Raw genomic sequence first — 72,089 nt, forward strand, 5'->3', positions numbered from 1 at the left:
AACCACAGAATTTTATGAAAGTAGAGATGTGATCTGCATTATTTTCAAAGCTAAACCACTAATAAATCCATCTGCTGACCACAAAATGTGTTTAGCAAACATATAATTGATCTGTATAAGCCATGTATAGGCTGTGTTCATGAAAATCATTTGCTAACGTATACTTGTCAGTAAGGGTATTTTCCCTGATTAATAGGTCAAAAGCTGTTAAAAAAGGAGGGCCAGTAGTACTCCTTTTACCTTGTCAGTTCATTAAGTCCATAAAACATTTGTGGAGCAATCCGACAGTAGGCTAATAAGCCCCAAACTATTACTGTACATGTCCTGTTTTTATGTTATTATTCATAATAGGCTATGTGGTCGATCTGCGGTCTAAAATTACAAATCATGCTTATAATAAGTTGTTTCTTCATGAGCTCTTTGCAATACAGATCAGAAGCATTAAAGTGCTGCATAATCTTCTGTCAGTCACCGGAATTTGATTTAATAACGTGTAAGTCTGTATAAAGTCATGGTTAATGCTGAAATTTTCATAAAGCCATGCAAAATGTCCTACTGCCAATACTCTTATTTTTCCACTCTTCATCAAGCATCACAAATGATCTGAACATGTTTTTTTTTGTCTTATGTCTCACACTTCCCACTTCAGTCCAAGAGCATGTTAGGCACACTCCACAGTTATTAAGACATAGCTCAAATACAACTAATAGCTTATAGTTTCAACACACAACAGATGTTTGTAATAATATTACAGTTTTGTCAGAAAATTGTGCTTGTTAAATACTGAAAAATCAGGTTTCTCCTCTACAACCGAAAAGGTTCAATTGTTTAGTTAGTTAGTCTTTTTATTATATAAAATTGAAACTGAGCTTCTTAAAAAACATACAACTAATTAGAACTACTTGATGTAGTCCTGGCTGAAAATAGTGGTAATTTAATTGCACTGTACTATACATGCTGTATTTTGTACTCATTAAGTCCATGTAAATCTTAACATGATACTTTCAGACTATAAAAGCCTAAAAAATACACATAGTAAGCAAGTAGTGTGGCAACAATACTTCATTAGGCACTAGCATGAAATTTTGGTTTTCACATGAACTGGACGGCTATATCCATTAATTTGAATACTCTCACTTGAATTACCTTTTGAAGGACAGACCTTGGTTGAACGAATCATACCACTTTAACAGGCTGGAGCTGGTATATTTTAGTAATGCTGAACAATTTTGGACAATACAATAGACAAATACAGCACGTTATAGACATCATCTGTCCCCAACTACTTGGTTCTGCTATGGAAACGATGCAGACAAACAGATCCCACTTTCACTCCGTCACATGGCCCGGGGCTCGGGGCTCTGCCATTGGTTTTGGTAACACAGAACAGCGCTTGGGAGAGACATAGAAAAATACTGAGAGACAGAGACAGGCTGATGGAGACATGACTGGGCTACTGCTGTGTCTTGTCATACATACCAACAACAGTGGTGACTCATCTGCCTTTATTGCATCAGACACTATCACATTTTCATAATTGTATGCCTTTCTGTCACCTTTAATCTGTTTTATCTATGTCATGTGGCCATTTGATATCTTTCACCCCTCACACACACACACACACACACACACACACACACACACACACACACACACACAGTCAGATGCCTGTGGATGTTGTTGCTGCTTTCCATGATGCGTTCCTGTCTCAACGCTGACACGTGCTGTTGTCAGACCATTGTGCACACACTCCCTGTACCGCAAACACAGAGCTACATTCATAAATCTGTTTTCATAAAAGCAAACCAGGTGCACTACCGGTGAATCAGTCGTCAGCATAACCAGGTGTGATGCAGCAGGGCTGTTGCTGCCCTTGAAAAAGATTTGAATGTTCAGTAAGTCAACTGAAAATGAATGATAGAAATGAACTCAGGTCATTCAGAAAACTCTCTTCTGCTGAGAATTAACGGGAACAAGTAAGCATGAGCAGAAATTAGCCAACATGTCTGAACCAAATAAATTAGATTTCTACTAATGCTCTATGTTCTTTCATGAGGGATTAGAAACTATGTGACATGATGTGTCTGACAGAGCGCAATCCACTTTCCAAACAGTCTTGTGGTTGCGCACATCACCTGCCAAACCCCGAAAGTCTGAGTCAACAACATGAGTGTGGATGATTATCATCTGAGACATCTCCAGGGCAGCTGCTGTGACTGGCTCGGTCCCCTCTGCCTTTAAAACTACAGCAATCTCACTGCACACTAAAAGTACGCACACACATGTAGAGAAAGACATGGGAAGTTAGACTTTTATCATCGGAGAGACCATGAACCATGTGTTAGAGGATATATCTACATTGAAAGTGGACTGAGACAGTCGGGGCAGATATTTTGGCCAGGTTTCTCATGTAGTTAAATAGAGTTAAAAAAAAAGAATAAAAAGACAGACAGACAAAACATTAATAAATCGAGCAGAAACACTGAGAAACATTAGCATTCACTTGAAGTTGAATTCATCTGGAGTAAGTTAACTCTTCTTTAGATGCTAAATACGCAACTATTTTCACCTTCCAGTCTGTCTACCATGTGGCGCTGAACAGATAGTGTACAGTTGGGTTTTTAGAGCTTTTTCAGTGAAACCCAGCTGCCTGCTGTGACTGGAAACAACATGATGAGAGTGGTGAGGGTGATTAAAACAGTAATGTTCTGGGCTTTAAAAGAAAAAACACTCTCTAATTACGATGTAGTAAACTTCATTTAGTTTCAATTTTTTGTGTATGTGTGTAAAATATGTGTTATAAAGTGCCTCAAAGTCCCACAATGGAATGAAAAAACTGTACACTACTTTATGTTGAAAACCCTAAAATTCTAGGGCACAGTGATGGTGATTCACAAAAGCCTGAAATCTCTCTAAACAATTCAAAATGGGCTCGCTGTCATCCTTCACTGATTCATTCAGTGTGGATGGGGAGTAATAGAGCACTGAGAGGATAGAAGACACATTCAAGGATAAGTGAAGCAAGCAGGATGGATCCATGCGGCTTTCTTCCAAAAGCTGTGCAGTCGTCACCTCCCCAGAGGCTGCTAACAGTCCCAAGTCACACTGCATGACACAGAGATGGAGATGTGAAAGAGAAACAGAGTGAGGAGATACAGAAGAGAGGGGGAAATCATGCCTAAGAGTGAGAGAAAGACGGAGGGAAAAGAGGGTAGAAAAAAGAGAAGAAAGAAGAAAAGGAGGGTGTAAGAGATGTAGATGATCAGTCAGTCGATAGTCGACAACTTGATAAAAATACTCACAGCTAACCTTGAGTGTTCTACAAGGGCAACCTGTCTGTGTTGCGATTGACATCATGACCGAGTCAGCGCAATGGAAGTGTGTGTGTGTGTGTGTGTGTGTGTGTGTGTGTGTGTGTGTGTGTGTGTGTGTGTGTGTGTGTGTGTCACCTACACGTGTCAGTGGTTGTTATCTATGTAGATGTGCGTGTGTGTAGAGCAGAGAAGTGGAAATGCCACGTCACTCCATAAGCAAAGTGCTACTTCCCATTTTTGCAAAGAGACGGTGCTCAGCAAAACAGAGTTCAGAGGGAGGTGTGTGGCAGACAAAGACCTTCCTACTTAATCAGGCAGGCACAAGATTCGTCATGGCTGCCCATCTGTCATGCTGTGAGGCAGACAGGAAGGTAGCTGGTTGTTAGTAATATGTGTACCTCTTGATTGTCACCCATTGTAACCTTAATAACTTTGAGAATCTGCTGTTGCTCATTTGCATTCCTTTGAATTAGGAGACCTCTCACGATTCACACAGTTGAAAAAGGAGAAGCAACTGGTCAAATAATGTACTGTGAATAAGAAATACACACCTGGATGCTTTTAAAGCAGCAACCTTTCCCCTTAAGTCCCCTCCCCCACACTGACAAGTACTCCCTGTTCGACGTGTCACATAAACTGTCAGAATACTCCATCAGAAGTGCTCGTCAGATGGTGGAGTCGCTCTGGAAACCCCCTCATCCCACACCTTGCCTATGTCAGATTGTGGGAGGTGGTGTTTGTCCGATCATTTCTGCAACTTTCCCGAAACTGACAATCTAACTTTCACGCCGTGATTCGGAGTTGAGAAAGAAGCCCAGGGTTTGAACTTGTCTCCCTCTCCAGCTCTCCTTTTTCACTTGTCATACAAGTATTTGTGGCACCTTTTATGTGAGCAGCACAGCCTTGCTCTTTACCCATGTTTCCTGAGCATCTCCACTGTAATCTGTCAAATACAGCCAAAAATATGAAATGCATTCAATTTCTGGGAATGTGCAGCAAGTATACATCAACTTCCAACATGTTTGAAAGTTTTGCACTTTGTACACTGAGTATCCCTGTCACCTCCAGCAATCTCCTCTCCATTGACTTTTATGAAACTGCTCTTTTTCCTTGGGGCTTTAGCATAGCTAGCATAATTAAAGCATCTTCACAATGTTTGAAGGAGGTGTTAATAATGTGTGATCACATCTGAAAGCATGCAAGGCATCTTCATTCTTCTGATCTGATATCCAGTGAGGACCATTCTCTATTTAAAATTCAGAAGAGAATAAAAAGGATACAAGCATCCACTTACTGACGATAAAGCCTTGGTGTTGAAGAAGAAACACTCCATGTCCAAGTGATGCATGATCATTTCTGCTGAAATATTAAATTGGTGACTGATTATCTTCTCCACCAGTCACAATCTCCGGTTAAATGAGGTTCAGATGGGTTTCTACTAATAACGTGGAAGCAGCTGTCACTTCTAGTTTTCCATTTATGTTTGCGAGGCATGCCTGACAGTTTTTGAATTATCCAGTGATTCATTGTAGAAAGGGGCTTCGAAATACCGCGATTGTCCCTTGTGTCTGATGCAAAGCAACACAGAAGATGAGGTGAAAAAAAATGCAGACACGTTCATTCTCTCCTCAGTCAGAATGTGTCACTTCTTTAAAGACATGAAAGTTGGCCCGTCTTGTCAGGCTTCCCCATCTGCTAAACAGGAAATGTATTTATGGGAGTGTAAATGGGATACAGAGACCAGTTGTTAAAGCTGCTCCTCGCCTCCCCAAACACTTGAGCTAATGGATGCTTCGATTACAGAAATCACATTTCTACATTTATTTAAGAAAACATGTTCAGCACTGTCCTGTACAATATGCTTGTCCGAGCAACACACAACAAAAAAAGATCAAATGACTGATCAGAAGTGATATGTCTACTGTCTAATACCTGCCAAACCCTGAAAGTCTGAGTCAACAACATGAGTGTGGATGATTATGATCTGAGACATCTCCAGGGCAGCTGCTGTGACTGGCTCGGTCCCCTCTGCCTTAAAACTACAGCAATCTCACTGCACACTAAAAGTACGCACACACATATAGAGAAAGACATGGGAAGTTAGACTTTTATCATCGGAGAGACCATGAACCATGTGTTAGAGGATATACCTACATTGAAAGCTACACACAAAGGAGATGTGGACAGAGACAGTCGGGGCAGATGTTTTGGCCAGGTGTAAAATAGAGCAACATTAGCATGTCTGAGCATTAGCATTCACTTGAAGTTGAATTCATCAGGAGTAAGTCAGCTCCTCTTTAGATGGTAAATGCTCCACTATTTTCACCATCCAGTCTGTCTGCCATGTGGTGCTGAACAGATAGTGTACAGTCGGGTTTTTAGAGCTTTTTCAGTGAAACCCAGCTGCCTGCTGTGACTGGAAACAACATGATGAGAGTGGTGAGGGTGATTAAAACCAGTAATGTTCTGGGCTTTAAAACCAAATATACCAAAACAATAAGCTGAAAGATGCTAAAACACTGCATAGAGCTGAAGGCAACTGCACAGCAAGTTTGTCACTACAAGCGGTACCTTTCACATTAGACATTCCAAATATTGTTAATATAAAAATATTGGTTAAACCGGCTTTTACTTGGCTTTGTCTAAAATCCCTGTCTATTTACGATATAGTAATACACGTTAGTGTTAACATAATAATAACACTTGGGGCTGGGATAAAACTTGTATACAGCAGTGTTTGCTATGGGCTTTAGGGCCATGCAGCTCAGTTTGAGAACGATTTGAAGCATAAATGACTTTTTTGACTTCTGACCCACTATGGAGACATCTATTCAAACACCTTCTCCATGTGTCAAAGCTCCTTCTCCTCCTGCTGGATTAGCCACTTGAATGAAACTGGCGAACAAATGAGACCTTGCCTGAAACCTCTCGGCGATTTCATTTTGTCTGGGTGACTCACTGGTCGCAACGTGCAAAAAATTCTGTCCAGGCTTTTCATATTGTGTTCGCCTAGGACTGAAAATGCTGGCCTACGTGAGGTGAGAGGGGGACCTACGTGCCTGCTGGGTCTCCTCATCCTGACAGCATGACTAACATCACAGCAGAGAGAGAGAGAGACAGGGAGAGAGACACAGGGAGAGAGACAGGGAGAGAGACAGGGAGAGAGGGAGGGAGGGGGCTGATTGGGTGCCCTGCAGCCTGGTCAGGGCATGACGTCGACCAGCCTCCAAACCGGTCCTTCTCCCTGCAACTACAATCACTCTCACAGTCTGTCACCCTGATACATACAGACACACTGCTGCAAACACACACCTGCCTCCTCATTTCAGAATTACAACACACCTCAGGTCTTGACTACATGTCAGTCAAGTCACCTCAGAGACGTGATGCATAATTTGTTGTGCTGTGAGCCCCCCGCCTCGTCTTATCCATCAACAGTGAAGGACATTTGTGGGGAGTTGCTCTCCTCCTCTGATAAGGCCGCTGTGATGTCAGAGCCCCAGTCACTGTGGCGATGATGACTCATGCGCGTCACTGAAGGATCCCCCTCCCCCAGCATATCTTCACACTCAGCCTCAGTGGCCTGCTTCATTTTACCTCCTCACAATCCCTTGTGGACTCCCACTGCTGCACTATCAGCGCTATAATTGGCTGCATGGGGTGTATTTCTCTGCAAGGGAAGTGGAGGGGGGTTGAAAAACAACAACTAAAATATGGAGATGAGGTCCAGAGTATGAGTCATGAAGGGAGCGAAAGACCACCAGAGCTCCTCCTGTGACATTCCTCGCAAGCATCGGAGCCAGCCAACCGTGTCTCTCTTTTATTTAAGTCCAGGAAACCAAACGCGTGCCATAAAAATTTTTAATTAGGCAGCATAGCATACTGTCTCTGTTGGCACACATAACCGACTATTCAGTCAATGAAGAGCAGTGGCTGTGTGAGATACTGACACACACCTGATCCATGAAACTCCAAAGACCTTCATCTGTCACTGGATCTGGGTGCTCTAATTTAAGCACAGCCCATCCAGAGCACTTTGTGCAAAAAGCTGCCTCTGTATTTTCAGAAGTCTTTCCAAAGTGGCCAAAAAATATTTTTTCTTTTTGGGGTTATCCAACGGACTCAAGGAGCTAGAGGTGACCTTGACAGAAGAGAGACCCATGCTTCAATAAATCACACTTGTATTTGTACTTACAAATGCATGGTGCAGACAGTCAGTGTTGACATTCAGGTTCTACATCTGTGTGTCTTGAACATATGCTTCGTTTTTACAGACTGTTTAACCTCAATCCCTCATGCCTGGTCCTTTCTATTCTATCACCAACAGCAGCTCATGGCTTTCACCAGGTGTCTCAGGTGTTATCAGTCTCTGATTGGACAGCCAGTCTCCACCAGTCTCCAATTTTCTGACCTGTGAATGTGAAAAAGTCGAGTTATGATGCAGATGCTTTATATTATATTTTACACTGTGTAGTTCATTAAGAGTGAGTTTATAATTACCTAATTTACTTTCCACGGAAAAAAGCATCAGCATGACAGCAGCGATCAGTATTTTCTCGGAAAGGTTTGTGTGGGTTTCCTTTTTCTGATGAATGAGGAAATTCAGACAGGGCTCACAGGGATTCCTCTGATGTTCAGAGCTGTAGCTCCATTGCATAACTTTCCTTCCTTTTCCAATTCCAATGTGTAAATCCTCTGTGACAATGACAATGTCTTCTTCAAACTTTGTGGCACAGTTAACTCTCGAAAATATATTAAAATACTTATAGATTGATGTCTCATTGTCTGTTTAATGGATTGATGGTTTTCAGTTCAAGTGGACAAAGATGATTCATAGCAACTCTGATTGGAAAACATAAACAAACAGTCCTAGGAAATAGCCCAATATTTGTAGCCCTGCTGTTTTTTCATTCTCTGATCTCTCTGTTTCCTACAAGCCCTTTGACGTTGGAGTCACAGTTGATTCAGGATGTTCAGCAAAGAGATTCACAGTGCTTTTGTGCAGCCTAGTGGTGGCAGAAAATGTAGCCAAAGACAACTCCTCACAAGGTTCAGATAGCAGTCAGCCCTGTAGAATGTATTTGCATCTTATTTTCTACATTACACAAAGCAGTTTTAAGCATCACATGTGTTAAACTTGCCGTTACTACTACATAGCCACTGCAAACATTCAAGAACAATTCAAATTTAATGCTCTGATTGTTTTTGTCACGCCCAGCTCCCGCAGTTAGGTTATGTTTTTTGTCTGCAACCACTTCCTGTTTTGTTGGCATTCATCATCTTGTCTCCTTTAAGGTCTTTGTCTTCCCTCCTGCCCCTGTTTGACAATAAAGAAATCTTGAATCTTGAATCCACCGTGAAGAGGAGGTTTTTTCCGTGGTCCACCAGGAGGTGTGTGTTTTGGTGGAACAGCAGACGAGCTTCCAGGCTAATGTGTGTGATCAGATTGCCCAGCTGACCTCCCAGATTCAAGCTCTGCAGTTAGGGGCAGCTTCTTCACCCACACCACCTGCAGTGGACCCTGTCCCTCCTTCCACTGGTACTGCTGCTCACGTATCTGGTCTTCAGCCTGTGGTTCCGATGGTCACTCTTCAGCTGTCTCGCCCTGAACGCTTCTCCGGTGAGCCTTCTTGACACAGTGTGGACTGCATTTTGAGTTGCAATCTGCTTCACACCCATCTGACAGAGCTAAAATAGCTTATGTAATTTCTCATCTGTCTGGACGAGCAGAGACATGGGCCACAGGTGAATGGGGAAGAGACTCCTTTGTGTTACTCTTTTCCGCTCTTCACCAGTGCTTTTACAGAGTTTTCAGCACATCTCTCCAGGCAGAGAAGCGGCGCGAGTCTTTGTCAGGGCAGAAGGAGATTAGCGGACTATGCTGTGGATTTTCACACCCTGGCAGCAGAAAGTGGATGGAATCTGCATTGTTCGACATCCATGAATGAGGAAATTCAGACAGGGCTCACTGGGATTCCTCTGATGTCCAGAGCAGTAGTTCCATTGCATAACTGAAACACTCAGCTTTCACCTGGTTAGGTCACCCCAGCACCCACTCATCTTAGGTTTCCCATGGTTAGTTCAGTAATCCCCACATTGACTGGGTTACTGGGGCTGTTAAGGCGCGGGGAAAGAACTATGTTAAGAACTGCTAATGGTGTTGAAACAGCATTAATTAATTAATTAATTAATTTTGCTAAATGCGGTGGATTTTATCTTTAAGTTTGAGAACGTGCGTCGCTTTAAATGTTGCCGCCACAAGGAATTGTGGGACGGCATTTTCTCCTTTCCTTTCGTAAAGGATGGTCCAGTGTACCCAAGGGGGTAAGCCACAGTTGAAACAGTGAAGCCGACCAAAGCCTGCATGGACGGTTCCACGTAGGCCCAAAAATGACGTCAAAAACTTGACGTTCCATCGCACATGGTGTTTGGCAGGTGAATCTCATAGGTGAGCTGATTAGTCACTGATGATCCGAGTCAGACAAACGCTCTTTTGGAGCAGCTACCAGAATGTTTCTGCTGTTGCTCTGCAGCGCGATCATGCGCAGTAGACGCTGGAACAGGACGTAGCCCTGTAGTAGTATTTTATTGGTCCAAAACTGGCTTCACTGTTCTCCATTCAAATCCGCAGAGTGGCTTCGTCCAGTAATATAATGTCTGGGTGTACCCTATGCTAAAGGAGATATGAAAGGAAGCATTGAGGCACCTTTCCTTAGCATTTAGAGAATTCCAACAGCTCTTATCATGGCTGCCACTGAAATTACCAGAATTACCAGTCCTTGCCCTAATGTGCTCCACCTGTGCCTTGTTGTCTCCCCTAAATACCCTTTTCCCCTTTGTACCAGTTTGTCTTGAAAGTCTTTTTTGCTTAGGAAGGTTCCTAACTGAGTGAAGTGAACTGGAAGTATTTCAGTGGCAGCCATGATAAGAGCTGTTCGAATTCTCTAAAAGCTAAGGAAGGGAGCCTCAATGCTTCCTTTCATATCTCCTTTAGCATAGGGTACAACTGACCATCCTTTAGGAAAGGAAAGGAGAGAATGCTGTCCCACAATTTCTTGCGGCGGCAACATTTAAAGCGGCACACGTTCTCAAACTCAAACGATAAAATCCATCAACCACATTTAGCAAGATCCTTGCAATACAGACGCACATTATGATACTTTAATAAGACTCACAATTACCTTCTTTCTTTTGGCTTTTTGTAATCCAATACTGTTTCAACACCATTTTATGTTTCAGGTTGTTGAAATAAGCCATTAAGTGTTTTCTACAATAAAAATAAATAAATCACCAACCATGAGGGATAAAGGAGGTTGATCACCATGTAAGTTACCATTGGCTATTAAGCCTTTTCTATCTTATGCCATAACTTGCTAATATGCATATATCTTAAACTGTCAACAATAACTGAGACCCATGCGAGCTGTTACTAGTCTTGTAAGTGATCAAAGTGAGGATAATGTTAACGTTATGTGTGGCTACTGCAGTCTTCAGCAAATTAATTTTACTTCAGTCACAGATTCTGACACCCTCGCCTTCATAAAGTCAAAGATCAAGATGGATAATCTCTACAGTAGGCGTATCCCACACACTCATTTATTTGTGGCTGCCTGCCACATTATCAACGCTGATTTTCCATTGATTTTGTTATTTAAAATGGGTAAAATCGTATTTGATGACAGAGCGCATTCTCTCTCTCTCTCTCTCTCTACCTCTCTCTCTCTACCTCTCTCTCTACAACCCGGTCCATTATATAGTGACTGGTAGGCTACCTTATCTGCCTTTTTGCTATCTTGGTTATTAAGTAGCTAATATATTCCACCGTGTTGTCCACCTTTAGATGGCCTGCATTACAACAAAATGTAGCGCTTTTTGTAGTCCATCTTCAGAACATTGTAGCTTCATCACATCAGGTCATGTCAGTAAAATCGTTGCATAATTAGGTCACTTAGAAAAGAGCAGTGGGATTCTCTTTGACCCGCTGTCCTCTTTTCCTAAGTCCTTACGGATTCTCCTTCACATCTTTCCTTGACCTCATGACGTTTTCCATCGAGGTCAAGGAAAGGTACACATACAGCTGCATGGATATGTTATGCAGCCAGCCATGACTGCTTCTTGTATTGAGTCTTCAGGCTCTTAATGTTGAGAGAGGCCTTCACAAGTCCAGCCATCTCTTGCGCCCTCTGCAATTTGTACAGTATATGTTCAGACTGAGGTCACATGGCAACAAATCAAACAGGAAGAAGTGAAATTCAATGATATGTTCCTTTATGAGTTGAGAAATTTCTCCTACTTCTTAGGAAGTATAAACTAACTATTAAAACCTCCCCTTGGATAAGATGGAAAATGTGAATGCATCGTCACAAAACTCAAAACGGATCTCATGAAAAGGTAACTTTTTAGAAATATGATGTTCTCACAGGACAGGGATGCTACAAACATGATCTTGTAGAATGTGATGCATTGCAGTCGATTAAAATACCCCACAGTATATAAAGCACTTAAAATGAGCTCATCCATTAATTACAGCAGTAAAATTCAAAATACACATTACTGCAGCAGTGATATTAATCCAGAAACATCACATACTTACTTATTTATTACTTTACTTACTTTAACTTTGTTTGTCTCCATAGTGCAATTGTTTTTTCAGAAAGACATAGATACAGGACAGACATAGATACAATAATAGTAATAATAATAGCAATAATAGTTAAATAAACACTGAGAGGGACGATTTTCCTGCAAAATGAGTACTTTTACTTTTGATACTTTAAGTAGGCTATATTCACTAAAGTAAGATTTTGAATGCAGAACTTTTCACAGTGTGGTACTAGTACTTTTAGTTATGTAAATGATCTGAATACTTCTTCCATGTCTGGTCTCTACAAAATATTTTTGTGTTGGTTTGACAGTCAGTGAAGACATGACCAACAGCGGGGAGACTGTGGAAAATCAATACAGTATTGATCATTTCCAGGCCTCTTGTGCCTCCTAGTGGTTCATGCTGTGTTGGGTTAAAGTAATATGGTTTGAAATAGTGACGTCACCCTAGAGAGGTTTATATCTTCCAAGTGATTTTATAAATTGCAGCAGCTAATTCTAAATTCTAAATGCTGGGTTCATTCATTTTATTTGTTTTACCAATAGACACAGAGCGTCACGAATAATGGTGTGATTTGACATCACTTTTCATTATCAAATATGCTTTTATCTCTATCATTATCTGTGTGTGCAGATTGTATATGATGTCCTTCATCCACCATTAGTAATCATACATCGTACAAAACACACATAATGAGTGTTACAAGGAAAGGATCAGAAATTTGAGTTTAGCTTAATTTGTTGGCAGGCTGATCAACAGGAAACACTGACTATTTTTATCCTTTAGGTGGCAGCATCTCTCCCAGTTTGACGCTGATAAACCAGCCAGGATGTAGCCTGTGTCATTACCTGCCACAGTTACTGGCTTGATCATAATGTTCCCTCTGAAAAACAAAGTTCCAGCAGATTTGGAGAGGACAGAAAGGACATTCTGTTTGTTAAAAACAGGACAACAACATGAGTTTAAAGCAGGATATTTCCCTTTATATTTAAACTCACATTCAAAATAAAGTGTGAAATGTATAATCCCAGCCAATAGTAGTTAATTTTGTTTGTGGTGCTCAAACAAAGGCGTCCCAGTTGATGTGGTGTTGTAATCTAAACCAAATTATTTGTAGTTACAGTGAGTTCTTTATGAGCAACATCTTCATTATCACTGCATTTCTCACTGTGGCATATTGTGGTAGTTTTGTACAACGTGGGAGGTCGTGCCTTTTTTTCCATAAGCTGTGATCACTTGAGAAGAATATCAAATGCGGTGGATGCTCATGTGGTCTGTTAAAGAAAAAAACAACTGTAACCCTCCCCACAAGACTGCTTTGATCACACAGACATCATGTGATCTTGGACAGACTTGTGGCACCTGCAGACTGCTGGAGGATACACACAGTACACTATGTTGACTAATGTGAGCCTGAAAACAGAGAGCAGCTTTGGAGTTTTTTTTCTCTGAATATAATATCTGCACACAGTATCCTGCTGCAAGGGATAATACTGAGACCTGTGAACTTTGACATCACGTTCTTTAAACCTTTTCTGGATTATCTTACTGTGTATTGGGAAAAGGCAGCTAATATTAATCATTTGACACAAAAGATTTACATACACATTTATATAACAACATGACATGTGTTTTTATAAGATTTATGAAGCTCTCATGAAAGTTTGAGGGCTGCCAGCCCTCATATTTAAAAAAATATTTTCATAGGTCAATATTTCAATAATGCATTTTTAATTATTTCCAGGATGGAAAAGTCTTTGAAACAGGATTTACATCTTTGACAAAGAAATTAACTCAATGTAAACATAGGCAACTAGCTTTTCTCTGGTACCCCTCATCTCACCGTCTTCACTGAAGGACGGAATTTGCTCATATGTCAAACTCCTGTCTACTGATTGTCCTTTTCGTCTTTAATCATCAATTTGGCAAACGCCATTTGAGGGTTTGCATATCTTTTCAATTATGTTCTTTCAATTAAATGATGTGAATTGATGTGAAATGTGAATTGTTTAACTGGAGAGACTTTATTGCTTGTCATGTTGAACAGGTTCATCATTTTGAATCAAATGTTTTTTTCTTTCATTTCATTGAAGGGGTCCCGACCTCAATGTTGGTTACCACCATTCTGTGAAATATTATGTTTGACACATAGATACTTGTAGATTACAGGGAATACAGGTAAAACGCCTGACATTACAAGTAGTGAATATAGGGTATTTTACAGCATGAGTCATTGCTTTACTGTACATTCAGCACTGAAACATCCCATGGTATAAAGAGACCGGCTGAGTCATTCACATTTGAAAATCTTGGAGTTTTTATTGTAAGTATTGCATCTTCAACTTACACGGCTAGAATCATCATCAGACTGCATGTTTTACAAAGGATGGCCACAGGTTCAGAACAACAGGAGGACTCCCTACGTGGAACTGCTCGTTTGGTTGGGCTAACTTGACCTTATGGACCCGTTTGCTCAGAGTCAACCTCCTGACTGACGGCAGAATGGAGTGTGGTTTACAAAAGACACTGTGACCTCCACTATGTCGAGCTGGTGCACATCTGGCCAGGCTGCACGGTTGGAACTCAACACTAGTGGAAAAGTTAACCCCGACCTGCACCACAGTCAGGACTGCATGTCTAAACCTAACCTTAAACACAGAGGTAAAAATATAGCTTTGTGATCACCAGCTTATTAAGATATGCTATTGTTTTGAATCTGCAGCATAGCCAGAAACTCTTTATCAGACCTCCCACCTAGCTTGGGCTGATCCATGACCTGTTTGCACTGAACTGACAGTAAAGCTCAGTTAACTTCCAGTGAAATATCATGGCTGCAAGTGATGTGACAGGGCCTTGACTCTGAGTCTTACACTGGATACACTTTTTCTGACAAATAACCTCCAGAAATCTTGATATTTACCAATTAGCAGATAAGAAACAGCATAACTAAGATCAGTGCAGACTGGTCATGGACCAGGTGCCTCTCTAAAGCTCAGACTTAGTAGTGTGCGTGTGCATGCACACGCACGAGAGAGGACAGACCTGGTATAAGTAAAATCAGTTCTTATAGTTGGTTTTATCCCTTCTTGGAATACAAGATCAGAGTAGTTTGCCACATGAGACAATACAATGAGTGCCAGACAGTTTTCACACATTTTGGTGTTAAACAACAGAACCTTCATTTTCAGAATCGCCCCGATGCAGTAAAAATATACTGTAGTCTGAACAGGTTAAAACACCACAAGGATGTGAATCAGGTGTAAATCAGGTCTACACGAGGAGTGAAATTCATTTGTCGTCAAAACATGGGACCTTTTTCCTGTCAGCAGGCTCATAAATCCAACATATGAAGACAAAAACAGGATCAAAGAGAAGTTGAAAGTTTATAACTTAAACAGGGGGAAAATACATGTAAACTGTCCCTCAGAGAGAGAGAGATAGAGAGAGAGGACACTGAGGTGTTCTGAGGTGGTTTTGGCATTTTTGTTATTTTAATTATCAAGCACCAAAAGTGGTGACTTTCTGATTCAGTGCCAAGTCCCAACAACCTCAACACAGCTCCGCAAAGAGCGTACATGTCAAACTCTACAACTTAATGATGTCCTTCAGAAAACCAAAGGATTTGTTCTTTTTTATTTATTTTCTCTTTAAATCCTCAATCGGAGGCCTTGTATTGTAAATGTAAGACACATCTTGTCAACTAAAACACAAGTCTAATAGAGACTACATTCCTCCTAATAGAGGAAAGTGGAGTTTTAGACCCCTTTTATTGTGTAGCAGCTGGCTCAATATTTGCCAGTAAAGTCTTGGCTATCGATAAGCCTTGTGTAGAGATGCCCCCCCCCCCCTTAGCACAGACGCAAAAACAACCGGCCAGGAGAATTTATAAACAATATGGCGAATCTTTCACCTTGCATCAGAAGGCTGGGTATGGAGGGAAGCCATTTAGTCTAATCAGCCTATCCAGTTGTTTTCCATCTCAGCACAGGCTTAACATGCTGTTGGGGAGTCAGCTCCAGAGAAGGCTGGCGACTCTAAACAGGCGAGGCTCAGCATTAGGAGCAGCTTAGGGGCCAATTACATTTCAAGTGTCCATAGAATAAAACATCAGAAAAATTAAAACAAAATGGCTACATTTCTTAAAACCCTCCCACCCCACCCCCCTGACCCCCCCCCGCCAAAAATAATAATAACCCGTAAAATATACAATTCTTAAAATAAGGAATGAGGAATACGCATTAAAAAGAATAAAATAAGACAGAATCTAAATAAGTTAACTTGTTTTCCTCCATTGCTTGTGTTCTTTGAGGGATTGCAAAATAAATATTCTAAAAGGCCGGCATTTTTTTTTCTGTTTTCAAATAACAAAAGGATTCTTGAGAGCCCCATGAGAGAAAATGACAGAGGAAAAGAATTTCTTTCTTTTGTTTTTTTTTTTTTTTTTACAGGGAACTGTGGTTGAAGTGCAATTGTTAACGTCAGTGGAGTTGGGATGGCGAACATTGACATCATAACACCCGTTTTCTTCACCTAACACTTCAGACTTTTCCTCCACAGTTCAGCTGACCACTAGTGGAATGCCATATAGAGCCCCCCCCCCGCCACACACACACACACACACACACACACACACACACACACACACACACACACACACACACACACACACACACACACACACACACACACACACACACACTCATGAACATTATCAACAAGAGAAAACAAACTAATAAATATAAAGAGTGCCACACAAACTCAGCATTTTCCAACAGAAGTCACACTGGGTCGCTTTCCCGCAAACTGGATGGGAAGTTGTTCTATCGGTTTTTGTTATCGTGTTGAAGAGTAACTTTTCTTTTCCTTCTCAGGGCAGCAACAGAACGAGTACATTTCCAATGTTTCCACCAGCAAAACTGAACAAAGTAATTGTGTCCACACCACATCCACTGCCACTCTGAAGAGGAAAACATTCATTTAAAATGCACAATAAACACAGATCAAACAGCAACAGAGGCAATAGTTCTATCCAGAAGCGATATCCTTTTTAAAACAAATTTTTAAAATTAAATTTATTAAACTATTGGTATGTACAAAAAAGAAAAAGAAAAGAAATAAGCTTTTTGGACGGTCCCACACTATTTAGAAAGAAGAAAGAGTTCAAACTGACGATATAAAAACAAAAAAAACAACTACATGAGTTATTGCTTGTTACTGCTGGAAAGAGGATGGACATCTATTCCAAAGTTTGTTGTTGTTTGGAATTTTTTTCTTGTTGCTGTTTGCTTTTTCCACTTCATGGTTTGTGCCATTTTTATGGACAGCTCTAAAGTAGGCAAGTGAAGGATAGCTTGTTTTAGCTGCTTATCGAGGGGAAAGAAACCAAAACAAAACACACACAAGTTACAATTTTCACTCTTTGAAAATGCACTGAGCACCCACATTCGGCAGGAATGTTTTTTCCCCTCTATTTCTTCGTGGTTGCTTTCCTTCGTGCTTGGTTTGAAACAATTATGGCAGACACACTTTGTTTGCTTTAAAAGCTTAGTGGTGGTGAATCCGCTTCCCCGTTGGTTTGTTTCACAATAGCACCAGTTTGAGTGTCTTAGCTTCTGCGGTGTCAAGCATAGGTAAAAAAACAACAACACAAGGATTAAAATTCAGGGCTGAAGGGATGTTTATCAGGGCCAAGCTGTGTTGATATGGCAATGTTCACCTGCAGTGTTCATTATACTCCAGATTAGATGTGCTCCCGTTTATCCAGGCCCAACACCAGACATTAAGATGAGATAGGCAGGACCAGCTCAACACACACACACACACACACACACACACACACACACACACACACACACACACACACACCCCCACAGGAGAGAGAACCTAACAGAAACTGAATTATTTAAACATCATATGAATTTAAGCGCATTTTCGATCAAATTAGGGGTTGTGTATGTTTAACAAATTCAGACATTTGACAAATCAAGGAAATAAAATCAAGCTAATAAAATAATTTTCATAATTTCATTTCAGTTGTGTGGGTTTAAGAATTAAGGTGATTATATATATTATTTTATATCAACCAAGACTCTGATCTCCCGTCACTGTGTTGGGGTCCCTGGTATCGTTCGTGGGAAGCTCGAAGTTTAGAGGTGAGGGAGACCTCTAAGTGGAGCTCCTCCAACAGTGGGTACAGCAGCGCAGGAGGAGGGGGGTGGTGGAGGCAACTTAGGGCTAGGAGCAGGAGGGGGGCGCTGCTCAGAGGCAGGTGCGACGGGAACGCCGTTAGCCCAGGGCGTGGCCGCCGTCTGAGGTGACTGGGTATGTACGTATGCAGGCATGGATGGATGGACCAACGGATGGGTGGGCAGGCCGGTTTGGCAGGGTGGTGGTGGAGGTGTGGGGCTCTATGTGGAGAAGGCAAGTTTGACACTGCAGGAGGAGTAGCCTTCGTCGCTGGCCATGCTCTGCAGGCTGCTGTGGTCGTCCAGGTCGCTGGTGCTGGCTGTGCTCACGCTGTCCAGCTCTCCATGGGAGAACTCCGTGCTTTCCACGTCCACCTCAATCTCCTCTGCAGCCGAGGACGAAGACGTGGACAGAGAGAGGGCGGAGGGAAAGAGAAGAAAGGGAAGACAAACAATTTAATTGTGACTACAAATTATACAACAAATTATGTACAGTACATTTGTGGCATATGAAGTAGTGGAAAATACATTAGGATTTTGGGTTCCTGAAAGGAAAGGCTCACAATATTTAATATTTTTCTTAATGTCAATGAATCTCATGAAAAGACCAAAAGCAATGATGCTTTATGCGGCATTCAGACCAAACGTGAATTTAATCCACACAATGCTTTCCTCGTGGGGATTTTATCGCTGGACATTGTGTTCACACACAACCCGATAATGTGAATAAACACGACTCGCCATTACTACAGCTGTATGAACCGAAAGTAAACATTTTGCTGTGATAAAATAGCAAAAAACGGATCAAACTGATGCCGAAATAACTACAATATGATGCAGATTTGTTAAACATATGAATTCATGCTTTGTCAGGTCTGTCAGCAAGACAACAACTTCTAAAATGTTTGTTTTCTGAATGGAGTTCGGATCGATCAGGGCTATGCTATGCTAACTTGGTCATAGTACGATAGCAATATGGAATAAAGTGTTTTCTGAACTCACCAGGTAGTTCAACCTCCTCGCTTTCTTTTAAATTAACGTTGTAATCCCAAAAACTAAAGTAAAAAGCTAATTTAATAAAAGCAGTTTACTCCAAGCTTCACCCTCAAGCAAATGACGTAGTTGTCAGAGCATAATCCAGTCCAACCACGGGTGTTTATTTATCCAAAAGCTGGAGCGCAGCTCCCTTCTCCTCTAACCCAAGTTCAGCAGCTCTCAGCCGGCCAGCAGATTTTCAATCGCCTGCTCTGCCTGGCCCTCTCCACACAATGCTCTGAAGCGGTCGGTGACGTATGGACAATCTCAACGTTGATAGGCTATCGCGACTCAGCGTCGTGCGAATTTCTCGCTCGAGTTGAAAATATTCCTCCTTCGTGTAGCTTTGTGCCGCCTGACAGGACAGACAGGCTCTACATGTCTTTGCACTGACTTTGTATGTAAACTCACCCCCCTGAACACTCGCTTCGCTTTTGGTCTGAAAGCACCATTAGCCCATCTATTTGACTGATGTTTGATTCCCTACCCTGCAACTGTGGAACTCACAGCAAAGCCCATTGCTTGCTAATGAAGATGTAAAGATGTAAATAAAAAACGTGCTATGAATATTAGGGCTGAAATTATTTCTCGATTAAATCAATAAAATCGATTAATAAAATGCTTCGACACAAATTCTTTGCATCAATGCTTCGTTTAATCCATGTAACTATACAGCACAGTGTTTCGCACGCACATTTATTACTGTCGCACATTGCGCTTACGCTGTGAACACAACAGGATTATAATGTAGCCATTTGCAAAGTGGAGGAAGAGAGAGAAAATGGCAAGGGACAAAGAAGAAAGTGTCCAAAGTATGTTATTATTTCATGCTTAAGAAAACAACAACTCTGTCTGTGTCACAGTCCATTCCACCGTAAAACAAAACTTATGTCACCTTGGCAACAGCACAACAGCAGCTGAACAAAAAGGTGTTCTGCCAGCGGACCACAGACAAGGTAACAGTAACAGCAACTTTAGCAGTTAACTGAAATCTTGATTTGATTGTTGAGTTGAAGTCTAGCCAAAGTAAGCCGCAGTCCTCAGCTGAAAATGTGCACACGTGCGTTTGTTGTTCTCCTTTTTGGGCTGTGAGTTGTAACCTCACAGTCATGAGTTAATTGCGTGTCTTTTAACTGACCTGCAGCTCTCTGTAGCTCCCACAATCCCTGCTACCTGCATGTGCTAATCCATGCTTCACCCATATTCTTTGTCTTTATAACTGTTATCTTTATAATAACAAACAGCAGTTTCGTGTGCAGGATCGCTCATTTCCCGTTTCACATTTCACGTGTGTTTTCTTGACAAAACGTGGTTTGGAGACCAGCGTCGGGTGACGCAGCTGCTGTCAGCTCCTGTAGTGTGTGTGTGTGTGTGTGTGTGTGTCCCTGTCACCGATCAGTCACGTAGTGTGAACACCACACGACTTCAAGACTGCCGTTATGACGGCAGGTTGTGTGAACGGCACAGCCATCGGCCGACACTTAAAGTCGTGTAGGCTGCACGAGTCAGTACTATAACTAAGTATAGCACTGGGATGATGTGTGTGTTTGTAAAGCGGCTGTCTAGTAGTTGGTCTGATGTTTGCTGTATGACACAGTATGAAATCAGAAAGGGCTGATAAATATCTATCACCTATAAACGTGCACAGTTGATCCCGTTAGGGGGGCGCCGCCAAGCAAAAGTACTTCTTAAACAACGCGTTAATGAATCGTTGAAATAATCTATCGAAGCTTCACCGTTAGCTGCAGCCCTAATGAATATATATTCTCTAGCTCAGTTAAAAAATTTAAAATCATTTCCTAATAGAATTTTTTTGGCAAATGTTACCAAAACATAAATAAATATTTTATTTAAAGGGGGTTATTCTTTTGGTTACAATAGAGATCTATGACACAGAGGAATAAGATATATCAGGGTTTAGCTACACAGGCAATACTAGTAGGATAAATTTTTATGGAATCTGTTGACAAAAATAAAAAACATAAAATACAATATTAAATAGACAGGGAAGCATGTGTTATGCTGCAATATGTTTAAATATAAGAATGTGTAGTCTAATAGTCAAACACTTAAGTTCTACATGTCTAATTTAATCACTATATTGCAGCAGTCCATGTAAATATGTATCCATTTAACATGGTTCAGTTAGACTCAGAGAACCAGGTTGGAATGATAAAAACTCAGACAGGCTTTATACTGTTTGGATGTTGATTGCTTTAACTAACCAATGTTTACTTTAACGCCCTTCAGGGGTTGTTTGCATTTGAAAACTCTATAACGGAGATTTGTGTTGATTATTTTCAGCAATCACATACAGGGGTCTGTTGGCCATGTAGTCACTAACTTAAAATCCTGTTTAAAGACGGTGGACTCACTCACCTTGGTCTGAATCAGAGCGGTCGGAGCAGAGGGTGGAGCCCACACTGTCCATGCGTATCCTCTCGCCCTCCCCGGGGCTGCTCTGGGCTGCAGCACTGCTGCCTCCCCTGAGCAGCTCCAGCTGGCGCTGGAGGTGTCTCTGCTCGCGCTCCAGAGACTCCAGCTGGTGCTGGCTCTTCCTGTCTGCCTCTTCAAGTTTCTGGTCAGGGGAAAGAGAAGACAGAGACAGAGAAAAGGTTAACGGTGTGTGCCAGGGACCAGGGTGAGAATGTGTTGATAAAGACTGCATAGAGGAGATGAAACTCAGACAAATAGGTGAGAGTCATCTCTAGAGGAAATAAGAATGAGAGAAGGAAAGCTGGAAGAACAAATTCAGCAACAGTGCTGAGATTCTTAAGAGATAGATGTAAGGAAAAACCCTTCCTATCTAAAGGCTGTCAAAATACAAACGCAGCAGCACAAAACAAACACTCTGCGGCGCCTGTTTTAGCATTCAGCTGCTTAACGTGTTGTGTCCCTCCTACCAGCCCTGAAACCCCTGAATGATTTCCCTCACCTGCCTTGTTCACGCCGTGTCACCTTCTTTAGCTGCTGCCTCTGTTTACCATTACAACATGAGCGAGGGCCGTGGCAGGGAGAGATACAGCCGTGTTGCGCTCTAACCTTGCAGCCTTATGTCACGGTCGCCGACAGTGACGAGCGTAACTCCCGGCGACGGACCAAAACAATAGGCCATCAATAAGCGATGGAGAGACTCAAGATGACAGCAGCAGAAGTGCAGAGTGGTGGCGGTGATAGCGCGCGTGTGTGTATGGAGCACGACAACAATGTCGCCTTTATGCCTCCCCTCTTTCATTCAGTGAATGCACGCTACGCCAGGCTTCTTATGCAGACTGCTCAATCTCAGGCAGTCACATGGCTGCTTTAAAGTGGGTGGGAAAGCGAGAAGCAGGATGTCTTAACCTGTTATATGCTCTCCAAAACTGGATTATCAGGCACGGAAATTATCACCAGTGACCAGATGAATACTGGTTATAGTGTGTTGCACAAGCCATTTTTTTAATTCCCCGAGAAATGTATTATTTGTACAAATTTTTTAAATAGTTAATGGATGTACTTTGTGTTTTAAACTAAAATTCAACACATCATGTCACCTCAGCCTCATTACGGATGCACTGCAATATAGGTGTTCCCTTCAGTGGATGTGTACACATTTGAATCTGGCACCAAAGCTCAAAACAAATAAAATCCAAGCAGGGGTTTATTTTTATGCATTGTCATTTTATATCAACACATTATTACCACAATGTGTTTTTTAAGCAATACATTGTTGTGTATTTAGTCAACCAGTGCTTAAATTCTGCACTTCCATCTTTCACCGTGTGTTGGATACCCACACGTCAAACTAAGTAATCTGGCACCAGCTTTAAAATCCAGCTGGGCTTGCTATCCCTACCTTTATGTGTGCTTTGGCTTTGTTGAGCAGGCCCAGGGTGGTGTGGCGGTTGCAGTCAGGTCCCAGGGGTATGAGGGCCTTCAACCGCTCCAGACACAGCCGCAGGTGAGCCCGTCTGCACAGGAAAGACGGGAAAGAGAAACAGAACAATCAGATACATGACGATGTACAATAGTCTTGCTCACTCGTTTACTTTTTCTGACTAGATTCACCCAGCTTGTTTGGTGATATTAACCAGTACAGTCCAGTTACCAACCAGTTTCTCTACGTTGCAGCCCTCTGCAACCTTTTCTCAAAGCTCAGAAGGTTCTTAAAGGGAAGGTTCACCCTAAAATACAGTTTAAACCAGCTATTTGTGATACACTTTTTCTTTTTCTTTACCCCTTCTTTTATCTAGTGGTATTTCCTATTTCCTCATGCACGGGTAGCTATTTACATGCCTTTACACCGAAAGTAAAAAGAAGACATGTACAGCTGTTCTTAGCGAGTTCTGATTATTTCTAACACAGCATCTAAGGGTGGATTTTTCCTGTCAAATGATCCTACACCTATCCTAAAAGACACATACATGCAAGCACTATTGGGATTAAGGCTCATCAAGACACTGTGTATTCTGACTCTGCAAGGAATCCTCTAGCTCACATATTGCAAATCACCAGCTTATAGTTCAACAACACAGCAGGTTACATATGATTCACGGCTTGTGTAAGTCTTGAGACGATACATTATCCTCTGCTGGTATCTCAGGCACCCAGCTTCAGTTACCCTTCTCGCCTACATTACAAACAACAAGTTTTAGCTGAGAGGGGTGGGGGTGGGGGTGGGGGTGGGGCATGGAGGAAAGGTGTAATGGTATTTCCTGGACCCTGCTCGGCTCGTACGCTCCATCATCCTGACAGTCCCTTTTTCTGTGACTGTAGACAGGCCCCGGGTGCTATCTATCCTGCTAATGGCCCCCGAGTTAAGAGGTAAAGAGAGATAATTGTGGCTATAACACAATCAGCGCTCCATTAGCAGTAGCTGCCCTTTGAGCTAGCCTGAAGGGAACAGTGGAGAGACATTAAGAGTCAGCAGACTCAGAAACTATCACTGGGGGAGCCCAAAGTAGACGAGCCCAGGGGACCAGAGCAGGAACTCACTGATTTCCCTTGTCTAGACGGCCCTCTGCTATGCTCTGCTGCTTTAAGACTGTTGGAGGCATGTGAGGACCGGCCAGAGTATATCAAGTCTGTGTGCATGTCAGTGTGTGTAAGGAGGGGAGGTTCGGCTATGCATGGATGGTGCTGATAAGAACACAAGAGCAGAGCAATCCATTACACCAGTACAGTATGCGTGAGGGTGTGCTTAAACTACATGAACAAGAAAAGTGCTGCGTGTCTGGGGAGTGGAGAGAGGAGGTGCCCTGATTCAGTCTGTGGTGCTAACAGTTTGAGACACACACACACACACACACACACACACACACACACACACACACACACACACTTTTCAGTTTGCAATGATGAGCCAGGGTGGGTCTGGGTCAGGTCATCTGTCTGTGTGATCAGTCCTATTCACAGGTGCACCTTTGCTCTTTATCTGTGAAATGTCTCATCTAAACCCCAACACAGCCATCTTAGCCCTGCGAGTTCGCGCGCACGCACGCACGCACACACACACACACACACACACACACACACACACACACACACACACACAGATATCAGCTGGCAATTAATCACTTTCTACTCTTTCGCCGCAGCCTGGGGGGATACAAGCAGCTCCACCTGGGAGAAATCTACTGTAGGACATGCTGCAGAGGGGACAACATGGCAGAATATCCGCCTGAATGATTCCAAATCAGATTTGGTGGTTAATAAAAAAGATTATTCATTAATAAAAGATTATTAATGGTTAATAATCATAATTACATTGTCTGGACAATGTAATTATGATTATTACTTGATCACGTGGGAACATGACTATTGAGTGTATTTCACTGCAATTTGCAGTATTTGCTATATCACCATTTTTAAATTAAGTAGGCCACTTACATGTAATGTTTCAACATCGCTGATAAGCCAATAAATTATTTATTGTGCAGCTGTAGCTTTAAGAGCAGACACAAAGACACAAATATAATGTCATATTAAATGCAAGAAAAAACACAATGAATTGTTTAATCCCAAGACTTCTAATGCATGTGTACAACTATTAGGACATCTCGTTCGCTCTACTTTTTACTTAGTCACATAACAAGACATCTTTCTACACATGGTCATTGACTGCCTGATAAAGAAGGCTGTGAGGGCAGAGCAGAACACACTGTTCATGTATGGGCTCGTCTATCTGTCTGGCCTGCCAGGCGTCGAGTTAACAAACTCCAGACACCGGAGACCACGATCTTCTCCTCCACTCCCATCAAGATTAAAACAACCATCTCAGCAGACAACTTCAGATAACCACCGCTTAACACCACTCCTGTACGTCTCCCACCCTCCCTTCTTCCCGACCCAACTGACCACACAGGCACGTATGACCACATTTCTAGACCTGGCTACGACCGACATATCTCATTATAGTTCTTAGCGCTGAGACTTCTATTAGTGAGTGTGGTGTGAGACGTCACTTGCTGAATCACCACGTTTGGCAGCGTCAGTGTGAAACCACAAACACCCTTCCACTCCCACATGATGATGATGATGATGAAGAGAAGGAGGCCTGGGGGGGGGGTTCTGCCATGCTTTCACCTCTTTCAGCACTTTGAGTCCCGGTTCTGTAATTTTGACAGCTACCTTATGTACTGTGTGATCTCCTCTTAAAGCAGCGCAAGCTACTGATTGGCAGCATTCACCGGGTCTGTCACTGATACACAGGCGAGTAAGACGTCGGCATGACATTTGTCCTAATCTCTGGGTGCATGATGTGCTCTACCGTGGCGCACTCTGATAACTACAGAAGGCGAAGAAGCACCATAAAGCACAAGAGGGAGCGCCTGAGGAACAGTGTGTGTGAGAGAGAGAGAGAGGAGAGAGTGTGTACTATTTATGTAATTCATCACACTGGGCTGCCTGGTAATAGGAAGTCAAAACTGAGCTCCCAGCAGGAAAGTATTTCAGAAATCATTCTGGTAGAAAAAAAATCTACCGATTCCGTCAACTAAAGATAATGGCAGAGGCCAGTTTATTGCATTAGGTCTGCTAGTTCTAACTGTCTCAATAAGGGGTTAAAGGTGCATGACCTGCTGGTAACTGGTGATGCCCCCAAGGCAGGTCCTTAATCTCTGAAAAGGCTTTTTTATCATGTAGCCAAAGAGCTTAAGCCATCTGAAGCTTACGATATGAGTGGCGGCTTGTGATCATAAATACCTGCGTGCTGCAGCCAGCATCTCTCTTTGCCTCCGCCCTCTTGTAGCCACGTAACACAGCAACTAGCAACAGAGCCCACTGTTTCCTGAGTTCTTGGAAAAGACTGGTGCCAGTTACATAAACAGCTATGGATTTACTGTGAATCGCCGCAACGCCATGTCCTCAGCTGCTGAGGCTAAGGCTTGGTTAGGTAAACTTCGTTAAAGGATGTGACATCAAAGGACGGCATTGTGTCAGTAGGTTGCTGTTAATGTGGCAACATGTTGACTAGGGGTTAAACTGCTCACGAGCAATAGCATGTCAAAGAGCCATTAGTTCACTACATTAAGCTCAAAAAATGTTTAGAAAAAAAATAATAAATCAATGCAATGATTATAAAATGTCAAATTGAGAAAACAAACAAACAAAAAAAAACATTGTTTGAATACTCAAAACACTCAACCAAAGCAAAACAGCAAATCAGAATCAAAGGCCATGAGAGGATCTATATCGCAACAGACAGGGTGGGAAATTGTTGAAAGGGCAAAAAGATCAATAACGTGACAAAGAAGTAAACATAAATTCAAAAACCCCTAATGCAGACTAATAGTAAAGGAAGGTTACAGCTCTGCACTTTGTATTTCTAGCGTCTGATGAATGGCACGGCAGGATGCAGGCTGCCTGAATGAGGAACTCTTCATCTGTGGCGGATTACATAACACGTGGCCAGTTGTTAAACAGGGCCTGTGCTTCAAACTGTCACGCACAGCAGGGACATCAAATCCCTCACTGACAATAACACAACACAGGCAGAAAAAGCCCTGTTCTTCCTTGTATTCAGATGAGGGAGATTACGGGAAATGTAAGTGAATATAATCGCGTGTTTCATTTTGGTTTCGTTTTGTTTTTGGCTGCCCTGCAGATATACCTTGGCAAACAGCTGCTTTTAAAATCCCACGCCCTCTCTGGTAGTGAGGCAGCACACTACTGAGCCTCAATACAGATCGATTTATAATGCAACTGGCTATTCAAAGGGAAACCAAATCTCCACAGGAGATCAAGGGGGTTGCCACAGCTTGAAACAGCGTTTGTGAAAGAGCAGTACAGATAGGAGCTGTTAGTTTTCACCTGTTAATGAAGATGGTCAGTTAATCTTCGTTCTTCTCCGACATAGTGAGGACTTAGTTAATAGTGGCTTGGTTCAGAAATGACCCTGAAATCAATAGGAGTGAAACAAATACCCTTGTGATTTAGGTAACAAGGGCTGCTGCACTATTGAACATATTTAACTGTAGAGCAATTTTTTGGTTTTAGCATTAAAAATTGCATAATTGTGCAATACTTGTTTTGCATGTCATACCTTCAATTATGCTAAAAACTGGCAGTACACCTATCTACCGTTCATCATGATTACTGTCCCTTGGGGCCTCTGTAGGTGATTTATGGAACTATAGATAGTATAGGCAATGCTTTGTCTGTCAGAACATGCAGGCTAATCTTCATTTAATTTTGTCCACAATGTTTCAATCCCTGTCAAATCTTCATAATTTCAATCTGCATTTTGACCTGATAAAGATCTGACTAGAATTGACAGCCGTTTAACCAAATATGTGGTTTCGGGGGAAAACACTGTGAAAACACTGATTTATCACCCTGCTGCTACACACCCATCAAAAATGGGATAATTCAGGTGTGCCAAATCCTAAACGCACAACTTGCAGGCTCACCACAGAGACACAGCCGGCCTTCCCTTCCCTCCTGAGACGACGGGGCTCTTCCACACTACCAGCATGTATGTGTATGCATGTGTGTCTCTTTAAAGCTTGTGTGTTCTTGAAGGGCCCCAGATGGGTAGGCAAGCATGCAGCGCTGCCTTTTGGCTTTGGCATGTGAGCGAGCAGCCAGCCGGCCTACGGGTCACTGCACCACACCTTTCCTCCTCATGCATCCTCCTCTCTCCTCCCGACGAATCATGTGCAGGACCGGACATATCCTACAACTTTCTTTTTTCCTTGCTCCTATTCAGTACAATTCAAATGCAGAAATGCCTCGTTAAGAGGTTAAAAACCACATGCAAAACATGTGTGATTGGTAATACATGAGTGTTTCTGTTCTGCTCTCCATCCCACCGTAGCTGTTTAACTTGTTCTTGAAATGCGTCAAACTGCCTCCAATCTGATTGAAGCAGAGCCCTTTTTAAAGAAGCTCTCCCTGTTGGTATGGGAGAGCTGCCCACCATAGATAGCTTTTACAGAACCTACGCACATCATATGTACATCTCTCGTCAGTGCAGTAAACAACAGCTCTGCTCTTACTCACACACACACACACACACACACACACACGCACACACGCACACACGCAAAGAGCATGTGCCTTTGGATGGGCACTGCAGGGCACACACACACACACATTCTGACATCTGTGTAGTCAAAAACTACTGTCAGACACAAACTGACAAATATCCCTGTAGATTTTTGCAAGTGTGACATGAAATAAGTGTGATGGCAGCATTAAGCTGTAATTCTAACTTCATCAAAGTGACAAGAGAAATCAGTGGAGTAGTGTCATGAAAATATTCTAATGACCTGGAGTTATAATGTATGTCAGGAGATTATATGCTGTGTACAGACATGAACACAGAAAGCTTTTGAATTCTCCTTTGAACACATGCTCAGTCTTGTTAAAATGCCAACACACAGACTGTCCTGACTTTTACATTGTTGAATTGTCGAATTGTCTTGCTCCTGGGGTACACAACTTCCTAAAGGCCATGGATGTTTTAACCCTGCTGTACTGATCAATCACAAACCTCCAGACTGCGACAACTAGTGTGAAGAATTAATTCAGTCTGTGAGCAAGCACTAGTAGTCTCTGATATAAATATTAGGACTTAGCTGACTTCTCAAAAATGTGAGGGAGTAAGAAAAACTGAAGCTGTACGCTTTTAATCCATTATCAGAAATTTGCCAAATATACAGTGTTGGGAGTTAAATAGTTAAAAAAAGTAACGTAATTACAATAATTTATTACAAACAATAACAATAATTATTGCGATATAATTTTTTTCAATGACAATATAACAAATGTTCATGAGACATTTTACTTCCTTAACTTCACCCTGTTATGTTGAAGACATTACTCAGTCTTTATGTACACAATTAGCGAGCCATCAAGACAATTGCTCTGTTTTTTGTCTGAACAAAAACTGAAGGCCTTGCTTGATTATCAGACATATATCTGTGCATATCTGATGCTTGGCGTTTCCTGTGGGCAGTATTCTCTGGATGTGAATAAAACAAATGACAATCAAAGAACACCTGAGCCTGAAGAGTGACACAGAAAGAATGGGATTTTTTTTTCTTCTTTTCAGGAAACAAATGCAGCTGAAAACAGCACTGATAAAAGCATACTTGAGTTTCTGCTTATTTTTCACTCAACGTCCTCTGGAACCATCACTGTCAGTCTAGGCGCAAGCTGATGGGGGGAGAAAAAGAATGGCTGCCCTAGATTTCAAACTTGCGAACATGTAAATAATGGATAACTTCTCAAGCCATCCAAGATGTCTGACATAATTACTGGACGCACTCTTAAAGGGGAGGGTCAGATTTCCAGCCCAGATACCAGTCAATTCACTTTGGCAAATCCCACACTCTCTCAAACCCATTTAGCGCACACGCACACACATCCTCCCAATTTGACCTACTTCTACTACGTGCAGAGAGGGACGAAATCTGACCCTTCACCCAGTTATTACACTAATTACTCATCACCAATGTACGTCTCTGTGGTAAATCTCCTAAACTGATATGTGAAAGGAAATTAAGACATCATTACAGAGGGCTTCTTAGGGAGAAAAAAAACATAAGAACTTGACTTTGCGAGTGGGTTGTATTGTTCCTTTCCTGCCTTATTACTCCTCTTGTGTCTAGGCTCATTTGAAGCAGCCGCAAATCATGATTCCCAGTGATGTCAAAGATTATTGGAGTGATTAGAGTATTCTGTAATGCAAAGCCTCATTTAAAGTAGACTAAGCCATGTCCATTCAGCACTACATCAAATCAACGGCAAATTATCTCACTATGTGGAGGAGGGCGATTAAATGTAACACAGACAATGTGGGCACAGATGTTTTTCTTTCTGTGGTTTTCAGCGTTACCTTCCAAACATTCCAAATCCATTATTTCACGGTTAAAAATAGCAAACGTGAGTTGCTGGTTGTTTTTATTGGTCCGGACCTTCTCTAGTGAAACAACATGTGAACATGTGACACACTGATCCATACTCTGCAGATGGTGACATACAATATACATGGAGAGGGGCAGGGCTCAACCCACACGGCAGCCCCTACATTTGTTCCCCATGATGGTTTGCTTTGCCTGTAGGAATCGTTGATGAACCCAGAACACATTCAAACTGTTGAGGACAGATGATCAATGAAACACAATTATTTTATGGCACATTTGGCATCTTTCATCAACCCCCAGGCCATTTTCAGCCAATACTGTTTAACTGGCAGTGAAATACAATGGAATGAGTGATCGCATGATCAAAAAAAGTACCTGCATTTGGCTTAATTTATAGGCATGCAGAGGGTAATTATTTGATCAGGAGAATAAACTCGAAATGTGCATTAACAACTGTGCCCTACACACGTGACCCTTTATAATGTAATGTAACCAAGCTACAGGAAACGCAGCAGCTCCCAGTGTATGTTCACCACCTTTGTTTACTGGCTCACTGAGTTAACACAAACAGCAGGGTGTTTTTTTTCAGCTAAAGATGCCTCTTCTAGGATTCTCTGTTTTTTATGCCCTCTATGGCTTTCTCTCGTTCTCTCTTTTATGGAGGTGTGATGGTGGGGCATTCTCTCCCTCCCTCTCTCACATGACTGCTGTCAGGGTTGCAGTCAAGGTCACACGTTTACCCATACAGACAGTGGCACCTGACTGAATAGGCTTTTTAACTACCACTCACTAGGTTGACTGCTGGAACAGTCATCAAAGAGCCAACAGCCAGGCTACAAAACTGGCGCCCGCCTTTATGTCCTTTAGCCAACTATGGCTTCATTATTATCTCAGCTATAAATGTCAGGTTCAGGAAATGACAAATGCAAAAGGAGACAAGCTTATATGTTGAATACGTCTGGATTAGGATGGCAAGATCATTATTCTAGGTTTCCCTTCCTGTTGTAAACTGTTGATTTACGATATGACAGAGAGTTCTAGCAGTAGCCCATGCACGGCATGTGACATGTAACTTTATGTTATAGAGTCATTAATACCCACTGGACAATGCATTGGACCGCGCCACTAACTGCTGAAACCTTTAGGACTTTAAGACTTAGAATGACATCCCTGTTACTGAGATAAAGATACGCAAACATGAGAGCTGTACATTTAAGCTGGTGTACTGAAAGTTATACCTCATCAACTGCTGGTGTGTCAGTTAGTCCGCCACGTTTCTACATGCAAGATTAAAACAACCTTTGGCCTACAGCAACTATAGCCTCTCTTTTACTGACAGACTGGTGCTTCCCTCATCTCCTTTATGAAACACGGACAGATGGGATAGATGCAGAGAGTCGGAGCGAGATAGAGAGGGTGAGACAGATATAGAGAGTGGGGGAGGAGGGGGGTGTTCTGTCTGAGTAATCTGCCCAGAAACTGGCCATGGGCACAAACGAAAGTCAGTCTGTCAGGACTTCCACTTGGTTTAGCAATGGCAAATGACAAAAATCTAGTTGCTCTTTTCAAGTTCGGACTCAGGCTTTTATATCCATGAAACGTGTTTAGGCAAATACTATGAACTACTAGAAAGCACATGAAAAACGTGCAAGCTTTGTGTCGAGCACACTCATCCAAAGGGCCACGAGTGTGTATATTTTATGCATGGGTGACACTAGTGGAGATTTAAGCCCTAACCCTGAAAGATTAACAGCTATGCTTCACACGTGGAGTTACAAAGGACACATTGAGTGAACTAAGACATTAATGGTATTTTCTTTGTTTTGACAGTGACCGCATGTAAGTGCTCACGAGACTGCTGTGTTAGAAAAGTTCTGTTAATCTCTTTATCTTTCACCAGTGACAGCAAACATGAGCAAGAAACAAGGACACAGAACTTTTGACAGAAACATACTTTAACACGGGCAGCTTGACTGTTCAGGATGCTCTTCAGGAAAAGAAAATGCTCTTACTCGGGTGCCACTGTCTTAGTGGGGTGTGAGAGCCTGTGGCCCAGGTCCTAACAGTTCAATCATCCACTGAGGGGTTTTACTACACTGTCCAAACTGACAGTGAATTGTTACGTTTGACAAACAGGGTTGAGAAGAATGAGAGGAATGAGAGGAATGCTCCTCTCTCTCCCACACACAGCAAGCGCTTTCTCATCTGAGGAATTAATAATTATTAACAAATCTTGGGAATGGGAACTATGCTGCATGATGACCCACATTCTGGTTAGATGGCAGGGGAGAGAAAAGAAATGCAGAAGGGGCAAAAACGCATGGCTGCATTTGGGTGAGTGGGAAAGGGACTTTGATATATTTCTGAACGTTCAGGCAGTTGTGACCTCAATCCCGAAAAAGAGATGTGTGTGTGTGTGTGTGTGTGTGTGTGTGTGTGTGTGTGTGTGTGTGTGTGTGTGTGTGTGTGTGTGTGTGTGTGTGTGTGTGTGTGTGTGTGTGTGTGTGTGTGTAGGACACACTGTAAAAACGCATGCGGACACAGGGCTGAAACCACACTCGAGACTGGAGGCAATAAAATGCAAATGGGAGTTCAAAAATCAATTTGGACTCGCAGGAACCCATCCTGCCCCTGCTCAACCAATCCCCAGGCCACAAGAGGTAAATAAAGTGAAACGCAGTTGATTACTAGGCAGACGAATGCTCTTGTCATGCTAAATCCGCTAAAGCAACTCCAAGCCACAACCGGCATCTGCCATGACGCATAGCAACAGTGCAGAGGAGGGATGGTGGACAGACTGGGGGAAAGCGGAAACAGAGATGAAGCAAAAGGTGAGTGAGTTTGAAAGGAAAGGGGATGAAATAATAGTGCAGCAATTTGCCCTCTTCAAGCAGCACAGACATAAGCACATGCTCACACACACACGCACGCACGCACGCACGCACGCACGCACGCACGCACGCACGCACGCACGCACGCACGCACGCATGCAGAGTTCACTGGAGTTGAGAGCAGGGGGCTAGCTGTGAGGCAGGGCCAAGAGACTCTGGGAGTGAAGCCCATCACTAACACACAGATTAGTTCACACGTGCACACTGCCTTTTAATCTGCTCCACTGACAAAGGTTGGAAGAGAGAGAGAAAAAAGGAAGAAGTCGAGAGACAAAGAGATGGAGTTCATGAAGGGGGGGGGGGGGGGGTTAGTGGGACAGAGGGGGAAAGAGATGGAGGAGGGGGGCATGCCTTAAGGTGCACTGTAATCATAACCACCTAAAGGTGAGACAAGCAATGTAATCAACATCTTCTCTTTGGCGAATCCCTCAGATCCCTTCAGAACACACACATCATGTGACTGGAGTAGTACCCACATCCTGATCCATCGGACCAAACCTTATTTGGGGGCATTTTGCCATTATTTTTGTTAGCGGAGGAATAACATGCGACAACTGATCCTAACTGCGGACCGTGTCACGGTCAGTGTCTTAAATCCCTATGTCACCAGGACGCCCCATCTGTCCAGCTTTCCTTCCATTCATCTCTTCCTGAATCCCACCAACACCCTGCGCCACCCAATTTCACCCTCCCACAACCCTCACTAGCCCTGGGTGACTCGAGGGGTAAGGGAAGAAGCTTTGGATTAAAACTCCTAAAACAGGTCTGGTGTAAAGCCAGGGAGAGCCAGCCAGATGTTGGCTTTTGGGGGCAGGGAGGGGGTTGTCCTCTCAGACCACATCCTCTTTACAGCTGTGGATGTGTTATAATACATCCAATAGAGGGTGGGGGTAGGAGTGGAATCCTAATATTCTACAGCAACCTTTATTGCGCAAACTCACATTCATGTGTCGAAACACACAGAGGCACACACTCACTTTCTCACTCACTCAAGTGAAACTCACTAACTTGCTAAGCAGTGGTGTTTCCCCCCCTTTTCCCCCAGCTGAACAGCTAAAAATAGAAGCCATAGTCAGATTTAGCCTAATTGAGTCTGTCTTGTGTCTTCAGCAAGGATCCAATTTTGCCCCCTTTATTTCTCTTTCTCTTTCTCTCTCTCTCTCTCTCTCTCTCTCTCTCTCTCTCTCTCTCTGAGTGGAAGGTGAGTGAGTGGTGGTGTGGTGAACGCTGCGTTGAGTGAGTTTCCAAACTTTTCATATGTTTATGTGTGTCTTTTGTCTCTTTATATCGTGTTAGTTGAGAGTTTTTTGTCTGTTGTGGTTGTGTTTGTTGGTGGCGTTGCTTCCAGCCTGGCTGGGCAGCATGCCCGTTGTAGATGTGGAAGTGGATTTTGTGAAGCTGACACGCCGACATGCAGTGAAGTTGGTGCCGGCTGTCAGCTGCTCGGTGGAGGAGGCGAGTTTAGCGGTGGGAGAGGTGGTGGGTTATGGCAGCATTAAGTCTGCCTCCCGCATGAACGGAGCCATTGTGGTGTTTTTAGATCATACTGACAAAGTAAACGATGTGGTAGAAAAAGGGGTAATTATTAAAGATACTTTTACCCCGGTTCTCCCTCTGGTTAACCCTGCCAGGAAAGTTACCATCTCCAACGCTCCCCCGTTCTTAAAAAATGAGTTATTGTTAAAAGAGCTATCCAGGTATGGACAGGTGATGTCCCCCATCAAGATGGTGTCCCTGGGCTGTAAGTCTCCATTGTTAAAACACGTTGTTTGTCACAGAAGACAGGTTTTCATGGTGCTAAAGAACAACTCGGCAGAAATTAATTTATCTTTTAATTTCAATGTGGACGGATTTAATTACATGGTGTTTGCAACTTCGGAAACCATGAAATGTTTTGGCTGTGGTGCAGAGGGCCATCTAATTCGCTCATGCCCGAAAAACTTTTAAAAGAGCAGGGAAATGTTGCCGCGGCGTCGGCCGCTGCCGCGGTGCCCAGCGCGGCTGCCGCTGGCGCGGCTGGTGGGGCTGCGGAAGCTGCCGCGGTGCCTGGCGGGGCTCCCACTACTGGCGGTGCGGCCTTTTCTCCCGATACCGGTGGCGAGGCCCCCGGTACCGATGGGACTGCGGCACCTGACGCAGTGCCCGGCGTAGCTGCGGCTGATGCGGCCGCGTTGGAGGATCCCGGTAGATGTTCCTTGGCCAAGGAAGTCGCTGAGAGATTGTCTGATAATAAAATCATGTCCAGTGTGTCTAATGCTGAACTGCAAGAAAGAGAAAGCGGACAGGGAGACACAGAAACAGAACTGAACATTGACCAGGGAGAAAATGAGAACAACAGTGAACAGGTGTATAACAGTCAGCTGAATGAATGTTCTCAGAGCAGCAATATTTCAGTGTGTTCTGACTTTATTGAGGATGAGGATATATCTGATGAGGATCTAATGAAAATCGCACAGAAGAGAAAGAGCACAGAAAGTGTTCAGAGCAGAGCTAAAGTTGCCAAAGGAAAGAAAGACAGAAAAACACGCTCATTAGAAAACAGTGATTTCACACAAGAGGAGGGGAGCAGCAGCTACACTTTAGCTCAAATACAAAAGTTCCTTCAGGACACTAAGGGTCTCAGGCTGTTGAAGGTTGAGAACTTTTTCCCAGACCTGAAACTGTTTGTCAGTTCAGCTCAACCTCTTACCAGAGCTTCAGGAGGTTTTGGTGATGAAGGCCTCACAGAGCAGGAGATATATCGCCTCAGAAAGCTGATCATTAAGGTGAAAGCTCAAATTATTGGTGATGATGTTTAAACAGCCTCTTCTCTTCTTTTTCTTCCTGAAATGTTTGTTTTGTGTTTCTTTATTATTTTTCTCTCTCTCCATGGGTCACTTTAAAATTGGCACTTTAAATCTAAATGGAGCGAGGGACGCAAAGAGAGCTGCCCTTTTTAAACTCATGGAGTTTAAGCAACTAGACGTACTGATGGTTCAGGAAACACACAGTAACTCTGAAAATGAGAGTCAGTGGAAGAAAGAGTGGCCAGGGCAGGTTGTTCTGAGCCATCAGTCCAGCTGCAGTGGAGGGGTTGGGCTTTTCTTCTCCAGAGGTTTCCTGCCTGCATCTTGTGAGGTAGAGGAAGTTATTGAAGGCTGTCTACTGAAGGTTAAAGTTCAGTATGAGAATATAAAGATGAATCTGATAAATGTCTATGTCCCATGTAATGCTGCGGAAAGGCTGCACGTACTGAGTGTTTTAAGCAATACTGTCAGAAAATGCAGTAGTGATGAGTTTTTATTCTTGGGAGGTGATTTTAACTGTACAGAGAATCCACAGCTGGACAGGAATCACCAGGAGCCTCACAGGGCCTCCTCACAGAGCCTACAACAGCTCATAGAAACACACGAGCTGCTGGACGTGTGGAGGAGCTTTAATAAAAGTCAGAGACAGTACACATGGAGTCACTGCAAAGAGAATGTTTTATCTCAGGCTAGATTAGATCGGTTTTACTGTTTCAAGCATCACATCAATGTCTTTAAAGGTTGTTTTATTAACCCTGTGGGTTTTACTGATCACTGTCTTGTTTATTGTTCTGTTTTTATTAAAAACGTCAGATTGAGCAGTGCTTATTGGCATTTTAATACTGCACTGTTGCATGACAAAGCCTTTAAGTCTGTTTTTGAGTTTTTCTGGCTCACTCACAGAGAAACTAAGGCTGATTTCAAATGTATTCAGCAGTGGTGGGACTTTGGAAAAAGCCAGATTAAACAGCTGTGTCAGCAGTACACTCGCAATGTCACCAGGGACATTATCAGATCTTTGAAGGATCTGGAGATTGAAGTGGTAGAACTACAGGGTCTAGTAGGGGCCACAGGAAATCAGGGACACTTAGATTCCCTAAAATCTAAAAAGTTGGCTTTGGCCAGCCTGCTGGGTGTGACAGCTCAGGGGGCTCTGGTGAGGTCTCGGTTCCTGGACGCCACACAGATGGACGCCCCGTCACACTTCTTCTTTGGTTTGGAGAAGAAAAACGGGCAGAGAAAGATCTTTCACTCCATTCGATCCAGAGACGGAGTTTGCGTCTCTGATTCCTCTGAGATCAGAAAGCACGCAGCCAGTTTCTATAAAGAACTGTACAGGAGCGAGCTGACAGACCATCCAGAGGTAGAAGAGCTCTTCTATGCTGATCTTCCTCAGGTCAGTGATGAGCACAATGTAGAGCTGGAAGCTCAGCTGTCTCTACCTGAACTGTATCGTGCTGTGATGAGTCTGCAGAGTGGTCGAGCTCCGGGGATTGACGGCCTTCCTGTGGAGTTTTACAAGTCTTTCTGGTGTGTGCTGGGACAGGATCTGCTGGAAGTGCTTGGAGACAGTTTGGAGACGGGTCGTCTGCCTCTGAGCTGCAGGAGGGCAGTGATCACTCTGCTGCCAAAGAAGGGTGATTTGCAGGAGCTGAAAAACTGGAGGCCTGTGTCGCTACTCTGCTCGGACTACAAAATCCTGTCTAAAGTCCTGGCTTCCAGACTCAGACAGGTGATGGGGTCTGTCATTCACGTTGACCAGACCTACTGTGTACCCAGTAGGTTTATCAGTGACAATATCACTCTGATTCGAGATGTTTTGGAAGTCTCTAGTTCATTGGCTGTAGATACTGGTCTGATTTCAATAGACCAGGAAAAGGCTTTTGATCGGGTTGAACACCAGTATCTGTGGCGGACTCTGACTGCCTTTGGTTTCAACCCACGTTTCATAGCCAAGATCCAGGTTTTGTACTGTGACATTGCGAGTGTTCTGAAGATAAATGGAGGCCTGAGCGCTCCCTTTAGTGTACAGAGGGGGGTGAGGCAGGGCTGCTCTCTGTCTGGCATGTTATATTCTCTGGCCATTGAACCTCTGCTTCACAGACTAAGGTCTGCTCTCTCTGGTGTCTGTTTTCCTAAATGTGACATTCTTTTCAAACTGTCTGCATATGCAGATGATATCATCGTTCTGGTGAATAAGCAGAGAGATATTGATGTGTTGGGAGAAACCTTAAATCTGTATGGCCTGATATCATCTGCTAAAGTGAACTGGGTGAAGAGTGAGGCTGTGATGGTGGGAGAGAGGCTGAGGAGTCAGCTCAGTCTGCCTGGAGGCCTCTTCTGGAAAACAGGAGGGCTGAAATATTTAGGGGTGTTTCTGGGAAACGAAGCATCTTTGAAGAAAAACTGGGATGGAGTTTTGGAGAAGGTCAAAGGTCGCCTGAACAAGTGGAAATGGTTGCTGCCTAAAATGTCTTTTAAAGGTCGGGTTTTGGTTGCAAATAATTTGGTTTCTTCGGCTCTGTGGCACCGTTTGGCCTGTGTTGACCCTCCACCCTCTCTCCTGCCAAACATACAAAGAATATTAGTGGATTTTTTCTGGGACAAGTTACACTGGATTCCTCAGAGCATGCTTTTCCTTACAAAAGAGGAAGGAGGGCAGGGCCTGGTCCACTTGGCCAGCAGGGGGGCTACTTTCCGCTTGCAGTTTGTCCAGAGACTCCTCACTGGGCCTGCAGACCTGGTGTGGAGGCCACTGTCCTACTGTATTCTGCAGCAGTTTGGTGGACTGGGACTGAACTTGTCTCTGTTTTTAATGAACTTAAAAGGTGTGTGCATGTCCTCTCTGCCTGGGTTTTACCAAAGTGTTTTTAAAGTATGGATGTTGATGAACAAACAGAGACAGGGACACACTGACTCCTTGTATTGGCTGCTTAAGGAGCCTGTTCTGTTTGGAGGACGTCTGGACTGTCTTGGGGGGTTTTCACCCACTCTGTTTGACAAGCTCCGCACTGCCAGGATCTCCACGCTGGGGCAGGTGGAGGAGCTGACCGGACCTCGGTTGGACCGTCCTGCTGGTCTGGCGGTTCGTCTGGGGCTGAGGTCGAGCCGCTATGTCAGTCTGTTATTGAGACACTGGAGACATCAGCTGACGGGACACGAGGTCTCTCTCCTGATGGACTATAGAGACGGCTCTCTGCTGCCGGACGACACTGACCCATATCCTTCTACCACTCTGTCTCCTGACTTGACCGATGTTTCGGGACCTTTACTGGTCAACTCTGCTGGGGTGTCTCTGAGTGATGCCACAGGAAAGACACTGTACAGACTGTTGGTAAAAACGCTCAACAAAAAGACACTTAATGGACGTAGCGACACCCCCTGGAGGACTCATTTGGGTTTAAGCCCTGATTTTCGACCTGCCTGGAGGTCTCTGTATAAACCCCCCCTGACAAAGAGACATGCAGACCTACAGTGGAGAATCCTTCATGGAATACTGGCTGTAAACTCTTTTGTGTCTGTGCTGAATAGGAATGTACAGGACCAGTGTCCTTTCTGTCTGCAGAGGGAGACCGTGTTTCACTGTTTTTTAGAGTGCACACGTCTCATGTCTCTGTTTGTTTTGCTGGAAAACATCTTTAGGGGTTTTAAAGAGTTTTTTACTAAACAGATTTTTATTTGTGGTTTTAAATACACTCAACAACAGAAGAACAAATGTCAGCTGATAAACTTTGTCCTGGGTCAGGCTAAGATGGCCGTGTATGTGAGCAGGAGAAAAAAGGTGGAGACAGATCAAGCCGTCAATGTGAAGATGTTGTTTGTGAAAATGATGAAGTCCAGGTTATTGTTAGATTTCAGTTTTTACAGAGCAAATCAGGACTTAGAAACTTTTTTGTCAGTGTGGGCTCATGGCAGGGTGCTGTGTTCTGTCCAGGCTGATCAGCTGGTGTATGCTGATGTGTTGACGATATAAATGTATCGTGTGTGAGCGAGTAGCGACTAATAAAAGTGTGTTTTGAAAAATCAAAATCTCTTTCTCTCTCTCTCTCTCTTTCTCTCTCTCTCTCTCTCCTTAAGGTACAGATTACGTTGGCTCAGCTGCAAGCATGACAAGCTGCTCCAGGAAAGAGGGAAGAAAAACAGGAGCATTTCTTCCTGGAACAGTATGTGACCGTGGCCCCATCCATTTGGCCCACAGTGGGCTCATCACCAAGCCCGACACAATGCCATTAGTGGCACAGGTTGAACAACACACTACGTGGGAGGTACTGAACACTGCAGAATACCGCAGTACAGCCTGAACATACAGTCCTTATTTCAAGTTGATTAATTTGAACACCTACAAACAAACTGATTTCACTGAAAATGTTCCCATTTCAGGACAGCCCGTGCTTTGACTACGCCCGTATGGCCATGGGCCCTTGTTATGCATGGCTACAGGGTCCGTCCACAGAATGTGGTGCGGACGCACTTCGGCAGGATAATGGCACAACAAGAAGGCGCCAACATAACAGAACAGTGACACGAGATGAGTGAGGAGTGAGCCTTCAAATACCAACAACCAATCCCCTGTGATGGGCCTTCTTTACACCTGTATATGGCTATTAAAAAATCTCTTGAATAATAAACTCAAACATTGATGAGCTTAGGTGAATGGTTTATTGTATAATTTGTGTTGTGATGCTTTTTACATTGTCAGTAGCTTGCATAATCATGTACACACATAGTGAGACTTTTTTTAACTTTAACTTGTATGTTATATGTTTGTTGAGGTTTATGTATTTTTTGTCTGTTTATTGTATGTGGACCCCAGGAAGAGTAGCTGCCACATTAGTCGCAGCAAATGGGAATCCGAATAAACGAATATGTCCACTGAACTGTACAGGTCTGCAGTCCTTGCATCAAAGTTCTCACTAGGCACTTCTCAAGCAGCTGTTATTAATATGAGATTATAGCTTTTGATACTGAAATTACAGAAAATAACAAAAGATTTGTTTATTGTAGATAATAATAAATGAGAGATGCTACTCTATAGAATATGCTAATTGTTTAAAAAAAAGTCCTCAGTTCTCTTTACTGGGAGGTTCTCGCTGTAAGTGGCAGCTACAGAAGTGCTCAGCTTATATTAACAGGATGCTAACATTGCAAAAGGTCTGCTTAGTCTTACTTTCTTTCATCCTTTAGCAGTGCTTCGTCCCCTTTGTCACTTGTGCCTTTCCCTCCAGTTTGGCTCATTAGGAAGTCAGAAAACCTGGTCTATTTGATCTACACTGTTTCTCTTTAGGCTTATGGATTTTTCAATTTCTTGACATAAAAAGCCAGTGCCTCTCTTGAAAGATATGTGACTGAGAGTGCCAATCTGCAAAAACGTTCTACTCTTAGAAACCTGGCAAGCCAGCAGCCAGGTGCACACAAGTGAAAATGCAAGTATCCTGTCTTGAACGTAAGGAGTAGGTGATTTCCTGTCGTGCAAATTACACCACCTAAATAAGGTAATTCTACCATCTTATGAGACAAAATAAATGAAAACTATGGCCGCCTCATTACAGCTGGGCACCTGCCAAATTCCTCGGTAGATGAGGCAGACTTGTTGCCACAGCCACAATTGGTCACCATCTCACTGTTCTGGTGGCTGGTCCCACCCCGACACTGGCTCACGTCTCACTGTGTTAATTACAGGACCGAAATGCTCACTGTGCACACACTGACACGGTGGGAGTCTGGATCAGGCTTGCGTGCTGTTCAAGGCTTCCTTTAGTCAGGTATGTTTGACCTATCCCACCGCTCATCCCATCAGCCTGTCAATTACTTCCTCGTCCTCTGACACAGTCGTTTGCTAAGCCAAAGTCAAGCTGGTGGGGGCGGGGGGCCTTAGCACATGTGCATGCTTTAGTTGGGCTCACCAGACCAAAGATCAAGTCCCTTAAGCTGCTTTTCTGAGCCAAGAAAAGCTTACAAGTCGTCACGTTGGTCAGAACAAATGGTTTTAGGCCCTGTAGCAAAGCCTGCGAATAGGTTACACTCACTGGGAAGACAACAGAACTGGAGACTGCGAAAGCAATTTGGCTTTCTTCGCGGAGCCTCAGCACAGCCAGAGAAAATGTAGCACAGGCTTATTCATGTTTGACTGCTCATACAACCATAAGGCTGGAACAACAGTACTGAGTTTATAGCCCACTGGTTAGGATGAATGGAAATACTGTACACAAGGGGCTTCAATCTCAGCAGAGATTCGTACCATTTGAAAAATGTGAAACCTATTTCAGTGATATTCAGTAGTTTTCCTGTTTTGCTTGGAGTTCTTGTTACTTTAAATACTGTCTATCACAAGGCCTGTAGCTGAACAGAATACAGAATCTTGTTAAGCCATGTAAGAGGAGCAAGTTCTAAAATCTGACCATATATTCTGACAAGCTTATGTACTTTGCATCAAGAGAAAAACCCTTTCATACTGACTGACACTTCCGGACGGGAGCACCCACACCAATCCAAAGTTGATCGCAAATGAGCTGTGACTATCATCATTTACCATTTTACATACCACTGAACCAAAACAACTCCACCTCACGGATGCTCCTTACATGCCACCCAAGGACAACAGGCTCCGGACTCTAATGGGTAAGACAGAGCCTTTTTAATATTCCAAAAGCACACACTGAAAGGTGTTTAACCCTCATTGTTCACTTAACTCCCCTCATAAAGAAGTGGCTAATATTGCTTCCACTGCCTGGGCACTGTGGGGAAAATAATTAACTGTGTGTATTATTATATTATGAATAGGTTGCAGTAGAGGAGGAGGGTAAATGATAAGCGATTCTTGTCGATTTATTGTAGCAGGTAAAAGGCTGTTGTATTGATTATTCATAAACAGAGTCATCATACAAGCGGGAAGAAAAAAAAACATCAGGTTGAATAGATTAAACACTGAGGCATGGAATACCTATTAATACTTTAAAACAACATAACAAACAAGGATCACCCAACAGCTAACCATGAGCAGGGGAATGTGTTATTAACATCTTTGAAAAAAAAGGGACTAATATGCGGAAGGCTGTGAGATCGAAGCGGTGGAACTGCAAAGTATCGGCATACCAACCTTTTACTGTTAAACCTACTATAGCAGTGTAATTTAGTAGTGACATGTGGAAGTGAAATGGAACTGTTAGGTACACGATCAAAGCGCCAGAGCCAACATGTTATCTGGTCCCACCGCTCAGTGTGAGCATCTGGAATGTGTTTTTTTACCCCCTCTTTCGGTCCCTTTTATCCGCATCCTGTGGTCTCTCCTGTCACGAGTCTGCTCGTCACAGAGGTTATCAAGACCTGTGGTAGCCATGCAAGGCAAATCGTCTCGCCAGTGGCAGATAAACAAGGTTGATAAGTGTTGGCTGCCTCCAATTTACATGACTTGGACGTCTGCTGAGATGGAACGAAAGCTGCTGCTGTTGTCGAATCATGGTATAAGCCTGACACACTAGGGTGAACAACTATGCCTGATATATATAGCTTACAGTGAGGCATAAGCTTAAAGGGAATTGGATTAACTGCTGGCAAAAAAGGGGGGATTATAAACAATTCTGACTTTAAGTGTGCTTTGAAAAAAAATGGATTACCATTTCAATTTTTATCCCCTTTCTTTGCTAATGGAAATTCAAATTAGCCTTGTCCTGCTCAACTACTAAGCGACAACACCATGCTCACTGTGTCGAGGTGAAAACAAAGACAAGAAGATTTTTCTTTTTTCTTTTATCCGTTGGTATGCTTCTCTCAATCTGAAACTGAAACATGCACTAACTAAGGTGATCAAGGGCTGTAGCAGTATCACAGGTTCTCATCTCGTATATGATTAATATGACAAACAGTTGTTAAAGAAAGCAGAATCTATCCTGTCTGACAGCACCGACTCCCTGCCCCTAGAGTTTCAGACCCTGCTTTCACGGTCGCACTTCAAGTACTCACTAGCCAAAACTAACATATACAAACACTCATACCACTTCATACCCATTTTACTGCTAAGCTCCAATAGTAAAAGGTAATATCAGTTGATTACCCAACCATGCTGATAAATATTACCTTTATCTTAATGGTACTAAAACATAGAGTACTAATGTATTCTGTGTTTTTGCTTCTCCTTTTTGATATCTGTGTGATTTTCAGAGGATATTGTGGTATCTGTTTGTTCTTACTGTTCTTACTGCTACAAAACAAATTGCCTCTCTGAGGACACACTACTTGAGAGGGGGGGTGAAACAGGGTGTCATTATCTGGATTTGGTACAGTGGTGTAGTACAGGACGGCTTGTTCCCAGCCTGCTCTGCTCTGCTGCCACGCTCTCTCCATGTCTGCATTGACCAGCAAGGTAAAGCCAGGAAAAGCAGGATTCAAGTTTCAATGAATGTTGTACTCATGACGGGAACAAAAACATGTTGATGGAAAACTAGTAGTCTCTTTGTAGTCTCTTTTGTTTACATTTGGCTACATTTGTTTTAGTATGCATGAAGTTTAATTTCACTTAATTAAATGATCCCTCTAGTGGTTCATAAATCTGCAGTGACCTTAATTCAGTCCTATGCCACCACCTAAAACTAAGCCAGCACTGATTCCTTCCTCTCTGTCATCTACAGGCTTTACACTAGTCTGCTCTGATTGGCAGACATATCTATAGGCCATAAATGGCCATAGGAAGAAGCAATACTACAAAGTAGTTGGCTGCAAGAATGTGGAAGGAGTGACGGAAACAGCCTTCACACAGTGTTGTAGGAACAAACATCCGAGCTGGCAAATTGTTTTGAAATTTTTTTATGTGGGTGGATCACAGCAAAAATCCACACGGGTGCCGCAATCAGTCAGCCGACCGGCTGGCCTTGTGTGGCATCACATATGAGCACCAAGATGACACATCACTCTTGTCTATATTTAACTCACTGGACACCTCTCCTTCCAATGTTCCCATCCTTTTAGAAGAGGCTACCAGGGAGAATGGTGAGAAACAGGCAGAGGTGATATGTAATTACACTGAATGGATCCAGCCTCCGACATCCTTTCGTTGTACAAACACTCTCAGAGATAATGAAATGGAAGGGACCCCCCCCCCACCCATTTACCATAAATAGCCGCTCTTATTTATGGTGTTGAAGGAAAACTCTTACAGCTTCACTCTTTAAGCCTGCAAAGTCACACAACATAAACACCAGCAAGCACCCTATGTGGGTGGTGAACTCAATCTGATAAGGGTTTCTAAGAACCCAGTGTTCAGTCTCTTCCAAAGTCAGTGTGGTAAACCATCAAAAGCCAAGGTCTCCCTGAATACCTCGCATTTCTTCCATGGAAGATACTATCTTATCTATCTTAAATGCAGAGATATAGCGCAGTTTAGAAATATGTTCAGGCTAGAAAGCTACTGAAAGGATGTTTTGTTCAGATATAGGGCCGACTTTGTTGCCACTACGACATACCAATCAAAAATGAGCTTTGCATCAAAACAACTGAACTTTTGACTCCCAGATCAGCCTGTGTGCACCCTCGCCTGCCCATGTAACTGAAAGGCCTTAGCACAGCAACCAAACTGTTGCATAACCTAAAAAGGTGCAAAGACTATGTGCACGAGAGGGGGGAACAGGGGGATGAAAAGAGAGTAAGGAACGTCCTAAACCCACAACTGGTTCACCCCTTGCTTTTGGTTTTAAGGAACTGTTGACGTGGACCTGCTTACTTGAAGAAGCAAAATGAAAGTAGGACATGATGGGCTTGTTTACATGTCACAGGGTGTGTGTTCTGTGATTTAAAGAGGACTTTTTTTCAATCTAATGCCAACTCACCTGTTCTTCTCCAGCTCATTATGTGTGGACCTGCAAAGACAGAAAAGAGTGTTGGTCACATGAAGAGCAAATATAGACTTTTGCATACTCAACATGCAAAGAACAGAGGTGGATTTGTACAGTTTGTCGTGTAAGGGAAATGCATAATAACTATATGATTTATATATATATATATATATATATATTAATCCCAAACGAGACCAACTCTAGTGCCCAGTACACTGGAGTCTTTACACCAACAAACGTCATTGTGACAGCCAGGCATTCCCTGTGGCCTCTTCCTCAATAATGCACAGCACAACTCTGGGAGTCTGTGCGTGTGTATTTCTGTGTGTGTGTGACACTGCAGTCCCCTTTGCTCACCAAAGTTCACACTGTGCACAAGTGAGTGTGTGTACGCATGTGCTGTTGTTAAGTGTGAGCAATGAGCACGAACGAACACACAAACATACGCACCCCGTGCAGGCAGCAGTCAGTGTTCAGTGCTCTGTTAATAATGTAAAGTGAATCAGCTAGTTCCTAAGAGTCTCTTTGTGTGGCAACATACTGAAGGGAGACAAGCCCTCCTCCTGACGCTTAAATGGCCAAGTTCTCATCCACACAAACTGCACTCCACCTCGCCTCAAGGGGCATCGTTTTTTAGGGGGGGGGGGGATGATGTGCTCAACCTCTCCTGAGTCATGTACACGGCACTTCTCTATATTGTGGGTTATCAATACTGCAAAACGCTTTCCTGGTCTGTTTTTAGCTCTGCTGACAAGACTGCCATCTTGTTAATACGGAAGGAAATAGAGGAGATAAGAAAATGGGGGAGAAAGGAGGTAGAGAGGGATAAGGCAGAGGGACTTCCAACTGTCCAAGGCTGCAGTTCAGTCTGTAAAAATTGTCCCTGCCTCAGAGGAAATTATTTTAAGTTGAATTATTTACACCACTAGAAACACCATGTCTCTATTTGACTACATAATTGTTCACTTAGTTGGGTATGCAAGACTGTGGCAGTATACAGTATTTGATTGACAAGGTCTATGGACAGATTGAGTGGCTGCTATCACAGCAAAACACAGGGTTCACATGTAAGCTTGGTCTGGGCCATTTCCTGAAAACCTGTGAGAGACTAAGTGCTCACACGTCTGCTCTTGACAGGTTTCAACTTACATATTCTACAACCCTGCAGTAGTCCTGCATGGCTGTGCACTGCAATTTTAAAAATAAATTTACAAAAACTGAGGAATGTAAACCAGCTTGATCTCTTCTGTTTTGACTACTACCACCCTCATACATGTCATCTTAAAAATGGGCTTAAAGTTCTAAAATAACTTCTCTATAGGGAAAATTAATAGTCATGTCTTCTGTTCAATGCAGGCATACATATATAATTACTCTCTAATGGCAGTGGATCCACTGATTTCTGTAACCGTTTGTGAGTCAGAGCCATAGTTTTGCTAACAGAAAATGAACACTTTGGAGTGCATAATTTGCGTCATCAGCTGTCACTGTGCTTGCGCTGTGTTTGTGTTGCTTGGAAACCCTCATCTCTATCTGAGCATAAATTAAATATAATAGAAATATTAATGATGATATCAAAAAACATCCAAATTTGAAAAGCTAGTGATAATACACACATTTTAGGGCATTACTGATGTTATATACACTGTCTGTTACTTTAAAAATAACACATGCCCTGGTCCAAGCACCCCACAATCACACACACACACACACACACACACAATCTTAGTATGGCCTCTCATTCAGAGAGATCAATCTATGTCCGATCTGTGTCCACTCGCTTTAGGATTTTATCATCACAAACCCTTTTCCCTGTCTCCCAAATCAGATTTATGTGTGTCTGGAGCTCAACAACAATGCAATACAGATTATAAACTGGCTGGAGGCCGCACATCATTGCGGCATAGCGCCTTCTGTAGACATGTACACGTAATGTGTATGCGTGTGTGCATGTATATGCAGAGTGGGTCAATGAGATAAAGCAGCCCTACTATAAACAGTAGGTAAAGAGAGGACAGAGTCAAGATAAGCCCTTCACTTTAAGCCTCAATGCGCTACAGAGAAGGTAGCTATAGAGCAAACTCGTGCCGGAAAGCAAAATGTGTTTAAAGAAAATGCACTGTTACATTTATTCTGTATTCTGATGGATGGAGCCCTTACTCATGTGGACACTGTAATCTGTCATGGCGAGGTGTCGAAAATGGCTTACAACATTGACTTATTTGCAAGATTTCTCTCACCTATGCGGGCAGGAAATAAATAAGACTGTTGAATAAAAGTGCCTATCTGTGAGCCTGACAGCACTAGGGAAATTAAAAGAATACTGTTTTGATGGTTGGAAAGGTGTGCTATTCCAGTGGGAATGAACTAGACTGCATCACAACATGAGGCTGAGAAATGGCGTTAAATGGTAAATGGTGTTACTTCACTGTGTGAGTTGTGAACATGTCTCTGTAGACAGCAGGACCATTGGTGTAGTTTTTTCTCAGGCTTGTGAAAATCTGTCTAAAGTGCACCCTCCAACTCCTAAAGAGCTGTATTAAGGGCCAAGATGTTTTGTGAAAAGCTTTTCAGAGGATTTCATTTTACAGTAAATATGACATTGTTCTGAAACATCATTATTCTATGTAATCACAAAGAATGTCCCCGTTAGGACTAACTCTTTGGAAAGCTTTATGAACACGGCCTCAGACCTATATCTGATCATGACTGTTGCCATGCAGAAGTAGGCAGCGTTCTGCGCTCATGAGTAATGCGCAGTTCCTGTTTGTGGCCCGCTCTTGCATTAATATTAAAAGGCTCAGAGAGAGAGAGCAAGAGAAAGAGAGGGGCTTGCGTTTGATGTATGACTGTCAATGGACAGCTTAATATAAGCAGCCTAGAACCAAGAAAAAAACACAATGCCAGTGGCTCTTAACTTGGGCTTCTCCAACTACTAAATGCAAGTTTCTGTCATCAGTGAAAGCATTGTGCTTGACAAGTGCCTTAATCTTTGAAGCAGCAACTGATGTGATTATCAGACGGTGTTGCATCCAGATAAACAATAGAATAGATTAGGCCTACATGTTCCACAACACACATCAAAAGCTTGATGTGTGTCGTGGAACATATGTTTAGTAGTCTGTTCTATAAACTATAATTGTTTATGACATATATTAAGGTGAAACAGAGCATAAAGATTACTTTAAACATCATTAGTGCAGAACAAATCTCGATATATTCACCTTTGGATGTCTGCAAAGAACACCATCCATAAATAGCTGTTTTCCCCCTTAGGGCAAAAGACTAAAAAAAAATATCCCTCTCTCCCACAGTGTAGAAGACATTGAGCTTTAGAAACAAATGAGCTTGACTACCACCAAAACCTACAACAATAACTCACATTAAAATAGAGCAAAGGCCTATGGGATAATTTAAGCAGGGGGTTGAGGAATGGGAAACACAAATGACTTTTCCCGTTTTACAGACGTCACTTTCACCACGATCCCTAAACACGGCCACTGCAGTCCATTTGACAATCAGCTGATGAAAAGCTCGCAGAGCTGTTAGCGCGCTAAACCCCCTCCCCACAAGCCAACAAAACAGCGGTATGGACGGTCACGTGCACGTATGCATTAAACACGTTCCTACACGTTTAGGGAACATCTTTTTTTTTTATAGATATGGATATGCTCGCAACAGCATTCACCCTTTGGTGACAGCTCGCTTGTCTGCCAAACGTTGCAACAAAGCCCTGTCAGCGAGTGTATAACCACATGTAAAGGACAGTTTACAAGCTGAACGTCTATCTACCAGTATGCAGCGTTAACAGTCCCCACAGTTCACCGGGGACCGCACCATGAAAGAGGGAGCAGTTTCTTACCTGTTGTGGTTACTGCTGAACTTCTTATTTCGGAATTTCCTTTGCCTCTGGTAGTTTGTGTTCTGATTTGACGGAAACGTCGAAGCATATCCGTGTTCACACTCTGTTGAAAGAAAGATAAATGTGGTTAACAGTTAGTGGAGTTTAGACACTTTCTTTCTGTCATCCCTCCGCCACAGACCTAAGGTTGACGTACAGGTAAAACGTGAGTGACTCTCTGCAGTGCACGGGTAAAATTAGCTGGCAGCACTTCCTTTTTTGGTGTTCATTGCGAAAACAGTACTGACCGTTTACTATTTGAACAGCAGTAAACAGGGCAGATGTTAGCGCTGTCACTTGTGTCTCAGCTTAACACACATTTCAACATATAGCCTATTTACCTCGTTCTCTCCTTTCTAGATATTCCGCAGCTTCCAATAACCGTTGGATATTGATTAGCTGAACAGCCGTCATGGTTCCCTGAGGCTGGCGTCAGCTATGCTGTCTTCAGTTTAACGTGATGTTAGCTTTGAGCAGCAGCAACGAAAGGCCGCTGTTTAAAAACAGGGAAGACAGTACATTTGTTGCCACTATGCTGAATGCTAATTTTTTAAAAAAACGTTGTTATCGTGCTCGGTGTCTTCGCTGGCTCATCGGCAGCCTTTGTCGAAAGAAGAAGGGGGGAAATTTGCTGGCAAGCTCCAGCCAATCCTTGCCAGGTTTCGTTGTTAGAAAATGTCAAAACCAGTGTATCAAAGTATTAAAAGTCCGTAGGAAACACGATATTAAATGTTTACAAAAATGTATATAAACTATATAAAAGTTCCCCGAGGGAGGCCAGAGCCAGCAAAGTGCCTGCTGCTGCCCGTTCCCTCTCCTGTCCTGTTTGTTTACCTAGCTGCACAGCTGAGAGGCGGAGACAGCGGAAGAGAGGCCGGTCTAAACGCGAGGCATGCTGGGAACCCGAGTCTTTCGATGCATTTATAAAAAGCAGTCAAACATGAACAATATTCATTATTTTCACAATTTAACCAGCCTCTACTGTGATTTATCACGGCAAACGTCGTCGGTTATTATGTTATGCTTCAACTGTACTTATGACAGGCCAGCGTAATGAGTAACATATACATGTGTGGAACAGTGCAGTCCACAGGTGAACACAGATGATGTGTAGATAATGATGGTGTTTATTATTATTGCTAAGTTTAATCGAGTTTCTTGCTGCTACTGATGACAATGTAGGAATAAATGAAAATAATGAAACATGCACCGTCATTTTAGATCTCAGGCCCATAGCCTACTGCCTGAGAATTGTTCAAATGTCGTTTTTTGCAGCCAATCTCAACTAATTTGGGCCATCAATCATTAATGGATCGATTGAAGCGGTTATCTGACACATTAATGAGTAAACATCACTACTCATTGTGTGTCATGTATTCCCTTCACAGTCAATCTTCCGAGTGTCATCTCGCCGCAAAACAAACAAAATAAACCCTACAAATCCCATGGTTCACCCGGACCGTGGGGGTGTACTCCCTGAATGAAGCCAGGCCCAGCAACACATGACGTCCCTACCGAAGGGGCGTCTGATTGGCGGATGGCTTTGACAGGCGTCGAGGGTTGAGCTCGCACCTGACCAACCGCAGAGGAGCTTTGCGCCATGTGGAAGCCAGCGCGACACGCCCACAAATAGCAGGAAGCAAACAACCGAGAGCAGAGGTGCGCCGCGGAGATCTGCTGCTGCACTGTTCCCACGTTACATTATAATAGCTAGGTGATATTACTCAAAGGACTTTTGCAACGCGCATCAGCACATATGCTCGGCTTTCCTGCACAAAACAGCTCTGCACGGACAGACGCACACGGAAGCGACTGGAAAACAATGTTTTTAAATCATGACTTGTTAAAATGAACGTCGTTTTTAATATACCTTTTATTAAAAAATATCTGGCATTACATAATAAATGGGCCTGGGTCTATTTGCAATCTGAGAGGCCATGCTATCTGCAATAACCCTATCTCGAGTTGCCTAATTCCTCATAAGCTAAAATTGAAAAACAAGCAAATTACACAGCCAGGGCAGACATTTCTATGCTTTATAAATGTCCAATTCGCCATTCAGATGTTCCCCCTGCGTTCTATATATAAAGTTAGTGTTTTTTCGATCGAGTCAGCGGGGACACAATGACATCATCCTAAACTGAGTTGGAGGGCGCTGCAATGTGGTCAGATTTATCATGTCGTGGTAGCCAAACTGCACACCCACACACCCAATCATTATATCACATTGCTTTATCTATGCTGTAGGATGAAATTCGAGATTCCTCGGATGAGAGTTGTGCAGGCGCAATAAAGCCGAGTACCCAACATGCAGAGATTGCAGGTAAAAAAACAGTCCAGAAAATCCTGAAACACTAAATGTTTACACTCTCCTATAACTGCAACGAGTAGGCTACATCACTCATATTAGTCTGGTGCAGGTACAGGCTGTGCTCATAGCAGGCAGTGGTGCTTAGTTGAATGAACTCAGCCCTTTGTTGTCTGAGTCTATTGACAATGAAGTCTTGTTTTCCTGAAATTCAGCAGAGGCAAATGAAAAGGATCAAACGCTGCACAAATAAACTCACTTCCGTCCTTCCGCTCGGAGCTCTCAAGAAACCGAGCAGCCTCCAGCAAAACTTGTACATTTTTCAGAAAAGTGTTGATCTGCTCCATGTGGGAGTCTTTGGAATTGAAGACGTCATTGAAAGGGCAACTAGACATCTCGAAATCTTGCTGATCCAAGAGAGACGCCTCGGAATCAAAGAAGAACTCCTCACTCTTCAAACTTCCTCTTTGCCTCTCACTTTTGGCCATTTTTTCCTCCTAGTTTGTGCGGCTTCTCCTCGGGCGATATGCTGAGTGCAGTAAACAGTGAGGCAGCTACCAGTGGATGCTGCTCTTGTCAGATGGTTCCTCTTTTCCTTTTTTCTTTTTTATGAATGCGGGGTGTTTAATGTGGAGCAGCGGCCAATGTCAGTAGATGGTGGTGTATGGGAAAACGAGAGCCCAGCCCCCTTCTGTCTGAGGAGACCGCATGGTCCTTGTGCCCGTCCATGGAACACCTTCTGTTATAGATGCAGGGTAAAAGACAACAAATAAATAGCCTACAGATATTCAAATGTGACCAGGTGAAACTGATTTCACAGATTAGTATGTTATTTTAAATACAGTATGTTTTATATACAGTCCGAGTTTGATGTATTTTTATCCATTAGTAATTACAATGTAACAGGGCTATTAGCAGCAGAAGTAATAGTGCCATGAGAAGTAGAAGCAATAGCATACTAGTAGAGGTGGTCGGTACAAGCAGTTATAGCAGCATTATAGTATTGGTAGAATTAGTAGTACTGTTACTGTACTGATATTTTACTTGAAGTAGGCAACTGATGTAAATCTACATGAGCAATTATAAATGGGGCTCAAAAATTGGTTTGAGATGTGAAAAAGGTTGCTCAAAAGTTGCATTACAGTGTAAAATTTAATAAGTGAATATAAATGCGTTAAAATTGTGTGGATATTTTGTTGATATAGTACATTAGGTATGGTCTATATTGTAATCTACAGTGGTCTTCCTCATAGCAATTGACGCAGAAACAAAGCAAGAGATAGTGAAAGTGAATGTAATTAGATGGTTTGCAGTGGAAAAACTAGAAATTGCCAACATGTGATGGTAAAGCCACAACACCCTATATTGCTAAAAGCACATTTACTGCAAATAAGCTCCACAGATTTCCTGTTTTCACTGCTTATGAAGTATGCTACGTTACTAATTATATACTTTAGGACTGACATTTGACTTAAAGTAGCCAGCGGATGTATTAGCAATAGCAGTAATGCCACTATTATAGCAGCATTAGCTAGTAGGAGAGGTAGTAAATGTTGCTGAAGTCGCAGTAGTAGTTGTGATAGTTTCTTTTTTTGACATTTTAGGCCTGAAAGACATCAAACCCAGATGGCTTTTCTATAAAAAACACAAATTTGAGTCTTGAAGAGAGGTGTGAGAGAGGAAGTTCAATAACCGTGTGTAGCATGACACTATAGTGATTCTTTAGAGCATTCATTATGTGACAGGAATGGTAACAGAGAGATAAGTCCATAGCCTTGATCTTGTGCCATTCTCAGAAGACCTTTAGCTGAGCTGTTTTTGTACTGCGGCGAAGTCCGTTTTGAACCGGAACATGTTGAGGCAGAGGCCTGTATTCAGGTCTGATACCCCCCCTCTGCCACTTCAAAGAGCCAGCAGCAGCCCATGACCGTTTGATGTTAAGTTCACAGAGACAGAAACTTTCAAGTCCAACGCACAGGGGAATCTCTGAAGGTCCCTCCCGCCCCTGCTCCACCTCTCCACCCTCAGTGAGGGGTAGCAGAGGAAGGAAACCCATTTGAGAGCAGTCCAGTTTGGAGTTTAGAAGGTGCCACCGACAGTACAATGACGAAATGATTTTGAAAAGCATTCGGCCACATCCTCTTTAGGAATTTACGCCAGCTTCCACATTTTCAGTTACTGGTACAGTTTTGTAAGCTGTGCTTTTTAGGCTGCTTTTGCTACATGCAGTGCATAGCTTCAGGGTAATTTTCCCTCAATGCAAATAAACAGTTAATGTAACAGCAGAGATTAATATTATAAAATAAGACGTGTTTACGACTTGATCATGATAATTTCATTCTCTAAGGGTCAGGGGGTCACAAGCCCAACAGATCACATGCCACTGTTGGACCAGTCGTGTCACGTTCTGCAGAGAAGGACAATAGAGGATGTTGAAAAGCAGGAGGGAGTCATGTGTCCCAGTAGGCAACACTGGTCACAGTATGAAGGTAAATACTTAAGAGACTTTATAGCTCAGGGCTACGGACGTCCTACAGACACATTGTTTGTAGCCTCCTCCTACACAGGCCTGTCAAACCATTCCTGTTCACGCTATCATTCTGATTAAAGGAGTTAAAAAGACACACCTATGTTAAAACAAGAGGACAAGCTTAGTCATAAAGCCACCTCAGACTCTCAGAGAAGAGAAAGGGACAGAGGTCAGATATTTTAAATAAGACAAGCTCATTTTATCTGAGCCTAAGGGTCAAACCACAACAACCACTAGCTCATCTGTATGTTAAAGGGGATAAGCTAAATGGCAAATGCTAATGTCTCCCAAATGGAAATGAAATTATGTACTGCAATAAGGATGGTCTATTTAGAACTGTATATTTGTAACTGCCATTTGACCATCAGTAAAAAATAACTGCTGTCGTTTATTTAATTATTGTTTAATTTGTTGATGGTGTTTTTTAATAATAGTGAAAAATGCCCATCATAAGTTCCGTTACCATGATGATGTCTACAATTTTATTTATTTGTCCAACCTATTGTCTAAAACCCTAGACTGTCTAAAACCCAAAAGTATGACATTAAATTTAATATATTTTTACAAGAAAAATAAACATGACAAGGTTCACAAATGTTGCTGTAAATCTGGTAAAAAAGTTACTTAAAAAATTCATACCACTGTTGTAAATGTTAAATGAGGCAAAATGTTGCTGTTAATTTTATTGTGCACCATTTTACACTTGGTGCCTCATACTGATCCCTCCCCATGTTTAGCACCACCATGAGATTAACAGTTGTGGTTCAGAGAGAAATATCTTGACAACTATTACATGGATTGCCATACATTTTGCTACAGATATTTGAAGTCTAAAGGATGAATTGTAATGACTTTTCGTGTAGTGCTATCATCAGGTAAATTTAATTTATCCAATTCTTTGGTTTTTGACCACCTGCAAAACTGATGACATTGGGTTTAGTGCTAATTAGCAAATTTTAGCATGCTAAACCCACTAAACTTAGCTATTGAATATTATGCCTGCTAAACATCAGCATGTTAGCATTGTGATTGTTAGCATGTTAGCCTGGTGAAATTAATATTCGGCTCGAAGCTCCGCAGCACGGGCTTACAGAGCTGCTAGCATGGCTGCAGACTCTTTGTTTTGTTGAATGATAAATTACTTATCAATAAATGTATTACAATTTCAGCACTACTAACAGTTATTCTGTTGAGTGAGATCTGAAGAGTTTAAATGGAGAACAGTAGCGATATGAGGATGGTAAAGCAGATTAAGCAGCTGGCAGTGATAAAGATCATAATGTGACGATGACGCCAATGCATCTATCATAAGCAACTATGTTTTCATATAAAAACATTTTGAGGCATGATGAACACTGTTCTAACACAGATCGCCTGGGAGAAATTGCAGCATTTGTTTTGCCAGAGCCATTTTGCATTATCCCTGAGTCAACATCATCTACTCAGCCTCTGTGGATTGAGGACATATTAGAGTACCCGGCAAAATGAAACCCTCAAATCTTCTGAAGGCGGTAACATAGGAATGGAAGGCACATCGACACAATAAAAATACTCTGCTATAATGGGTCTCTCTTGCCCGTTATTGCTTCCTCTGAAATCTCAGTGACATTTTTGTAAATGTCACTGATTTACATTATTCTCAGAGGATCACTTCAGCTGGTGGTGTTCATGGGTAATTAGGCAACGTCCACCACGTGGACCTCCGCACTTGTGGAGGTAGAGCGGTAGGAAAGGGAAAAAGTGGGACTGGGTACTTCAAAGAGGAGGAAAGAAGGGTAAAGGAGTTTAAAGAAATGGAGTGATAGCTGAGAGAATATCATTGAATCTCTTTACAATAAAAATGCAGAGCAAAAGCTTTGTCCTGGCAGCGGGGCGCAAAGATTTGGCTGTCCAAAACACCAGAAGCACCCTTTTCGATTGCCATTCACCCAGTCGGCATTTTGACCTCAGCTGTTTCCACAAGGTGAATTAACTTAATTTGAAAATAATAGAATCACAGGTTTAAAAACACAGCAACGTGCCTGAAAAGTAAAATACTGTAAGCATGTCAAATATAATGATGCATATTAAAATACATTACAAACTGTTATTTGCAAAGTTTGAAGATAGAATGTGTGAGTGTCATCTACAGGCTAAAACAACCCTAAATCAACTTCTCTCTTTTGTTTTGGCCTCTGTCCACTGGTGTAGTTAACACGGCCTCTGAAAGAGACCCTCATCCTTAGCCTTTATGTCATCTCCTCATCAGTCACAATAGGTATTTGTTCTTCATGGGAGGTCAAGCCTGATTACACAAACAGTGAATATGTGTTCGGCCTGCAGTTTTTCCCCCTCCACAGATCAATTACTGTAATTGTAGGCTTACATGTGAACCAGCCATGGTGGCTCTTTACATTTACACACACACACACACACACACACACACACACAAACACATCTGCAAATCCCAGGGTGAATTGTCCCAGCTACACTACAAATAGCTACCATTGTGTTTCAGTTACATCTTGTTTACAAAACTCACTGTGCAAACTGACAGCAAGCTAGCACAGGTTCCTGAGCGTCACTGCTGACTGCTCAAAACACTGTCCATCAGGTTGAGGGAACAAAAGTTTAGGGAAAACGACGGGGTGAGAGTGACAAAGCATTTTTTTTCGTGGGAGCCTCTTCAACTGACCTCATGTTGACATCGCGGGCTACGCTACTGTCAGTGTGCTTATTTTCCCAAGGGCCCCGAGCTGTGTGGTTCTCTGCTTTGTAAGGGCTTTCTAGCCAAGATACTAATCTGTCTTCCATCAAGATTGCAGTCAGGCTTCTCTTTTGTTTGGCCCAAGCCGTGCGGCTGCTGGGGAAAGGCTTCCTGGGTATTATCTCCTTTCCAGGATATTCTCAGCCCTTCCTTTTGATACAGTATCAAAACAACACATTATACATCTGCACCCCGCCCTGTTCCTCAAATCAGCACTGCTGATGCGACTACTACTGCACCTCTCAATCTCAATTCTCACTTCCTGTCTCAACCCCCCCCCACACTATTCTTTTTAAATTTATCTTCGGTGTCCTACGGTGAGAGATGACACCTGAAATACTCACAGCACTCACAAACATGCTGATGAAATGACAGTGTGGGTGAAACATAAACCTGTTGGGCGACAGACTCCTCAGGCGATTGCCCTTTGGCTCTTGGTGACCATTGTTCGCTTCTGTTCCCAGGCACTGACATCTGGTGACAATGGCCACGGCGGGAAAGGGGAAAGGGGAAAGAGAGCCTGCGAGAGCACACTTCACAAATACATGCATACAAACACACACACAGAAACACAAGCACAGACATCAGAGAAACAAACGAACGTGAGAACTGAAACAAAGGGCAAAAAGCTGAGTGAACCCCCACACATGCAAATTCGAACAGGTTTGTGAACACACGCAGAAAAGACAAAACTAAATTTCCGCACAGAAGTAAACTCAAAGGTGAGAGCTGATCCAAAAATCAACGATAAAACAAGTAAACACACAGTAAACACCAGCAGACAATTACGGACACCTTCCCTCAGGTGTGAGAGGGGCGAGGTACAGAGTGGCTGCAAGTGACACACACACATACACACAGGAAGAGCCTAACAAAATAATGCACAGACAAGTCAGATGTGTAAATGCTTATTATGAGTTTAAGGGATCACACACACACACATACACAGATTCTCACCCAGTTAAAGAAGGGGAAAGTTAGACAGATAGGTAGAGTGGTGGGAAACATGTACATCTAGTATGTCCTTTCTCTGCTGTCAGTGGAGCCAGCAACGACACAGTGAGAATGCTGTTGTCTTCAGGTCCCATGCTAACCTGTCATTTATCCACAGGGGCTTCAGACTGCTGTCTCTGTGTCTCTGCAGCTCCACTGGAGGTGTGCCACCTCACTCCCCTAAAACATTACAACAACAACACCCCCTCCAGCTACCCGCCTCTACCCTGTGTTTCTGATGTGGGATGTTGCTAAATTAGCCAGGAGGGCCTTGGGGCAGTGTGTCTCTTCTGTAAATTAGAGAGGAGAGAGAGCAGAGGAAGACCAAAGAGAGAGAGGGCATGTGCAGGACACAGAGAGAGAGAGGGACTGCAGGTTCAAAGAGCTAATGACCTGCATAGTAGAAGGGGAGCGGTAATTGGAGTCGTGCAAAGGGAGTCAGTGGAGAAATAGGACGAGAAAGAGACATGACCTCATCCCTGCCTGATCAGGCCAGAAAGTGGCCCAATGACATTCGTTTGCACATCCTCACAAAATAGTATATAGTGGAAGCTCTCGTTCACTAACCACTAGGTTAACATAGTAATCATTTGCTATGATATTTCAGCAGAGCAGGGTTGTACAAAATTACTTCTTGTGACACAGACAATGTGATTGCACATCTAACATGAATGCCAATGTCATTGAGCCCTAAAGCTGCTTTAGTATATTGAAGATTTATTAAATAATAAACATTGACTACATACCTTAAATTATAATTCTAGCAATATTTAATATTCTTTATATTGTGAACAAATCCCAAGAACCAGAACTTTTCCTACCCTCTCAGCCCCATGTCCACTGATTCCCGACGAAGACGTAAATCTTAGGTCACAAAAAAAGGCAAAATAATTTCCTGAAACATCTTGGCAATGTACTGTAAATTTTATCAAACATAACTCACACGGCAGTCAAAAGTGCATTTCTTAGGTACTATTTTCAACAGGAGATAAACACAGATTTGGTGTTCCAGTGGGTATTTACAGCAGGAGGACAGTGTGTGTGGGATTGACTCAAAATAAACTACAGTTCATCGTAATGAAGGAACATGTCAGTCCATGCAACAGTGTTATAAACTATGTCAGGGTTTGGCTCCACAGACAACACTTGTTAGTATGATAAATAAATTAGTTGATTTTCATGGGATTTGTTGAAGAAAAATATATGATGTCATTAGACCTATCCGAATATTTAGAAAGTTCAAACCCCCAATTGGAAGCAGGTTTTCTTCTTGATGAGATGAAGACATTATGCTGTAAATAGCATTTGGCCAGTAAATAATCATGTGGTCTTGGCATGATATGCATGACAAATGGCTCTTTGCTCTAAAGTGGATTTTCTGGAATGTTGTCTATAAAACTTTTTTCAAACACAAAGCTTAGATGTTGCTTCAAGTATAATTTGACATTGTATGGTCATCAGTTTGCACATTAAAATGCAGCTGATGAAAGTATTAAAACATGGCCAACATTAGCTTGTCCTCGTAAAAGTGCTAACACACAAACCACACACATGAATGCAGGCACAATTACACTGATCTCATATTTCTTGTAGCTGTAGACGAGTGGCCTCAGACCCCCGGAGACAGCACAGTGTGATGATTGTGTGCACTTTTAGAGAAGCTGAAGGGGAGGTGAGAAGAGGAGCCAGGAGAAGGAGAAAGCAACAAGGAAACAGAGGAGAGGAGAGGAGAGGAGGGGGAGATGCTGTGGGAATCCTCCCTCTGCTGTTTTCACACTGGCTTCCTGTTGTCAATGCTCCTGTTTCCTGTCCCAGAGGAACGCCTCTATCACCCAGCTTGCACATGCCACAATTCTCCCCATCATTTGTGTTTATTTTTGCTTCTGGTCTGCTAAATATATTTGAATTGTGGAGGTGAATACCTGTGGTATTTCTGACTTTATGTGTAAAAAATAGACGATTCTTAGTTGTGTTCTTGAAGAGCTATGTTGATCACAAGATGCATATGTTAAGTCTGACCTTTCTCTTGTTAAAATCTTTCTCATGTTTACTAATCAAATGGCCTGGCTATGCAGGAACAAATGACTGATCTTCCTTTCACCTACCTCTATCTTCCCTGTCTTTTCTGTTTTTTTGTTTTTCCAGTTACTTCTACCCCCCCCCCCCCCCCCCCCAAGAGTCTGTCTGCGACTCTCCTCCTTGCGTTCCCCTCCTTCTCCCCTCTGTGGTTTTCTGTCTGTTTTCCAACGGGGTGGGGAGGGGGGTCTGGCTGGGGATGCTGCCTGCGAGATAGCAGTAACCTTTTTTTGGGTCCTTGCTGATTTCATTATTTTCATTATTGGGAGACTTCCACCGTGGCAATCCCATTAGGATAAGATGGGGCCCAGCAGGAGAGGGCGCGCTGCCTGGGGGTGTCGGGTGTGTGTGTATGTGAGTTTATGGCGTTGGTGTCCCACAGGATAAAAGACTAAACTTAAGCACGGCTGCATTTACCCAGATTGTCAGCAGGTCAAAATTGTGAATGTCTCAGTTGTGAGATTTGCCTGTTAAACTTTAATAAGTGTTTCTGTAGCTCATAACTGAGTCCTGATCCAGTAACATTACTGAGTCCAGTCAACCACCATAGGCTGACACATAAGTGTGAGATTAGCTGACAAAGATTTTCCTTAAACTAAAACAAGCAGCACAGTAATGTTTATGGTCACTCTGTGATACTGCCAGCTATCCACTAACAAAGAGTTCAGATGTGACAGTCAAAAGGGCCGGAACATATAAAAGTGCATATGTGCATTCAATAAATCCACTCAGATCCAATAACTCATAAAAAGAAATGGATATTAAACACAAGTTAACTAGTTTGTACCTTATTGGCCTGTAAGCCTGTCAGCTGTTCTTGTCATACTCTGACATGTCAAAATGTCACAGACAGCTCCAGCTACAGTCTGCTAGTGAAAATATTGGATTTAAAAGCTGGTTACAAGATGCAACCTGCTGTTGGATAAAAGGTTAAGAAAAATGTTTGCATTGTAACATACAAAGTGCTGAGCTCATTCGGGCTACCGTGGCCCAAGTGTTGAATGCACCTAAGAAGTGCAAAACTGACAGGAAAACAAGGAAGTACAGTACAATCTGGTTGTTGTTGCTGGCTGAAAATTATAAAAACAACTATTATAAAACAAGCTTTTCCTGTGTCCAACCACTAACCGGTTGGTCAACTCTATAGAAAAGAAACGAATGGACTCATGTTGACTTTTTCATTATGATACTCACAGTGTGACTGCAGGGTTAGAGAGAACACAAGGATACATATTAAAACCCATATCATTGAAAGTGTTTATACTTATCCAAGTGTCCCACAAATCTCTTAAAAGTGGACAAGGAGCAACATTTTTGGACTGGCTAATAAATTACTTTGATTTTTGCTCTGTTTCATGTAATGACTGAAGATGGCTGAACCACAGCCATGTGGTGATGTTCAGAATTTTATAACCACTGCATACCTGCAGTCAACTCACACTGGTGTTTTCATTTAATGCTGCCTGATTAGACTTCTGTTCAGGACTACATGAGTTTGTACAAAATTGGCTTAACTATCATCTCCCTTACTGCACCTGTCTGGGTGGGACAACTTACAATGTTATAATTTGTGCATAGAGTTATGTGACATCACATCATTTCCGGCATACCTCTACCCAATTTCAGCCTAACTAGAGGTCTAATAACTCACATTAATTGAAAAAACCTGTGTGGGCGTGCTGGACCTTTAAGCGAAACACCACCACAGAGTGCAAGTCCATACTTTCTGCCGCCTCTCAGCCACCCTGCCTCTGATGAAGCCCTTTATGAGCTGAGAGGATCAAGTGTGCTATATTTTAGTGGTTGTCCATGAATTACTGAAGGCTGGCTCAGTGGCTGAAGCACAACTTGATCTTTATAGAGGCTGCGATAACTGCATAGACATGGGTAGTTTGTCCACGGGGTACACAAACGAGGAGTAGAAAAGGAGGCACAAACACTTAATTTATTCCAGTACGCCTTCTGGTGAAAGGCATTAAGGTTAATTTAATTTAATACTTGAAAGACTGGTCTGAATGTATGTGTAAATCAAATTAAATTTAACACAATAAACTTTCACCTGGAGCCATACATTGATGTGCATGTGCCTTGTTGTCTGTCATCTAGTGAAGACCCATGGTTAGGGGTTCGTGTTTATGTAATGTAGTTTATCTGATAAATCTTCCTGCTGGCACATATTTATTGGCTGCACCTTGTCTAATCTTACACCGAAAGAGAGCAAATGTCTCACTCGCACCATGTTTTATAAGACAACTGCGCCGCTCTAAATGAATCAGGTAGCAATGTTTATTACCATTTTCTCACAAACAATGCTAATTCCTCACTTAGCTATCATTTACGGCCACATCTCTTAGCTCGCTTGCATCTCTGATGGGGCTCAGAGGGAACAGATGAGCGTAATAGCCAGTGAATCATCATGAAAGTGGTGGGGGTGGGAACCTCAGTGGCCTCCTTACAACATCATCATCTGGAGCCGAACTCCCGCCCTGCACTCATCACCCTGACAGCTTTAACGCCCCATTTAGCGCCCTTTTTGTAAAGTGCGCATGTGTGTGTGTGTGTGTGTGTGTGTTAGAGTGTAGGAGGAGAGTAGGAGAGGGTAAAGGGCTGAGGATTGCCTCATTTAAACATAAGGTTGTGAGGACACATATGCATAATACTACATACACCCATGCATACCAGACACATTCACATACTCCATAGCGACACATACATGCTCACACACATAGCCAACTGGTACTATATTGGCCATTGGCACAAACAGAGCCCTGCCCCCAAAACACATGACTGTAGAAGCTAAATCCTTGTAAGTCCAATACATTAGAGTTGCTCCATGCAAAATAAATGATCCTCCTGCCATAAATTTGATATTACAGGGTGCCTGGGTCATGCGAGTGATGATTAGAGGAAGTGTATGTACAGTGTTTGGTGTTCAATCACAGAAGAAAATACACAGAGAGGATAGAAAATGGCCAGAGGAGTTGCATACTGATAAAAGCTTGATAATGGGTTTGTTATCCTCTTTTCATAACAATGGAGATTAAGATCAAGTGTCACCACAATGTGCACAGACACACATGAGGACCCTTTACTGATATCACTCCACTCCACATATCTGCTGAACCTCAACCATTAGCTTTACATGTGAAACCTGAACTCTTAATCAAATCCTAACTTTACCCTAACTCTACACTAAACCATGAACCTGAAGTCTGAACCTGAACTACCCTGGAGATGTGAGCCACAGCAACGACCCTGTGTGTGCTACCTGCCCAACGCCAAACTGCAGACAGGCAGTTCACAACTAGTGGGTGAACATTTAGCAGATGAAAGGGGCAGATATTACCCTCAGGAGTTGGTGGAGACCAGAACAGGGCAAAAGAGAGAGGCCAGAAACAAGACTCAAAATGAAAGCTAGTCTGTATCTGCCATATGTGTAAAATGACAGCTGTTTGCAAGTACGCTAGCGATCAGATCCAGGTGACAAATGTTAATGTTATGTTAAATATTTTCTTCCACTTGCTGGTCTAGCAAATCATATGTGTTACAGAACAAGCCATAACCAATGGTTCTAATGAACTGGCCACAAGAAAGGCAGCCAGAAGGTGCAATGCATTACATGAAAGTCATTATGCTAATTGAAAGTAATGCTTCAGGTTTGTTTTCACCTACTAAAAGTAAAAGATTTGTACTGGTGTCAAGTAAATAAACTGCACAAAGTTAAATGTAACTAATATTATGGAAAACATTTTGAGCCTAACTATAATGCTGTTACATTGCTATAAGCTCACCGAGTTAATGCATCTCAACTCAATATAAATCACCAATAGGCATTTACGCAATTATATGAAATGTACTTTAGACTCAGGTTTTCTATTGACCTACAGAAGAAATAGGGTGACCGTAGCAGTTGGCTATTTCTGGGTAAGTAGGTCCAGGATGAGCCTCCAGCAAGGTGGAGGCCCAGCCAAACAAAAGTAGCCAAAGGGAAATAGTGGTGGAGAGGGTCCTCCAACCTCTACAGCCAAAACTAGGTCTTCCATTCACTGAGCTGTTCTCCACAAACAATGGGCCTGGATGGGGGTGAGTGAGTGAGTGAGGACTTTAAGGGCATTTTGAAATTGCCGGTGCCAGGCAAACACATACATGTTTAAGGCATGTGTGCACGTGTGCGCTCTGCTTTCTTTGAGAGGAACCAATCTACATGAACTACACACACAAACACAGACAGAAGGAGCCCCTATAGCTGTGCCTTGCAACCGGGTTATGGGTCCTCTGTTGTCTAAATATGTCTCTCTACAACAGCTCTCTCTATTCACCTCAAACTCTTATAGTCCCTTATAGTCTCTTATTGATGTGTATTGTTCAGCCCTCTGGTCATGAACCCTGCTCTGTGATTTTTTACTCCCAAAAATGTGGAATGGGTCTCCAGTATCCCATTTCCATGGTTGATTATATGTCAGATGTCACATTTTTCCACAATTTCATCCATTCAGCATCTTGCTGGACATCAAAAAGAGTTACGAGGTAAGCCATGGCTGTCACTGGGGAGGCGTTTCTTTTTTCTTTTTGTGTCTTTGCAACATGTTTGATATTCAGATGTACAAATTTGAATCCAATGCCTGTTGAAAACATCTCTGGCGGGAAGTTATTGCTCCACTGAATAATTCAAACATTATCTTTTAAGGGGGGGTGTCTGGTTTTTTACCCCCCGAAAAGTCTGGGCAGAGACAATGAGCTATGTGAACAATTTGGGCAAGTCAATCGGCAACTCCCAGGAAAACACAGCCTTTCATTGTGTGCCAGTGTGATGAGAGAGACTGGAGAGAAGAAAGAAATGGGAAAAGTTGATATTTCATACTGAGTGAGTGAGAGGAGGGGCAGAGCTGAACAGAGCCAGCTGCAGAAGGAAAAAAATCCTGAATCCTCTTTCTTTCTTTCTTTCTTTCTTTCTTTCTTTCTTTCTTTTTTTGTCCTCAAGATGGAGACAGATGAGGTAAACAGGGGTGGGATCTCCTCCACCTTGAAGAAAATCTTTATATCTGCCTGGCTCTTGAGAGCTGCCCTTCTTGTAGTTGTGTATGTGCGTGTGAAGGGGTGTGTAGAAAAGAAATGGGGAAGCTATCCCCCTCCTTAGACAAAGGGCGCAGATGGCCGGCCCTCCTCAGCTTTGGGGTGGGGTGGTGCAAGCAGACGCCTGCGACGGAGCGCCGTGCCCTCCCATGGAGTTCATTTCAGTTCCCCACTGAAAGAGACGGCAGACAGGGGGGCCCTGCTTATAACAAGAAGAGCTTAGAGATCCTGAACCCTCCGCCCTCGGCCGCCTCCTCACTACTGGTCCATGACCCTTGCTCCTCACCAGGTCACATGCACAGTAACGAAGGTGGGAGGAATGCCAAAGCAGAACAGGGAACGAGACAGAGGCAGACAGAGAAAACAACTTGGCCATAAAAACAGGATGGATACAGAATGTGTCTAATCTTACAGTGAAAGCAGATTGTGCTCAGTTTGTTATCTGGTTTCAACAGAGATTGATCATCTATTGTTTCTACTTTACTGTCAGAGCTTGACAAAATGAGCTTGACTTCTACCCATGTCTTCAAGTAGTTTCTTATAAATTAGTTTATATGCAATTTTAGCTGTAAAATTAGCTGATTGTGGTTAAATTTTATTTCTATTTTCAGCTAACATACAAGAAAAGGGGTAGACAAAATATAACACAAATCCCTAATGGAGAATTCTCACAATCACAGCAATAAATGGTGTTGTCGTGTCACATTTAATTGAATTAATCACATTTCCCAGCTTTAAAATATGTGTAGCAGTTAGTACATGAGAATTTTTTTTAAATACTCTGTGTTTGCACAATTTTAAAAGAATAGTTTTATATTTTTGTAAATGTGTTGATTCATTTTCCATTAGAGTTAGCTGCGAGGATCAACAGGCCCACTACTCTCATATTCGTACAATATACTGGACTTGAAGCCAAAGCCAGCAGGTGGTTAGCTTGGCTTAGCTGCCTTGGCCCAGAAATTGTTCCCCTTTCCATGTATCACTTGCAAATGCTTTTATCTTTGGAGGAGGTGGTGCATACTTGGGTGCCTTGTTTTGTTAATTTAACCCACTTCAGATAACTTGTGCTCGTTTCGGAAGATCTCCCAAGTCAGTTGGGATAACACGTCAAACTGTTTCAATGTGGCTGATCAGCAGTGAGCCGATCCCTGCTCGTGTTTAGGCAATACCAAAACATGTCAACATACATCGTCTACTTTCCTTAAGCAGAGTCTGATTAAGGGCAGCATTCGGTCAGGGATAATCTTCACATGATTATCTGTTGTAGATAGCGAAGAGGAGAGGGGCGGCACATTCATAATTCCTATGTAATACACAACACTTAGTTCCTTTGACCCAATGACCCATATCCTGTCTTGTAGAAGGGGGAGCCTATATTGTGATACTGAAAGGCTTACAATGGCTTATCTGGAGGGACCTCAGGCACAGCAAGGCGCTTGTCAGCCCACTCCTGATCCAGGAGGATTTGACCACAATGTGTGCATTATAATGGGCAGTGGGATGCATGTAGGCACTCTGGCAGCTGTCCCATACACTGTACAGAAAGTATAGTATAGTGTATGAGTGTGTGCTAATGGAGGAAGAAAAGGAGGGAGGGAAGACTGTTTGCTTGTCTAAGTGTGTGTGTGTCAGAAAAGGAGGGAGAAAATGTTGTTTGCCAGTCAAAGGGGGCATGTGCTGTGTAGCATATATTGTGTAAATGATGTGCGCCTGTGGGCATTGGTGTAAGTGTGTGCATGTGTGTATGTGAAATGTAAAGAAAAGGGAGAAAATACTACATTTTAAGTGCATACGTGTTCATTGTATGTCTTCTGAGAACATGTCTAAAAGCTTAAGTTGGCATAGTTGGCATATGTACAGTGTGTGTGTGTGTGTGTGTGTGTGTGTGTGCATTCATGCATGATGGTGGTTTAAACCAGGTCTTGCTGAGGCGAAAAGAGGACATGCACATACATATTTAACATTTATGCATGTATATACTCAAATGTAGTTTTTTTTGCAATTCTGAGTATGTACTATACAGTGTGTGTTTGTGTGTGTGTGTGTGTGTGTGCGCGCGTGCGTGTGTGTGTATTGTAGAGTGAGCAGGATAAAGGACAGATTGTTGTCAGGGCTGTGTGCATGAAAACACTGTGTGTAATTGGAATGAGGGCGTAGAAGTGCATAAGAAAAGGTTTTGTATTGCAGCTGTACAGTTTGTGTGTGTGTATGTGTATGAGTCTCAGAGTGCAACATTACAGTGCGTAGGGGTGGAGCCATCATTAGTAGCCAGTGAATGGAGGTCAGTGTAACTCCTGAAAAGTAGGGAAGAGAGGGGAAAACATGACAGACAGAGGATGAATCAAAATAGCCTCGCCTCTCTCTCTCTCTCTCTCTCTCCTCCCTCCATCCCCAGCCACAACCATGTTTTACGCAGTGAAGACTGGAACTGCCCTGCACCCAGTAGTAGAGGTCTTTTAATTTAATGTGTAGCTGTTACATGTAAATGTAAGTAACTTCATGAACATAAAACAGGACAATGTGATTGACTTGGGGTGGCGATGGCACATTGGATAAGACACACGCCTTTGGTGTGAGAAACCCAGGTTCAATTCCCACTGTGAAACATCCACCAATGTGTCCCTGAGCAAGACACTAGTTGTGCAACCTCTTGCAAGTCGCTTTGGATAAAAGCGTCATCTAAGTGAATAAAGTGTAAATGCTTTCCTGCATTGTTGAAATACGACAACTTAATGTGTAGCCAACATTCACTGCTGATGACAAAAAAAGAGGTAAAGCTAAAATTAAAATCATCAAATGTTGTAAAATATTATGAAATTTATACAGGAAACATGAGCACTTTATCCTGAAAATCTTTGAGCAAGCAGGACACTTCCATAGGAAACTTTACAGAAATGTGAGCTGCAAACACTAATTTTGCCACTACAGGATCAGTATTAGCTTGCCTGTAATATTTTAACCCTGTGCCATACAACAAACTAAAAACAAACTGTGCAGACTCTTTACCTCTTTCAGAGGGCTGTTTCACAAAAGCAGTATTTAGAAATCCAGGATAAGAGATAAAGCTAGGCTTGAACTAGTGTGATCAGTGCATCCTGGCTTTATCAGTTTCACAAAGGCCAAACCAGGCTCAGAAGGTGCGACTATGTCAAGCCAGGTGTAAGTAATTCAGATAAATGGGCGTCAACAGCTTTCTTCAAGAGACCACACGGTCGATCACAGATTCATTGATGTTGAAACCCATTAAAGACGTGTGCAACGTACTTTATTCGCTGTTACTCACTATGTGTATGTATGTAAAGAAGGTTTATGATGAAAATATGCAAAATAATTTTTAAAAAAGAGCGAGAAAAAGTGTGGCAGAGAATAGAGGAGCGACTTAATAAGTAAGTAGCTAAAAGTATCACTGCTCCTAACTGAAACTGTCATAATTAAAATGTTACCATGAATGGTAACGTTATGTCAGACCTTAAAATTGAGCAGGGGACATTAATATGTCACTCAGCAAATGTATTAATTACAACCACTAATCAACATACTATCTATTCAATTAAATTTTATTTATAGCGGCAATTCACGACAAGTATTTCTTTTCCTCATAGTATTGTGTATGTGTGTATATATACAGATAGATAGATAGAAAAAGTAACTTTGTGTTGAAAAGTGGTGGGGAAGAGCTCAGATTAGGAGTGTGACCATGTAACCATTTAACCCTATTTTGAAGTAATATTCAATGCTGAGATACATGTCTGAGGGTCCTCCCCAGATGTTTTTGAACATTAAACACTTAATTTTCTGACTTCTAGAGAAATATTCTGCACTAATTTGTGGTGGAAATATAAAAAAAATTATAAAAAGGAAACAACACAAAATTCAGCTGGCAGGTGACAATTCAAAATATAACAATATAATGCAGTAATCAGAAGCTTGTTCTTTTAGCTTAAGTTACTTCTTTTGGACAATTTTTGGACATTTTTAACAAATATAAATAGATTAATAAATAGTGTAAAAATAGTGTGTGTGTGTGTGTATGTATGTATGTATGTATGTATGTATGTATATATATATATATATATATATATATATATATATATATATATATATATATATATATATATATATATATATATATATATATATATGTATAGTAGGCTTGCCAGAGAGGCTGGAGGTATGTCAATTTTGTGTGAAAATGGTGTACTTGTTAAGTCAGTATGGATAATAGATAATAAGTCAGTGATGTGGTGCTCATAGAAAATACTGTATGATATTTGACTCTGAGGCTGTAGTCCTACAGTCTGACAGCCAGTCTGGCAATGTAGTTTAAGTATAAGGACACCCACAGGTGAACAATTCCTGCTGTGCTAATTAATGTGTTTTACAAACTGTCAGATGTCTGAACTGCACACACTTTTAAAATTAACAAAATTAAAAACAGGACTTGGACCTAGATATGGAGATAAAAAGAAGCACTGAGGAAATTAGAAATCCAGCAACTACAAAGAGAGGTGATCATTGCAAAGCACACTGTAGCATTATTGTAGCACGATGTATTAATCATTGTTTTCTCTCCCAAGCTCCCAGCAGACAAGTGATCCCAGGGAGAAAAAAAAGGTCAAAAAAACATTATGGTGTCCCCTCCCTGTTGTTTCATGAATAAACAGTGCACAATATAGTCTCCTTACTGAAGTGGGACTGTAATTTGGGAGTTTTATTCAATTATGAAACCTAATGAAAATGATTTAGGCCTATATATATATATATATATCTCCTATATAGTGTGTGTGCCATAAATTTCTTGAGTGACATATAACGTCCGGTGCTCATTTTTAAGGCACAATATAACATTACAATTATGACTATGAGTTTCAGTTAAGAGCAGTGATATTTTTAGGTTCTCACACATTCATTCGGTCCACTACTGGCTGCCACACTTTCTTATTACTGTGCCTGAGTTACCTTTTATTTTATCATTTTTCTTTACATGTGCTTTCATTCCAAACCTACTCGCTGATGCTCCTTGTGTGCAAAGTATGGTGCACGCGTCTTCTCCAATTATGAAACCTTATATCCAGAAACTGCTATTTTAATACAGGCTAATGAAAAATATGCAAAACAAATACATAAGAACATGGAATAACTGGAAAAAAACCCCACTCTGATCAGTGTGACCGCTGACTGAACAGATAAGGGACCAGGATTAACTAAGCCTGGCTGTTAGTCTGCTCTGGAGCAGGCTAGCTGCACAGAATAAATTGCCATGGTAACTTATGTGCTACTGCTTTCGTCAAATGGAGTCACGGCTTAATTCAGCCAGGATATCTGGAAAATCCCGTCTTAATCCGCTATCTTGGTTTTGTGAAACAGCCCTCGGGTCAGAGCAGTGACCAAGGATGTTTGACAACATCTAAAGTGACCCCATGTTCCACACCTGTGTGTAATGAGGGTCATTAACTGCTCAGCTCCGGTATGAAAGGGAGTGTGCTCTGCAGGCGTTGAGTATTGGTCAAATGTGGGTTGAAAGCTTGCGCATGATCCCACATCAAACATAGTGTTTCTGCACGAAAGTAGTTTTAGTGTCAACAGCAAATGAAGATGATTTCCACCGTGGGAAGCATGAAATGCATGAATTGGGCAAATTCTGCCAACACATGTGATTACAATAAAAAAAATTCAATTTGAATAAAATTCTAAATAAATGTGACATTTATTATTCATATAATATAAATGTTTATAGATCACTTGTAATCTTCTGTTCTCTTTTTGTATTATATGCATTTTCTGTAGTACAGAAACAATTTAAAAATACTGCATATATTCTTGTATTGCCATTGTGATGTCAGCCTGGATATTTCTTGCATCATAAGTCTCTCTACATCAGCTCAACGTCAGGGTAATATACATGCAAATGTAGTGGGCAGGAAAATTGATTCTGGTTCATAAATATTCATAACATTTATGAGTGTTTGGCTGTCAAAATGAGAAAAGTGACAATCGCAAAACACATTTTGGTAAACTGCTCAAGTAATTATTTGCGGAAATATCTATATATTTGATATTTGATCTTTGTTGTTGTATATTTTTATGTTGTCACTTTATATATATATATTTGTACACAATATTCTCTTCCGTTGCATTACTTCTGCACGGCACAGACCCAGAATAATGCACATGTATATATCTGCAACGTTGTTCTTCCATTCTATATTTATATTTCTACATTTATTTATGTTGACTGTATGTTTGTCTACATGTAGCACCTTATCACCACAGCAAATTCCTCGTATGTGTAAAACACTACTTGGCAATAAAGCTCCTTCTGATTCTGATTCTGATTCTCATATTGCATGCAGGAGCTCAAATTCAAAGATATAACTGACTAGAAAGTTTATCCTGATCCATATTCTCCCCTCATGTCTCACATCTATCCTCTGTCTGCTACACCTTTTCTTCCCTGTGCCCTTCGTTGCCTCC

The 72,089-nt window shown here is 42.3% G+C and overlaps 1 protein-coding gene across 2 annotated transcripts; it reads right to left on the minus strand.

Annotated features, from left to right (window-relative positions):
* Positions 1 to 14,212: 14,212 nt before the first annotated feature.
* Positions 14,213 to 52,812, minus strand: mxi1 (max interactor 1, dimerization protein). 2 transcript variants are annotated; one of them, XM_038713962.1, is made up of 6 exons: positions 52,457 to 52,812; positions 49,851 to 49,953; positions 45,983 to 46,012; positions 22,975 to 23,089; positions 21,519 to 21,717; positions 14,213 to 18,490 (listed from the first exon to the last, which is right to left on the minus strand). In XM_038713962.1, exons 1-6 carry the CDS (start codon positions 52,683 to 52,685, stop codon positions 18,327 to 18,329), a joined length of 840 nt encoding a protein of 279 aa, XP_038569890.1. In that variant the 5' UTR covers positions 52,686 to 52,812; the 3' UTR covers positions 14,213 to 18,326. The 2 variants fall into 2 exon arrangements, with proteins under 2 accessions (XP_038569890.1, XP_038569891.1); XM_038713963.1 differs by lacking the exon at positions 52,457 to 52,812 and adding an exon at positions 50,231 to 50,725.
* Positions 52,813 to 72,089: the final 19,277 nt, after the last annotated feature.

This window comes from Micropterus salmoides, unplaced genomic scaffold (assembly GCF_014851395.1).
Source record: "Micropterus salmoides isolate LMB-PRFRI ecotype aquatic unplaced genomic scaffold, ASM1485139v1 Ms_hic_scaffold_12, whole genome shotgun sequence".
Lineage (NCBI taxonomy): Eukaryota > Metazoa > Chordata > Actinopteri > Centrarchiformes > Centrarchidae > Micropterus > Micropterus salmoides.

Coding starts and splice junctions, on each gene's coding strand:
- mxi1 (XM_038713962.1), bottom strand. CDS start 52,685: ATGGCCAAAAGTGAGAGGCAAAGAGGAAGTTTGAAGAGTGAGGAGTTC. Junction 46,013..49,850: donor TTCAGCAGTAACCACAACAG/GTAAGAAACTGC, acceptor CTGTCTTTGCAG/GTCCACACATAATGAGCTGG. Junction 18,491..21,518: donor CCGCTCTGATTCAGACCAAG/GTGAGTGAGTCC, acceptor CCTCGGCTGCAG/AGGAGATTGAGGTGGACGTG.